The sequence below is a fragment of the Rhinatrema bivittatum genome, chromosome 2 (genome assembly GCF_901001135.1).
Source record: "Rhinatrema bivittatum chromosome 2, aRhiBiv1.1, whole genome shotgun sequence".
NCBI lineage: Eukaryota > Metazoa > Chordata > Amphibia > Gymnophiona > Rhinatrematidae > Rhinatrema > Rhinatrema bivittatum.
In genome coordinates this window covers 283,089,350-283,161,438 of record NC_042616.1, presented here as the reverse complement: position 1 = coordinate 283,161,438, position 72,089 = coordinate 283,089,350, and positions in this window count along the sequence as shown.

Here is a 72,089-nt window from a genome sequence, read left to right as displayed (position 1 = left end):
GCACATATCTCATCTTTGGCTGAGTTTCCTCACTCCAAAGGTCCTAAAATCTTCACAAGAGAGCACTGTGCTGTTTGTACGTCTCACTTTGACTGTCAAAGTGACCCCTAACCCCTACACTAATACCTAAACCCCACCTTGAGTTACTAGGTGGGCTTCCCATAGAGATATAAATACCTATCTAGTGTAAGGGTACTATGGCTAGGTTCTCTCTCTCTTTCTCTCCTGATAGCTAGGCTGACTAAAGCTATCATGGGCAAAAACATCACAATAAAACACTAATGAAAAAAGTGTAGTTAAGGTGCTTAACACATGTGAAAACATGATTTGATAAACAACCCCCTTGGATGCTAAAGCATGAGCATTGATTGCTATTCATTGAATTGGCTCTGGTGCTCTAGAGTCCTCTAATTGGCTGTAAGGTCTTTAAATAGACTTTGTTTTTTGATGATACTCTTGACTGGCTGGAAGAGAAGTATGTGGAATGACCTGAAGCCGCAGTTTAGACCGCAAAATGTTTTTGGCTGCATAGAAGCTCTGCATAAACTAGCATTTTGTATTGGAAGCCTTCATGAGCCCTGAAATGATAAGTGCTATAAGAGGTTTGAACATTGCAAGTTGTGAAAATAAATACTCTGATTTTGGATGTAACAATGGTCAATGAACAAATGGATATATTGTATAGAGGGTTTTTTTTTTCCTGTGATGGCAGTTTTAAAAAGGCTATATGCACCATTAGAAGTTGTCCAATTGACAGTATGCGGGTGCACTGTTTGACGTATTTCCCCCCTATTTTTCTATTGATGTAGATATTGTAAAGTTATATGTATGTTTGGCTACATGTGGGATGTGTATAAATTAAGAAGAAAGAATAGAGGACTAAAAGGTAAATATAAAGTGATTAAAGTGACTTAGCAGAAGATAAAAAATTAATAAAATCTTCAAAAAAAGTGCATATAAAAATGGGGTGTATATTTGTACATTGATTATAAAATAGCAATGTACATGTGATTTTGGTCATGCATACCATTCCTGCATGAATACTGAAACTGTTTTGAAAATACCTATTAGGAAAACAGAAAAAAACAAGCTGCTATAGATCCCTAAACAGAAATAATTCTAAAACTATACTAATAAATGTTTCAAAACAGCTATGAACAGAATAACATCTAACAATTAAAACTCTTAAATTATTAAAAAATTTCAAAACACTAATAAAATATTTCAAAACAGTAGGCACATCACATATATCCAATAATTAAAATGGCAGTCAATCAAGAAAAATGAACTTAAAAAGCCACCTTTACTTACCCTCTCCAGCAATTATCCTACTCCTTTCTCTTGCAGGCCATACCAGAAGCAGCAGTAGCTGCTGAAGCTGTCCCCATGCTCCTCTTCCTTAGGGAACACAACCAGTCTCTGCCTCTGTCACTCACAAACACATACACACATACACACACACCAGTCACCTCCTTGATCAGTTTTTCTCACACATGCAAACATTACCTCTCTGACCAGTCTCAATCACACAATGCTCTCTCTCTCTCTTACACACAAGCTTTCAATCACACACGTATTCACTCTATCTCACTTACACACAGACTCTATATCACACACATGCCCCCTCTCCCTCTCACAGCTACAGACAGCCAGAAACATGCTCCACCTTTCTCTCTCTCCCTCACACACACACACACACACACACACACACACACACACATAGAAGCACCCTTCCTCTCTCAAATACACACCACACACACACACATACAGAAATACCCTCCCTCACTCACATATACACACAGAAGCACCCTCCCTTTCTTACATGCACACCACATACACAGAAGCTCCCTCCCCCTCTCACATATATACCACACACACACAAGCACCCTCCCCCTCCCACATACACACCACACACACAAACACCCTCCCCTCTCACATACACACCACACACACACACAAGTACCATCCCATCTCACATACACACCACACACATACACAAGCACCCTTCCCATCTCACATACACACCACACATACAAGCATCCTCCCTTCTCACACACCACATACAAACAAAAGCACCCTCCTTCTCTCACATACATACATACACACCCACACAAAATTACCCTACCGGCCCCCAGCTGATCAGCTCCAGTCTCCTGCAGGCCTGGTCTCTGGTAGCGGCCTGCGGCTTCAGTTTTTGGCCCCACCGGCTGCAGGTAGCATGCGACATATTGCCGATGCTTGGTGACACACTGGTGTGTTGCGACACACCAGCTGAGAATAGCTGCTCTAAAATATTATTAAAAAAAACTGATTCTATTGTGCAAGAGCTACATTTGTTTCAATATGTGCTTTTATACCAGCAAACAAAACTATACATTTTCCCTAAATGGACAACTTAAATGCCTCTCATTCCATGCTATGACTATCTGTGGATTTTGAGATTATAATCAGTTATTCCATGGTTTCATTCTTTATAGATTCATGGCTTTTCTCACAAGCCAGAAGCAAATCTCCATTGACCCTTTGCTTCTAGTTTATCTGCTCTTTTTCAAGGCCACAGTTTAAAAAATAAAATAGATTACTAGTCCTTATCATTAGCAGTATCTACCCTGTTGCAAACTCTGAGATTAAATGTTTCATAGTCCTCTTGACTCATTAGCAGCCCAGCACTCCTAGCCCAAAGAATCAGGATGGGATTGAACCCTGCTGCTTGATTACTTCCTAAGTGGGCTCACCTGGGCTCAATAATTAATGTTGCCATCTCCGCAATTCTGGAAGTTTAAGCAAATGAAGAGCTTTAACTTGTTCTCTTTTATTTCATTTATGGGGGCTTTTCATACCAGGTAGCACATAAGCATGGTTTTCAATACTTTAGGTGTGTTTTGTTTTTGTTTTTTTTGAGGGGGGGAGGGTTGCTTGTTTTGGTTTTGTTTTTAGCTTCTAGATTTGTAGTACATTAACCCAGTGCTAGCTCTGTATTTTGTCAATGGTTTGTAAACAATCTTCTAGGGATATACAGAAAAAGATGTTTTTTTCACTTTGTTCATTTGTTTCATGGTGAGCTCAATTCTTTTCATTAGTTTCAAAATGAAAAAGGAATATATTTATTCATTACATTCAATTTCTTTTTGGTTTCCATTAAAGTCAAAGAGAGAAGCACTGTAGTCTCTTTTGGGCTCCAGCAATGGCGTTTTCTTATCAATTCTCATGAAACTTGTGGGAAGAAATCATCAAAAGAGCAAAGTGGAACTAAAAGTGGCAGGAATAGCCTAAGGCTTCATAAAGGGGCAAAGGAGTACCAGCAGTGGCAGGAGTTCTCCAAGGCATCATCAGAGAAGCAAAGAAGCGGTAAGAAGGGGATAAACAACCCAAGGCTTCAAAAGAGTGCACCAAAAACAGTGTCATGAACCCTTGAAAGCAGCATGTGTTACAAGATGCCCGAGTGAGAGATATACAGAGACCACACACACGGCACCCAACACACACTACACACACAGACACACACACACACACACACTATAATATAATATACAAGGTATACAGTAGTAAAACACAGCTTTATTTACAGCACACGTACTTCATTTCCTGTGACTATAATACAATACCAAATCAGCATCCTGCACTCATCACGTCGGGGAACCCCGGTGCGACCGAAAAACAGGAGCACACAGCTTCAACGGGAAAGATCCTGTGCCACTCGTCAGTGCACAGGTGAGGCTCCAGCCTCCCACTGGAGAACCCCGACCTTTTTATAGGGCTTTGCAAACAAGTAAATGTGCAAAGAAGCTACTGCCTGAGTCTGGGAACCTTCCTGTCCAGTGTAGGGCCGCTAGCCAGGCATCCCTCCTCCTGCTGAGTCAGATCCCAGGCACAGACAAGCTACTCTGCCCCACAACCACCTGCTCAAGCCCTGCTTATACTGTTCTTCGCTCGATCAACAAGTTTTTCAAAGTTCAACACAGTATTTGTCCTGAAGCATTTTTTTTTTATCCCATCGTATTACAGCATGAGATGCAAAGTGGCACCCAAAGTGTCATCAGCATCTGAAGAGTGGCAGATAAAACTTAAAGGTATAAAGTCTGGGTACAGCAGCAAGCCTGAGTGGCATAGAGACACTCAATGTATAGCATGAAGTGTATAGCAGCAAGGCAAAGTGCCATGGGAGATGTCTGTCTTCCTGTTGAAGTTCTTGCTATTTGCCAGATTTAGTACAAGACAAAGATTTGACATCAGTATAAAGTTTTTGACATATGGTAGGCCTGATTGACAAACTGAAGAGTAATAAATTACCTGGACCAGATGGTATACACCCCAGGCTTCTGAAAGAAGTAAAAAAATAAATTTCAGATCTATTAGTGTTGCATGCCCAGTCCTTGCTCGGCCCACGCATGGGCCTGCTTCACCTCTCCATCTCCTCTGCAGGTCCCAGGTTGGCCTCCCCAGCAGCAGCCGAAAGCTCCTCCAGGCCTTGGCGTCCCACAGCACCGGTCATCGGGCCTTCCTCAGTGCACCAGGACTCACGGCGGGGCTCGGCATCCTCCGTGGCATTGGGCCCGCCCCTAGACACGCACGCGCGGATCGCTCAATCCCTTAAAGGGCCAGAGGCAGGCACTAGCTCCACGGTACTCCCTGATTGAACGCAGTACAAAGGGAAGTGCCTGCCTGTACTTCTTTGCCTTGGCAATCGGGTCGACACCGTGTGTGTGCTAATTTGCCTCCATGTCTCATCGCTTGTTCCAGTCTTGTTCCAGTCCTGTTCCAGCGTCCTTCTGTTCCAGCATCCGTCTGCTCCTACGTTCCCCCAGGTAGTACCTCTTGGACTGACTCTCTGGTACTGACCTCTGCCTGTTCTTGACTACATTGATCACTGCCCCCTACCGGGGGACTACCGGTGCCATTGGTCTGCCCCTGTCACATGGTAGGAGCACAAGATGGTGCCGGCAGTCCATTGCTCCTACCATGTGACAGGGGCCGACCAATGGCACCGGTAGCCCCTGTGACATAGTAAGGGCAAAGGCTATTGGTGCCATTCTGAATATTGGCAGCCGATGGCCCGAGTGCAGGAGATCACTCCAGGACCCCCGCTGGACCACCAGGGACCTTTGGCAAGTCTTGGGGGGTCAGGAGGGTGGGGGTTTATTCGTTAGTGATATGTTGTATTCGTGGGGGTTCGCCATACGTTTCGTGACCCCCACAAATATAACCAATATGGCATATACTAGAGGTGTGAATCGTGTGATCGATCGTCTTAACGATTGATTTTGGCTGGGGGGGAGGGAAATCTTATCGTCGGGTTTTTTTGTTTTAAAAAATCCTTAAAAATCGTAAATCGGGGGAGGGCGGGAAAACCGGCACACCAAAAAAACCCTAAAACCCACTCCGAACCTTTAAAAGAAATCCCCCACCCTCCCGAACCCCCCCAAAATGTTTTAAATTACCTGGGGTCCATTGGGGGTTCCCGATGTGATCTCTCTCTCTCTCTCTCTCTCTCTCTCTCTGGCCACAGCTGCGTTGAGAAATGGCGCCGGTGGCCCTTTGCCCTTATCATGTGACAGGGCAAAGGTAGCGCCGGTGCCATTTTGTTTCCTAGCTCCCGACGTCACGCCTGCTGGAGATCGCCCCCGAACCCCCGCTGGACCCCCAGGGACTTTTGGCCAGCTTGGGGGGGCCTCCTGACCCCCACAAGACTTGCCAAAAGTCCAGCGGGGGTCCGGGAGTGACCTCCTGCACGCGGGCCGTATTGCCAATCTTCAAAATGGTGCCGGCGCTACCTTTGCCCTCACTATGTCATACGGGTGCTGGACTTTTGGCAAGTCTTGTGGGGGTCAGGAGCCCCCCCCAAGCTGGCCAAAAGTCCCTGGGGGTCCAGCAGAGGTCCGGGGGCGATCTCCAGCAGGCGTGACGTCGGGAGCCAGGAAACAAAATGGCGCCGGCGTTACCTTTGCCCTGTCACATGATAAGGGCCACCGGCGCCATTTCTCAACGCAGCCGTGGCCAGAGAGAGAGAGAGAGAGAGAGGGAGATTGCGTCGGGATCCTCCCCCCCCCACTGGACCCCAGGTAATTTAAAACATTTTGGGGGGGTTCGGGAGGGTGGGGGATTTATTTTAAAGGTTCAGGGTGGGTTTTAGGGATTTTTTGGGGTGCCGGTTTTCTCGCGCCCTATTTAACGATACAATACAAATGCCCCTGACGATAAATCGGGGGCATTTGTATTGTATCTGCACTCTAACGATTTTGGATGATTTTAAAATTATCTGACGATAATTTTAATCGTTCAAAAATGATTCACATCCCTAGCATATACATTGCAGATTGCCAATACGTTGCAAACAAATGCACACCCCTATTGTCTACTATGTTGCCTAGATCTTTTTCCTGGGTGGCAACTTCTAATATGGAACCTAACATCATGTAACTACAATGTGGGTTACTTTTTCCTATGTGCATCACTTTACATGTGTCCACATTAAATTTCATCAGCCATTTGCATGCCTATCTTCCAGTCTTGCAAGGTCCTCCTGCAATTGATCACAATCCGCTTGAGAATTAACACCTCTAAACAATTTTGTGACATAAAATAACTTATATGATCAAGGACTTGAACACTTGATCATCAGATTAAAAGACTAATGTTCTATAGACTGAGCTATTCATGTTTTTATTAACTTGTTCAACAACAATATCAACAATCAAATGGTACCACAAGTATAATTTAAACACCTCATATCTGTGCAAAACCAAATGTATGTAGGCCCCTTACTTTAAGGGTCTGTATTGTGCAACAGACTCTATTATTGTATAGGGTCACCTTGCTTTAATTTAAATTATCCGTTTTTAGTAATTTTTTCTATTTTCTGTTATCATAAAATCCATTGTCACACAATCTCCGCATGTAAGGAGGGGGACACAAATACTAATCTACTCCATGGTAGTTCACCCGACACAGCTGTGTTTCGGACGATAGCGTCCTGCTTCAGGGGGTGTCCTTCAAAATTTATTTTTGAGAGCGTCGTAAGGCAGCCTTCTGCAAATTCCTTGGCATTGCTTCTTCTTTATGATCCACCGCAGTCCCGTTGGGCTGCGTCTGCTCTTCTGAATGGCAACCACCTCCAGTGATACTTATATACCCTGAACAACCGGAAGTCTTGCTTGCCCTCCTTACATGCGGAGATTGTGTGACAATGGATTTTATGATAACAGAAAATAGAAAAAATTACTAAAAACGGATAATTTAAATTAAAGCAAGGTGACACTATACAATAATAGAGTCTGTTGCACAATACAGACCCTTAAAGTAAGGGGCCTACATACATTTGGTTTTGCACAGATAAGAGGTGTTTAAATTATACTTGTGGTACCATTTGATTGTTGATATTGTTGTTGAACAGTTCGGTACACTGGAATACAGTGGTGTTGGGTGATTTAGTTTTGGTTTATTAACTTGTTTACATCTGTAACTATTAAATTCTGATGATGTTAAATTCTGACAAAAATTCTCTGGGAAATGTATGCAGATTTATGTCATGGCTGTCCTAATTAACAAATCAGGCCACAAGAAGAGATGGGTCAAATAATCTGGAACTCATAGTCCATAATTGTGATCCTTTTGAGTTGATCAAAATCACCCAGTCAAATTGAGATCATGAATTACACCCTGACCCTGATCTACTGGTAGTTTTCACTCCCACTCCAGTACACAATCTTGACTTGATCTGATGATTACAATCACCCAAATGAATCATGGATCATTCCCTGTGGGATAATAAATCACGATCCACAGATTGTTCTCCCATCTTTGGTCACAGTTATTTAAATCAGATCTGAATACTGGTGAATCAGAGCCTTTATTGTTCCCATCCCACAGAGCAGGACCTCCAAACAAGGAAGAAACTTAACAAAAAAATGCTAACATCTGGTCCATTATAGAGACCTTACCAGTTGCATTTTAGCCAGTCTTTTTTTGGCAGTGGTGGTGATGATATGTGTGTGTTTGTGTTTGTATTTGGGAAGGGGAAAGGGGGCTGTGTGTGAGCTTGGCAGAATATGTTTTATTTAAAAACAATGGCAAGTTGCTGATTATAAATTATGTGCTATCGAGTTTCCCAGTTTTAAAGAATAAGCAGAGTTAGGTTAGATTCCAATTCCAGGATCATGTATGTCCAATAGTTTTGCCAGTATTTGTAAAATTAGGAAGCAGCTGCAGCTTTCAGAATGCCTTGGAACATGTACCACATGTTTTTTGTTATGCAAATTACATTGAAGATGTGATAGCACACATGCGCCTGTTATAAAAAACCGACAGATGCTGTACTTGGAAACATGATGGTAAGAATCTTTCAACAATAAGAAGCAATATATTTAATATCTTGCTTGCTGAGCACTTGTCTACCTTGCTTAACAGTGCACCCATTTCTTGTTGCACTGATATAGATTTTAAGGTAATAGTGATATCTATTGAGATGTCTCAGTACCCGTTTGAATCCCCCTACCCCATTTAGCTGAAATCCATCAGAATTCCCTGGAGGGCCATAATCAGTCTCCTTCTTGCCAGACCAACCCCAGCAAACCCTTCCATCCTCCTCAGCTTTACCCCAGTGCACTACTTCTGTCCTATCTTCTCAGTTTATTTTTATTTATTGTATTTATTTAGAGTTTTTCTATACCGGCATTCATGATAAAATCACATCATGCTGGTTTACAAGTAACAGGGGGAGTGATAACCTTGAACATTTAACAAGTGGAAAGAAGCAAGAAAGTTACAATAAAACAGGGGAAGCAGGAACTGGGGGAAGAAGGAGAGAAGCCGGAAAAGTTTAACAATAAGAAGAGGAACAACTATTTACATAGTACTGGAATGTATCTTGGTGGTTGTTGCAGTCAGTCTGTTAGGCCAGATGGGTGCGTCAGTTAGTTTCAGGAAAGGCTTGTCTAAATAACCATGTCTTAAGCCTTTTTCTAAATGTTAATAAGCATGGTTCCTGTCTGAGGTCCGGGGGAATGGCGTTCCATATAGATGGTCCCGCTGTAGAGAAGGCCCGTTCTCTGAAGGAGAGGTGGTGTGTCACTTTGGTTTGGGGGACATGTAGGGATCCTCTGTAGGCTTCTCTGATGGATCTGGATGAGGAGTGTAGTCTGAGCAGAATTTGAAGGCTAAGAGGGGCTTGGGAATGGATGGTCTTATGGATGATGGTAATGGACTTATGGAGGATTCTGAAATGTATTGGTAGCCAGTGTAGATTTTTGAGGATGGGGGAGATGTGGTCTCTTCTTCTGGTGTTTGTCAGAATTCTGGCTGCTGTGTTTTGGAGCATCTGAAGAGGTTTAATGGAGGAGGAAGGGAGACCTAGCAAGATAGAGTTGCAGTAGTCTATCTTGGAGAAAATTACGGCTTGGAGAACCGTTCTGAAGTCTTGGAAGTGAAGAAGTGGTTTAATTCTTTTTAGTACCTGCAGTTCATAGAAGCCGTCCTTGGTGGTGCGGTTGATGAAAGATTTTAAATTCAAACGGTTGTTGATTAATACTCCAAGGTCTCTTGCTTGAGTAACAAAGATGTTAGATGTTGCACTTTTTGTGGTATTACTGTTTTCCAGGGAGATGAGGAGGAGTTCAGTCTTCGCTGAATTTAGTATCAGGTTTAAACTAGAGAGGAGAAGATTAATCTCTCATCGGCATGTTTCCCAGTGCTCGAGTGTTTTTGTAATGGATTCTTTGATGGGGATCAATATTTGCACGTCGTCGGCATAAAGGAAGTGTTTTAGTTTAAGGATGGTTAGCAGCTGGCAAAGTGGAAGTAAGTATATGTTGAAGAGAGTGGGGGAAAGGGAGGAACCTTGAGAAACTCCTAGTGATGAGTCGCAGTGGGGGGATACTTTATTGTTGATTCTGACCTTGTAACCTCTGTTGCTAAGGAAAGATTTGAACCATGTAAATACCATTCCTGCTATTCCGTTGTCTGCCAGTTGGTTAAGGAGGATGGAATGGTTGACGGTGTCAAAGGCCGCAGACAGGTCGAGGAGCAATAGTAAAAAGGATTGTCCTTTGTCCAGGCCCATGATGAGGAAGTCAGTCAGAGAAATGAGAAAGGTTTTGGTATTTAATGCCTTGCGGAACCCGTATTGGGTAAGGTGCAGTATTTTATTATCTTCTAGGTAATCGGAAAGTTGTGAGTTGACTAATTTTTCCATTATCTTGGCCACAAAAGGAAGATTGGAAATTAGGGATGTGAATCGTGTGCCCGATCGTTTTAACGATCGGGTTCGGCTGGGGGGGGGGGGGGGAAATCTGATCATTACGAGATGTGAATTGGAATCGTTCCGATTCCAATTCACATCACTAATTTTTTTTTAGTGAGGCTCACGCCGATAAAAAAACCCCACCCCAATCCTTTAAAATTACCCCCTTAGCCTCCCCCACTCTCCCGACCCCCCCCCTCAAAAACTTTTTACACATACCTGGTGGTCCAGGGGGGCCGCGGGGAGCGATCTCTTGTTCCCATGCTATCAGCTGCACTAAAAAAAAATGGCGCTGATGGCCCTTTGCCCTTACCATGTGACAGGGCAAAGGTAGCGCTGGCGCCATTTTGAATATTGGCAATACGGCCCGCATGCAGGAGATCGCTCCGGGGCCCCCGCTGGACCCCCAGGGACTTTTGGCCAGCTTGGGGGGTCTCCTGACCCCCACAAGACTTGCCAAAAGTCCAGCGGGGGTCCGGGAGCGACCTCCTGCACGCCGGCCGTATTGCCAGTATTCAAAATGGCGCCGGCGCTACCTTTGCCCTCACTATGTCATAAGGGCCGATGGTCGGAACGCAGACAACTCACACTTTCAGAAGAGCAGGACCCGTTGCTGAGGCAAATTGGGAGCAGAGCGACAGGGTTTAAATACCCGCCTAGCCTGACTTCATCAGCCCGTGGGTAATTTTCCCGCCGTTGGCCCTTTAAATTCTGTGACTCAGCGTGCGCCTAGAGAGGGGACCAAGAGGAGCTGGAGTCGGCAGCATTCAGGGCGCCACAAGAGCAGGCCGCAGGCAAAGTCGGCAACCAGGAGCAGTGGCAGCAGAGCCGGGCCTCTGGTTGGCGCAGGTGAGGAGACCGGGTCATGGGCCATTGCTACTCAATGTCCTCTTAATTGTGTTTTTCACCATTTTCACAACTACCATTTTCTGCTGCCTGGCAGGGCTGATGCAGCAATCTGGGCTTTAAGAAACTTGTGCGCTGGTTTTCAGCACACATTTTTAACACAAAGATTAATCTTTTGTACATACCTGCTGCTAATTAGCCGGGTAAATATTTGTAAGTAAGTTTGTATTTATCTGGATAATGCTCTGGACTTTTTCACTTTTTTCAACTTTTTTCTCCCCTTTTTTTTGTGCCTGAGCAGTAGCACTGGAAACTTAACGTCAGCTCTGACCCAAGGGTGAAGTTTCCAGTGCTAAGAAAAGGTGCACTGCCAATTGCAGTCTCCCTGCCTTGGGAGGGTGGCGGAAGGGGAGTTTACTGCCTTACGCCCTCATTTGCATGAGATTTCCATGTAAGGGTGCTAAGCAGTTCTCCCACTTAGAGACACACATTTTCTGTGCGCAAAATCCCTTGCCACACTGGCAGCAAGTTTTGCGCACCGAAAATGCACGTTCAAGTGCAGGTAAAAAAGGGGCTTTCAACTGAGTGCACCTATCTGCTTCGGCCTGTGAGTGTTTGTGTTGGGAAAAATAAAGAAATAGGCACGACATCTGCTGTCCATATGAAAAGGAAATATCACCTTTTATGGTGAAATACAATCAGGTTGATAACAAAATTGCTTCCACTTTCTAATTCTTATTTTCTTTTTCCTGAGTATTTTTGCTTTTTGATCGCTTATTAATGTTTCTATAAAATCAGTGCTTCAGTGTTTCTTGCCTCTGCTTTTCACTGTCTACCCTTCTCATTCTTTACTCTTCCCTCTTTCTATTTGGTCACTCCATCTGGTATCAGTTATGCACCTTGCTGGGATGCTTTTCTGTATAGTTAGAGAAGAGAGATCAAATGAATTCGATAAAGCAGAGCCTCTGATGGCAGTGTTGATCAGAGGAGCTGATACTGTGTGTGGAATGCCCTAGAATGTTTCAGATAGCATAACAGCATGAGCAATAAAGAGAATAGTTGTTTCAACAGAGCAGGCCAAAAGCATTAGGTTCTTCAATACCCCTGGGAGCACCAAACCAGAAGGCCTTTAAGGCCCAATACACAACAGGGCTGCTCCCATTTTATATCTATGGAGAAAACGCTTAGTACATCTGCTCCTAAAGTGGAAATAGTTTTCCTGTCATGTTAAATCTATTTCTTTTTGGGGGGATACAAATGATAGAGTATCCGTCTCCTAGCTAGACTAACCTGCTTTAAGGCCCTCAAGGTAAAATGAGACTTAAGCCTTACTGAATAGCTCTCCCATTAAAAGTCAAACAGGTTATTAACCCTATCACACCTCCCCACATGTTATCTACACAGCTGAACAATCTGGCAAAACCATTGGGTTCTCTAGATGAGAAGAAATGCTCTGGGACGTAACTAGATAAACTGCATCATCTGAAATCTGTCTTTTCTGCCCGGCCAAAAGCGCATGCAGTTTTCAATAGCCTGCACAGTTTTAACCATGTTTCAAAAGCATTCAGAAACTTGTAGCACACTTATTTTATGCTGGCTAATTTTCAAAGAAAGCACAAGTTCTCAAAGTATTATTTCATTTATTTATTACAATTTTTTTAGATTGTGCCTATCTTGGATCTGCCAGACTAGGCGAATAACAGTAAAACATGCATACAGTGATACACAAAAAAACAAAAAAAAAACCAACCTCATAGGTCGCAGACACGGATGGACAATCCAAAAAAAATGAACATGTACAGTACAATGTGCAAATCTCTTAACCCACAATAGAACAGTCTTCTTATACTCTGTTTATGTATTGTTTATATTTGTTTGCCATCTATCCATCTATGTGCTGCACATATTTAAAATAAACAATTAAAAAAACAGTTTAATCATTAATATATGTCATTGCATTGCAAATATTTATAGGTACATTAACATTTATGTGCACGTTCAGAGCAGATTAGAGCTATGTGAGTTCCTGTTGCACAGTTTATAAAATACTGCGATAAATTTCTACATGCCCATCTATGCATGCAAATCCAGTACTGTGAAGAGATTTGAAAGTTAGTGTTTTAGTAAGATACCTGGTTCTGCCCTGGAATACACCACCTCTGCCCCTGAGCTAGGCAAATAACATTTTAGCTAGATGAACAGTTGTTTAGCTAACTTGTAATTGGTCAGCATGGTGGGATATTTAAGTCCTGCCATTTGTCTGGCTAAGTCCAAGCAAATGGTGCTGAATATTGGCATCTTAGGGGGCCTATTTACTAAAGTGCGTTAATGCATATTCAATAGCTACATTAATGCACTAACATACATTAAATGGATTTAATGTGCATTAGTGGTAATATGTGCATAGCAAAACCCCCTCATAATGCAAAAAATAATATTTTATATGTTTTGCATCACATGGAAATGTAGGCAATGCAGTTCATTCATAGCAAAATGATTTTCATCAAATTACATTAAATTACATGATTTGTAGTAACCCTAAAAGGTTAAATACAATTCAAGACATGTAGTTAACTTTTGAGCTGAGAATGACTTACAACCCCAATGCCTCCCAAGGTCTCCCCAAGAAAAATATTTGCTTGCTTTTAGTGGAACTAAACTGAAACAAATGAATTGCCACTCAATCTTTGCCAATTTTTACAAATGCCCACTCCTGGGAACGCCTCCCTCTCTCCACCCCTCTAACTTCCATTCTCCCCCCAACAGCTCCCTCAGGCACTGCCACTTCATTTGTGTCGGACTCAGGTCGACAAGTGACATGTTGAAGTGGAAGTGACTGGGGATCACTCCTTCCCCTTTTCGTTTAGGCAATTATAGGGAATGTGAGAGGGTGTGGATGGGGTCCAAGATGGTGGAAAGATGGGAGATAATCTCAGGTAAGGGCTTTTGTAAAACGTTCAGGTGTGAGGAGACAATTTCTTCATTTCATTTTAGTGTTCACTTTTTGACAATAGCGTACACAAAATGAAGCAAATGAACAAAAAAAGAAAATATTATAATGGCATAAAAGAAATGAAAACTTTTAAAATATGAAACAGCTCTTAAACAAGATTAACATTTTTCTGCCTGCATACTCCTAATGTAAATCTGTGAAGAAATATGCTCTTAATTAACTTTGTAAATTATTATCTAGCAGTACGGAAATGCATACAAAAACATTTTAGTTCAGTTTGGCCATTTGTTTTGGCTTTTTTTTTATTTGTATGCTTTTTTGTTTTGTTCCATTCATTTCAATAGTTTGTGCATGCAAATTCCATTTTACAAGCACAAAAATTGGATTTTATGTGCATAAAAATGTATGCACATTTACTGAACTGAATGAAAACAAATGTACACCACTATCTAGCAGTCAAAATCAGGGCAGATATATTGTGGAGAGAATCATGCACACAATGACACTGGGTTGGCACTGAGAATTAACATATGAAACTTTTTGTGCTACATACTGCAATATTTACAGAATACATTCTCACGCTTTACTTTAATTACACTTAAAATAACCCTGATCTGCTAGGAAACGTCTTACACCAATTCTCCACAGAGCTCATTTCACCTCTCCGTAATATCCCTAACTTTATGTCAGCTTTCAGAGATTATAACAGTTTTCATTACAGGTCTACATATAGCATTTTTACAGTAAAAAGATATAAATATAAAGGGACTTTGGTTTGCATAATTGAAAATTATAGAGTGTTCTTTCTCTCACTCTGTTACTCTCTCCCTTTAACAGTATCTTAAATCAGATGTTTTATTCTGACTTAGAAGGAAAACTACTTCTAGGCCTTTAACATCTTAATGTGGAGCTTCCTAATGTATCCTGATGACCCCAGAGCCAATTGGGTTTTTTAGGATATCTACAATGAATATGCATTTTATTAACTAGGGATCTTCATTTTTGGAGGTTTGTCCCCATAAATTGTACTCACATAAAATTCAGTTTTATGTACAGAGGTACAGAGTTGCAGGCATTGACCCTTAGGCCAAGGTGGAATTGGTGCAACCTGCAGGGAGGAGCCCTGCATGTCCCCACCATTGGTAGAACTGGCTGAAGCCCAACTGGAGCTTCACCAGTACCAGCTCTCATTTCCCTTAGATTGAGCCCTCAGGTACCTGTGCCAGCTGGACTTAGGCACGGGCCTCTGTGGGGGTGAAGGTACATTGTGTAGAAGATGTTGCAGGCCAACACAAGAAGAGAATTGAGTCAGGGAAAGTAGCTGTCAGGGCAGGTGGCAGGTGATCAGGGTCCAGTTCAAGCATTGTGGTTTGTGGCAGGCTGAGTTCAGTTATGAATGGTAAGTAGGTGGTAGTCAGAAGGAGGTGGAGATCAAGCAGCATCAAAGCCAGAAGTTTATCCGAGGAGACACAGAATGAAGAGGAGGGAGAAAGATGAGGATCCACACAAGCAGGGAGAAGACACTGAAGACAAATGAGGAGGAAGACTGATCACGAAGAGGATGGGAACTCAAACATAGACCAGATTGTCACACAGGAACCAGGAGCAAGACATGGGATTCAGGAATACAATCAGGAACGAAGAACAGCAAGTAAGCAGAAACCAGGATCAGGAACACACGGAAGCAACTCACTACTCCAGCAGAGTCGACCTATTACTGAGGCACTGGAGGGGTCTTGTCTTCAGAACTTTATAGGTCTAGAATGATGATATCATCAGGGAGCGCCTATGGGTGGCTTCCCGCCACTGGCCCTTTAAAGTTGTTGCAGTCTGTGCACACACCATAGATGAGGCAGGGCCCCAAGGTCTCTGCAGCATCTTGCCACATAGGAAGAGAGTGGTTGTGGCGTGCTCTCATGCCACATTCAGAGGAGGCCCGACACCGGAGAGCATAGCAGGAGTCCAGAGGCAGATGTGGCGGATGGCCACATATTGCCAAGGAGGTACAGCATTGGGCGGTAGGAGGACAAGCCCAGGATGGAGGTAAGAGTGGCAGACTACAGGATGGACCCACGGTCCACCAAATGCAGCAGTACCCCCTCCCTTAAACCCCCTCCCTGAGGGTTTAGTTTTAATGGGGTACATGGCATGAAACTGTCTCAGAAGATTCTTTTCCAGGATATTTGAGATAGGCTTCCACGTATTTTCTTCCGGACTGTGTCCCTCCCAAGATATAAGATCCTCCCATCTCTTGGCTTGTCGTCTGACATCCAGGACCTCTTTTACTTAATAGATAATATAATTTTCTGAGGAAAGCTCTTGAGGCTCAGGGAGTTTCCTGGAGTGCCATGAGAGGATTAGAGGTTTTAAAAGTGAAACATGGATTCCGAAGGTAGCAAGTAAGTGTAGTTGGTAGGCTACTTTATCAATCTGTTGTTGGATCAGGAATGGCCCAATGTATCAAGGAGCAAGTCAAATGGAGGGTAGCTGGAGCCTGATGAGATGGCTGCTGAGCCAGACTTTGTCCCCTGATATGAACTGTGGTGCTGTTCTGTGATGCCAATCCATAGCCCTTTTTGCCCTTTCAGCTGTTATTAATGCCTACTCAGAATTCTTGAAGCTCCTAGGCAGTTAGTTGAGCTGCCAGTGAGGGAATGGAGAATGGAATGGGCAACAGGGGATTAAAGTTGCTTTCCGTATACAATTTGGAAGGGTGATGATCCTGTGGCAATGCAAATGTGGGAATAGTGGGAAAAATCCACCAATGGTAGAAGGGCTGCCCAGTTGTCTTGACAGTCATTCGCATAAATTCTAATTAAACTCTTCAGTATGCGATTGGTTTGCTCAGGTTGTCCATTTGCTTGAGGGTGTTATACCTTTGTATAATCTAGGGGAATGTTGAATTTTTTACAGAGGGAACACCAATGTGTCTGGGCAGGCCATGCAGGTGGAAGATGTGGTGTGTGAAAAGGTGAGCCAGCTCTCGGGCCAAGGGGAGTCCAGGAAGTGGAATGAAATGAATTATTTTTGAGAAGTGGTAACTACGACTCAGATGATTATGCAGCCATTAGAGAGAGGGAAATAAAAAATAAAGTCAGACAAGTGGGTCCAGAATTCCCTGGGGGCTGTCAATGGCTGTAACAGCCCCAGGGTCATCCTGACAAGGGTTTTGCTGTGCGCAGGTGGGACAGGAGAGCACATAGGCTCCGACATCTCTTTGCATCTGGGGCCACCTGTAGTACTACTGGATCACAGTGAGAGTTTGGTCCCATCCAGGGTGACCTGCAATACGGGAGTCATGGGACCATCTTAACACCTTTTCTCTGAGTTCGCATGGAACAACCGTATTTCCTGGAGAGACAGTCACAGTGGTGGCCAGGAGGATCTGGGCCAGGTCTGGGAGGTTCCGGAGTGCCCTCTGACAGGAAGGACCAGGAAAGGGCATCTGTTCTAATATTTTTGTTGGCTGATTGATATCTTAACTCAAAGTTGAAGCATATAAAATCAAGGCCCAGCAGGCCTGATGAGCATTCAACTGTTGAGCATGATGAAGCTGTTCCAAATTTTTATGATCAGTGTAAGGTTTAAACTGATAAATACCAATAAAATACCTCCTATGCAAAAAAAAAAAACATTATTAATTGGAGAAACACTGGAAAACAGCACTTTCTCTAGTAATCTCTCACGTCTCCCCTTAGCTGCTTCGGTTCTCCTCTCTGTTTTTGCACCTTTTCTGTGCTAATTACTATTCAGCTTCTCAAATGTATGTATTTAATTCAACTTGAAAGGCATCCAGTAATAGTATCAGCACTATTAAACCAATAAACACTGATTTTTTGGTACTCTCAAAAGAACCCCTAACTACTGGAAAATAATAGGGATGTGCAGAGGAAAAATGTTTGTACAGTTCATTCATTAATTTCAAATGAAAAAGAAAAATATTTCATTAGTTTCATTTGATTTTTATTTCCCATTAAAGTCAATGAGGAAGCAACACAGGCTATTTTGAGTTCCCAAATTGGGATTTCCTAATCATTTCTAATGAAACTGGTGGGTAGACCTCATCAGAAGGGTGAAGGCATGCCAACAAATCAAGGCTATGTCACTGTGAATCCAAAAGTGGCATGAAGAGTCCAAGGACCTGCAAAGGGACAAACTGGTACCAGACATGGAAGGAATTCTCCAAGGCATTGCCAGAGGAGCAAATAAGCAGCAAGAGAGGGAAGAGCACCCCAAACCTCCAAAAGAGGACATCAACAATAGTGGCATGAACCTTTGAAGGCACAAAAGAGAGGGAAAGTGACACCAGAAGTAGCATCAAAATCCTAAGGCACCATGGAGATCAAAGCAGTAGCGGTAACAGTAAAAAAAAACACACACACAGTAGCAAAGATACCCAAAGATGTGGAGTCTGGAATAAAAGAGCAAGGCAGAATAACCTTGCTGTCATACTTCCGACCTTCAATGTGCAAAGTATGGGTATGGCAGCAATGCTGAAAGTGAAAAAGAAACCTAAAGCATAGCGTAAAGGGTAAAGCAGCAAGGCAGAGTAGAATGGGAGATGTCTGTCTTCCTGCTGAAGCACTTGCCACTTGTCAGATGTAATACAAGAGAATGAATTTGTCATCAGTATTATTTTTGTGACATAAGTTTGTATTATATTCCGTACTTGAACTTTATCTTGCTGCTGGGTGGAATTTTGGGTTTCTTGTGAAATTTGCTTCCTGATTGAAACTTTTATCACAATCAGAACATGGAAAAGGTCTCTCATCAGTGTGACTTTTCTGGTAATTTATGAGGTTTGCTTTATTAAGAAAGATTTCCCCTATTCCATAGCTGAATACAGTCTCTTCGCTTTGTAGATTTTCTGGTGTTGCATTAGTTCTTTCTTCCTACTGAAACATTTATGACATCTAGAACATGTAAAAGGTCTCTCCTTTGCATCTTTTCTGTTGAGCACTGCATTTCTTCCTTCTGACTGAGGATTTTGGGGACAATACATACCAGTATAACCAAGAAAGAAGAAGGGTGGGAGAACTAGGCTGGGATCCTAGAGACAAAACATCCCAGTATAATCAACAAACAGGGTGGGAGAGCTAAGATGGGATTCTAGAGGGGTAGAACCAAATGAAAATCCAGAAAAGAGTTGGGATGGAATGAGGAAATTGTATTTTTTTCTTTTTTCAAATATTTTTTTTTCTGGGGAAAAAAAATCCTAGTATAACGAACAACCAAACAAACAAAGTGAGAGAACTAGGCTGAGTTCAGCAAACAACTCAAAACTCCCATGCTGGCATGACATATAAGTATAATAGCAGCATATCAGGGAAAGGATAGGTAGGCAGAGTGGTAAAAGCAATACCCCTATGATGGTATATATGTGGCAGAAAATCCCCTAAAATGCAACATCTGGGGCATGGCAGGTAGGCAGAGTGATTGCAGCAAGACTCCTAAGTTGGTATATCAGATACATGGCAGGTAGACAGAACAGTGGCAATAAGACCCTGGTACATAAGGGGCATAGCAGGTAGGCATATGGCAACAAGAACTCTGAAGTGGGATCATGGCAAGTAGGCAATAGGCAGAATGGCAGCAAGGTCTTTCTATCATCTTGCCACTCATATGGACATTCTGAAAATCCAAGCAAAGGCACATTCATTTTCAAAAAGACCAACTTTTGCACCAACTCTGGGACATCATAAGCCCAGAGCAATGAAGGTTCATGATGACCCTAGTCATTGAGAAAACATGTTCAGTGGGCATGCAGGTTGGTGGGCAGGAAAGTTAGTGCTGAGCTACACTGTTAGGTCTAGCTAGACTGCAGAATTGTGTGCCTAATATTCCAGTGCCTCTGTGTCCATGTCCTCAATTGGCTCTGAAAGATAGTGTGTCACAGAAATTTAGAGCTGTAGTCTTCATTGCTTGGGTGGACTGAGGGTCTCTCATGACAGCTGCTTTAGCTATGGTATGTGTAATGAGAGATTAATCTTTGTGGGCAATGTGGCTTTGGTGTATATAGGTGGGGGAAGTAGTGCTAGCTTATAGGGTGCTGTTTATGCTTAAACTACTTTCTGAGATGGCCACTCTTTCCTGTGCTACATGTCCACGGTGCCTCTGCCTTTGCCATGCTTCATGACATACCCTAGTTACCAGCATTTCCTTCATGTTTGTGAGACACTGGGACTGGAGGGTAAAACTCCCTTTCACCTGTGGATCACAAAATGTAACAAGCATGTATGTATGTAATGTTTTCTGTAAAAGGTTTCAGTTTCACTTGCAGCTTCTGCTGGAAGGAGTTCACAGACTCAACACCCCTGCTAATATTCTTTCTTGCTCACAGAAGCTCTCTAATCTTTCCTCCAGAATATTTACTGTAAGGATACCTGTACAGGTTTGTGCTTCTGGAACTCAGCTCTTCCATGGCATCCTTGAAGGCTTTTAGGATTTGTACCAGTAGTTTCATTACTACCCAAACATGATGTCCCAAGGGGGTAAGGCACATCTATCTCTGCTTCCAGAGACAGATCTTGAAGAGGCACTACTCCACTAACCTCTACAGCACTATATAGATGGAATTACTACAGATGCCAACATCTTGAATCAGATGCATGAGAGGCATTACAAATTATTCCTTCTTCTCACAAAGAAGCTGTCCCACCTTCACCCATTAATGGAAATGCATTGCTATTTTTCTGCACCTCTCTATCAGGTTCTTCAGGAATGCATTCCTGTCAACATTGGGACCCAGCCCAAGGTCATCCCACACTGCCAGGTGTAGCACATATGCAAATCAAAGGATATCCTGAAAGCCCCCTCCCCCCCATCATCTCTTGCATTTATCATAATTATCTCACAATCTGTCACAAGGAAACTTGCCTGAAGACTCCTTCCTCTCCAGCCATCCCTCCAGCATTTTTCTTATGGCTGATAGAATATTGCCTTAGATATTGGGACTATGCATCAACTGTGTGTGCAGCAAAGTCCACCTGTGCCCTGATGATCCTTCACCACTAGAGCTGCTTCCAGCCCCTGCCTGTGCCAGGTCCTACCAGTGTGCCATCAGGCAGAGTTAGAAGTGTATAGTGTTTATGCTAGTCCAGATATTGCTGGTGAAATGCATCTTATTCCCCTCTGTGTTAGCCAGCTGTACCTGCATACAACTACAGCACTGGTTGCACAGAGTGGAGATGACCTTCCTATTATATGTAGTCCTGGAGGGCACTTGGTATTTGGAGGATAACACATGGAACAGAATCTTAAAGTCCACAATCTCCACTACCTGCAGGGGCTTATCCAGAAGGGCAATCATTTATCCCATGCTCCTCATTACTATTTTAGATGCTGCCTACCTCCTGTCCCGGGAAAGTGCTAAAGAACATCTTGACTTTTCTTCTGTGATGGATTGCCGCTACAGACACATAACTGGGGACTGCTGTTCTGCCATCTGACTGCTAGAAGAGGCCACAGGATCAGTTTGGGGAAAAGTGTTCCCCTTTTCAATCTCTTTTCTTTGGCTTTTAGTTTGAGTGGCAAAAGGGGTCCCAAGGCTAGCACTGCCACCATCCCCTCATGCTAGTGCTAATGGGTGCTGCTTCAGCAGGCGATGCTCCATACCAGTGTTTGTCAGATGCTCCGCATGCTTCCCTTATCTGATCTCCTTCATGAAGTGAATACACTGAGGAAAATGCAGGTCCTTCCTCACTTTAAAGTGTCTCCAAAAAAGGGATTCTTCTCATGAAATTCCTTCACTACATCCCTGGGGGAATGATGCTGGTTCTAGAGTTCAGGTAGAGGGTGGACCGTAAAGAAAAATGTCAGGGGCATCACTTACACTCTCTACCTGCACTTTCTGCTCTTGCTGGAGGTTGCTCTCATCACCATCAGTATCATCATCTCTCTTCACCATCTCTGAATTGGAGGCTAAGATGCTATTGACTAATAGGGATGTGAATCGTTTTTCAACGATTAAAATTATCGTCCGATAATGTTTATATCGTCTTAAATCGTTATAGATCACGATACAATAGAAATTCTAACGATTTATCGTTAAAAATCGTTAAATCGTGTTAGTGCGCACTAACTCGGGTTAGTGCGCACTAACTCCCCGTTAGTGCGCACTAACTCGATTTAGTGCGCACTAACTGAAAATGATACAAATAAACACTTTCCAGGTCACTGAAGGTCAGTTAGGAATGAATATGTGTTCCTATTGGCTGGCTGCCCTCTTATCTATTGATATTACCAAGGTTACCACTGAGGTGATGGTTGGGGGGATGGGAAATGGAACTGGAAACTAACGAACACCAACAGAAAATGAAACAAAGTGTTCACACTTCCCAGGTCAGTAAAGGTCACTTAGGAATGAATATGTATGTATGTATTCCTATTGGCTGGCTGTGCTCTTATCTATTGATGTTACCAATATGGTTGGGGGGATGTGAAATGGAAACAGTTGGAAGCTTGACAAAAAAAGTAATGTAATGATCAGCACTCACGTGACTAGAACTTGTTTGTTTATTATTTTTGTTAGCAGGCACCTGAAATGCTAGTGCATGTTGAATTTGCCAATCACTGTGCATTTTAGAAAGGTGGTCCTGGCTGGAACTGTACACAGTTCAAATATATGTAATTGATTGTTGGTAAGTGTATTTTTTAAGTAGCCACACTGGCACCAGTATGTTTACTTTTCCTCCTACTTAACTCACTAGCTCAGCTTTGTAAGAAGGGCTTCTCTGCTTGTGTGTTGTTTTTGTTTGGTGTGAGGAGAGCAGAAACATCAGATCTTTATTCAATCTACTACAGTCATCTCTTACAGTGCCCTATCCCTATTAATACCAGGAGTGTTGTGATCTTCCTGCACACAGTGCCCTAACCCTGATACCAGTCTGAGACAGCTCCCTCCCTGCATTACTAGTGAGAGGCTGGCTTCACAAACAGGGGGGAGCTGCCTGACCCTCACTCCTGACTTCCCCCATGTCCCAGCTAGTGAATGGTGTGTGGGTGAGGGGGGGGGGAGGATGGTGAAGTCTGAGACAGCTCCCTCCCTGCATTACTAGTGAGAGCCTGGCTTCACAGACAGGGGGGAGCTGCCTGACCCTCACTCCTCCGGGGTATTGTGATCTTCCTGCACACAGTGCCCTATCCCTGATACCAGGGGTGTTGTGATCTTCCTGCATGCAGTGCCCTATCCCTATTAATACCAGGAGTGTTGTGATCTTCCTGCATGCAGTGCCCTATCCCTATTAATACCAGGAGTGTTGTGATCTTCCTGCATGCAGTGCCCTATCCCTGATATCGGGATGTGTGCAAGAAGATCACAACACCCCCGGTATCAGGAATAGGGCACTGTGTGCAGGAAGATCACAACACCCCCAGTATCAGGAATAGGGCACTGTGTGCAGGAAGATCACAACACCCCTGGTATTAGGGATAGGGAACTGTGTGCAGGAAGATCACAACACTCCTGGTATTAATAGGGATAGGGCACTGTGTGCAGGAAGATCACAATACCCCTGGTATCAGGGTTAGGGCACAAGTTCTAGTCACATTGACTGATCACATTACTTGTTTTGTCAAGCTACCAACTGTTTCCATTTCCCATCCCCCATATACTGTCAGTAGGAAACTTGGTAACATGAATAAATAAGAGGGCAGCCAATAGGAATACATATTCATTCCTAAACTGACCTTAACTGACCTGAAAAGTGTCAAATTGTATCATTTTCAGTTAGTGCGCACTAACTCCCAGTTAGTGCGCACTAACTCCCGTTAGTGCGCACTAACTCGAGTTAGTGCGCACTAATCGGAAAAAACGATTTTTAACGATTTTTTAACTAAAAAATCGTGCCTAAGACGATTTTCTTGCCCTGCCACACGATTTCTATCGTTAAGACGATATGGAAAACGATTCACATCCCTATTGACTAATCTTCCCACAGTTTCTTCAGCTATTAGCTCTTTAATTTCTAATTCATGGAATTCCAGACAAGATTATTCTTCAGAATCAGTTGTTGAAAATACTGCTTCCATTGTCTCATAAGTAGTAACCAGCCGTAAAAGAGCATGCAGCTGGTTTTGGCATTTGCACTTTTCCTGTTTCTACCTATGCCCCTACCCTGCTATAGTCTACCATGGATGACACTCTGCTCCAAAACAGGAAGGAGAGGAATAGATAAGGTGATACATGCTCTCAAATTTCAATTTCTTCTGAGTTGAGCTGCCTTCTTCTCCTTCTATTCTGGACCTAGAAATGTCCCTCTCAAATTTATGTACAGGACTGCATTTTTTAAATCCTGCCTCTTCCAAAGCTGCCCACATGCACTCCTCTCCCTTTTTCTGACATTATGGAATTTGTCAACGTGCATAGCCTGTTAAGGATGTGAATTTGTTTCATATAAATTAAAAAATGTGATGAATAAGGGCAATTTGTTTCATTTAGGGGCTCCAAAATGAATCGGGGTGCCCCAAAAGAAACTAACCTTATTTGCTGCATTCATTTGAAATCAATGCACGGGCCTACAACTTGCCTAGGTCACAAGCCAAGGCCAAAAGCAGGGGCTGTGGACTATACTCAAATGTGATGCTGATGCCTTGGCCTAGGCCACGGGCTAAGTCTGAGCACAACACCGTCTCAGCTGAGATCACCCCTTCTGGGAACAATCACTTGATCTGTTGGGTATCTGATGGCCAGGCCAGTTCCCGATGCCAGGGCCTTGACCTGGACACAGGCTCAAGGCTGTAGTCTGATCCAGAGGCCGGGACCTGACACCGGTGCCTTGGCTTGGTCCCAGGCCCAATGCTGGGCCTGGCCTGGAGATAAGATCCTGACACCTAGGTCTTGGCCTAGGGTCAGGCCCAGAGTCCAAGCCTCAGAGTTCCAAAGAAGTGGACCTCTTCTAACCTCTTTTTTCGTAAACTGATGCTATGCACTGGGGTTACATCAGAGTTAACTCTGGTGCATTCACTCCAGCACACGGTGATCTACCTTGGCATCAGTCTGGGCCTTGGCCTCAACAGCAGCGGATCCCATTGGACCGGGTAAGTGGGGGCTGGAGGAGGTCCTGGCACTGGTCTTTTTCCTTGTGGGAGGGGATGGGTGGTGGGGACAGGATGGGAAGTCATTGTCAGGAGGAAATCTTGCCAAAATCATGAGTTAACAATGCTCTGATAGATGAAAAATAGAATTTTAATAGTTTGTTAGTAGCAGGCCAGGAGGACTGCTTGGGCACAAAAAAACTGAATGTCATCAGCCTATAGCTTATAGTTAACACCCAAGCCAGCTAAAGGTTTTCACAAAGGGATCCTATATGTTGAACGAAAAAGCAGAGAGTGCAGAACCCTGCAGGACCACGGTGTCTTAAAGAAATGTCCTTCATGAAAACAGCAATGTGTTTTGCTATATAAGTGGTATTTTTACATTTCTATTATTGTAGTTAAAAGTACCCCAAATAACTGGGCTGAAGTTCTTCAGAGATGCTAATTCTAGCCACTAAAAGGAAGAAATAATCATTGAGGACAGGAAGGAGCAGTACTTAATCAAGTCCTATTAAAATGATGGTGAAAAGTCAGGATATATAATGTCTTTTTTGTTATAGGAATGTCAATGTGGAATGCACTCTCTGAATTTATTAGGAGTATGATATGTGCATCCACATTCAGAAAAGCAGTGAAGGCTTTCTTTTTTAAAGAAACATTTGGAGAGGTTGTGACTGGTTATGACTAGTCTCTTTGGCAGAAGGTCTAGTCTTATTTGTTGAGAGCAGAGCTTGCTTACTATTATTTTTTTCTGCTTAGCTTATGAGTGCAGTTCCTTTAGAAGGTCACATGTGGGACCTGTCTGGGGCCTCTAATCAAAAGGCAATATTTTACAAATTTTGATGCATTATTTTATCCATTTTTATTGTTTGAATTGTTTCTATTTATTATGTATGTATTCATGTATTCCTCCATGAACACTGGATACTAGTGAAATATATATTTTTAACATAAAGTTTCAGTGGGTTTCAGTTAGAATACAGCAGAGCTCAAGAGCAACAATCTGTTAATTTCATCACTTGCATATCCAATTCAGCAAAAGTTTTGTTCAGTAAAACTCTTTAGTTCCATAGCATATATTCTGCTGCAAAGTCAAAGTTCTTCTGAGTGACTTGTGCCAAATCCAAGGGCAATCTATAATAGTGCATTTGAACTAGTGCTTTGTCTCTGGATTACAGCTGAATTTTATGTTCTTGAAATAATCATGAAATGCTTTTATATCTAATATGTCCCTGATAGATCACAATTTTAACTTCTCACGTTGAAGTTAAATTTAGTTTTGGAAAGATTCCTGTCTTACATTTTATTTGTTCATTATCACTGAAGTAAACATATTCTGATAGCTTTTTTTATTTGAATCCAGATGCTTAGTCTGTGGATACCTGTGGTTTTGAAAGTACTTATCAGCAGCATGCACAAACATAGTAGTAAATGTCACAATTCCCTGCTTCTGACAATGGGTCGCCTTCTATTCACACTTATCATTCCGGTGACTCAGTCACAAAAAAAACATAGAATGAAGTATCACATAGAAATAAAGGTCTTGGTTTAGGAAACCATTTAAATGTGTTTGTTAGTAGACACATTATCAAAACTAGATATTAAACATCTTACAAAAAAAATCATATTTTTTGCTAGATGTTGTGATATCAAACTAAAATTTACTTTAAGTTTAGGAGCAAGGGACACAAAAAATTGGATTCTTTGAAAAATAATCCAGAATGTTCCATATCATAAACAACAAGAATTAAGTACCAACCAGTTTGCCTTACTAAACTTAGTTGCATATGTAGCATTTCTATAAAGTGTTATTGTAAATTGTATATGCTCCCCTGTTTAAAAGGCTTGAGTCTCCCTAAATCATGCATCAGAAATCTTTAAATCCAAAACCCATTAATTCAGTTTGACAAATAGAAATAATCATATCCAGTGAATAAAAAAAACCCAAAAAACTCAAGGCCTGAGGAGGAAGATGTCTGTTTAAACAGCAAAAGTGATCATCTAGGGCTACTTTGAGCTAATTATGCTTATTTACTATAAAGGACAGAAGAAAGCACTCTGGCAAGTCTCTTATCCATCCCCATACGTATCAATATATTTATGGTATGATTTACATATTGCAAGGGAGAAGACTTGATATAATATATCATTGATGTCTCCTGCCTGTTCACCCTTATATTCATAGCCTATGGTAAGAGGTTATTTTTCTATTATATGTAGTCAAGTTTTAGATTTACCTATTTATTTATGGATATATTTTACCTTCCTCTTGTTATTCAGAATAACCAGGAGCAGGCATAGATCTTGTTCCTGATGAAGTGGTAAGGCTTGAGCCCTAAGACCCTGGATATATATTTTCAATACTATGGATGACTGGGTGCCTCTGTTCCTGCAAAAAGGTCCAATAATGTACCTTACTGAAGAGGCAACTCTTATCCATACTCTACATATGTTGGATAAACAAGTATATTCCATTTTTTTTAAATATTTGCATGTGTGTGTATGTCTTAGACAACATGGCTGTTATGTCCATTTAAAAAAATTGAGCCTAGAAGTCTTTCATATCATCCCATTGATTGTCAGCCAATTTGTCATTTGTGTTGCATGCATGTTATGTAATCTTTCCGTCAATTATTAATATACTGTATGCTTGCTGTCTCCTTTAAAAAGAGATAGAGCAGAATTTAAACTAGATGATGAGGGAAAGCCAACAGTTGCTCAGAAGCACATGGTTCAGAACAATATATTTGGAGGATACTAAGAGAGCAAAGACATTAGGGTATGCCAGTAGAGAGGTTGCAGTAATGCTAAAATGGACAAGGTGCCTTTAAGTAAAGAGCAGACAGAACAGAAGATTCCAAATTACCCCTACCAACTGATAAGCAGGTTGTTAATACACATAAAAAACAAACCCCCTAGATTAATCAAAATGTGTTACGCCGGTCAGCCATGGACAGCGCAGCCGACCGTGCTCACCTTTTTGTTGGAGTGGCTGCCAGGTACGCTACGAGCTGTTGGAGAGGCTCGCAGCGCACCGTCCCTCTTCGTGGTCTGCCCCGTGAGCAGGAATCCTTGATTTGTGGAAGGAACGCCGTCGCCGAGCTATGCTCCGACCATGGGCCTCCCTAGGCGTGTGCGCATGCCACCTAGATATTATTTAAAGGGCCCTGGGCGGGTCTGGCCCCATTGATGACATCACCACTGGGGATCTATTTAATTCTCTTCCTGTTCCTCAATCTTGGACTTGGCAACGAGTTCCCTCTTTGCAGAATCTGTCTCGCTCACAGAGGACCCTTCGTTCCAGCTCTGCCTCCTTGGCGTGAGACGTCCCGGGTATCCGTCCTCAGGGACCCTCTCCTCGTCTCTGGCTATCCACTCCTCGGAGGGCCTGACGCTCAGGACTTCTGCCTGCCCCGTTCCCCGGGGCTTCCCTGGAACCATCGCTACTCCTGTCAGTGTACTCTGCTCTACGGACCACTACCATCTCTACTGAGGACCCTCTTCTGTGTACCCCACTCCGCGAGTCACTACTATCTCAACTGAAGACCTCATCGGTATACCCCACTCTGTGGACCATTATCATCTCTACTGAGGACCCTCTTCGGTGTACCCCACTCTGCTGACCATTACCAACTATACTGAGGTATCCTCCTTGGGTATCCCCCATTCTACAGACCCCGTGATACCTCTATGTCTGTGTGATTTTACTCTTGTACCCCCACTCCGTGGGTAGTGCAGCTCTACCTCTTTAATAAAGACTCTAGACTTGAATTGTGTCTGACATCAGCTGAGACCTCGCCTACCGATGGTGAGGTTCATGGGGCTCCTCCCTGTGGGCGGTACCATCTCTCACCTCAGTCCAGGGCCCACATATTCACGAATCCTAACAAAATGCTATAAATATAGCAGAAATAGTTTCACACATTGCAGGAGGGAGAGAGAGAGAGCGAGAGAGAGAGAGAGAACCTCTATATAGTGATCAATATGCCACTCTCTATTTATACCCTTGGAAGAGGAGGTACTTTTAACTTGGTGTGGGGTTTGGAGGTAGGGTAGTTTTGGGGGGTGGTATTACATACACAGTCAGAGGTTCAATCAACAAGGTTGACATCACTTAATATTTTCTGTTCTTTGAATCGGTAAAAGGTACAAAAGGAGTTGATTTGTACAATGCACTTTCTACCTAGCTTGCTACATTCTCTACCTAGTTTGTTTGAAGGTAGGTAGAGAATGCATTGTACAAATCAACTCCTCTTGTTCCTTTCAAATGACAGAAAATCTTCAGTCGGTTCAGCTTTTGTACTTGTGCATAATTACATAAGAACATAAGAAATTGCCATATTGGGACAGACCAAGTGTCCATCAAACCCAGCATCCTGTTTCCAACAGTGGCCAAACCAGGCTACAAGAACCTGGCAAGTACCCAAACATTAAGAGGATCCCATGCTACTGATGCCAGTAGTAGCAGAAGCCATTCCCTGATTCAACTTGATTAATAGCAGTTAATGGACTTCTCCAAGAACTTATCCAAACCTTTTTAAACACAGCTACACTAACTGCACTAACCACATCCTCTGGCAACAAATTCCAGAACTTAATTGTGTGTTGAGTGAAAAATAATTTTCTCCGATTAGTTTTAAATGTTCTACATGCTAATTTCATGGAGTGCCCCCTAGTCCTTCTATTACCTGAAAGTGTAAATAACTTATTTACATCTACCTGTTTTAGACCTCTCATGATTTTAAATACCTCTATCATATCCCCCCTCAGCTGTCTCTTCTCCAAGCTGAACAACCCTAACCTCTTTAGCTTTTCCTCATAAGGGAGCTGTTCCACCCCCTTTATCATTTTGGTCACCCTTATCTGTACCTTCTCCAGTGCAACTATATATGTTTTGAGATGCGGTAACCTGAACTGTACATAGTACTCTCAAAGTGTGGTCTCACCATGGAGCGATACAGAGGCAATATGACATTTTCCGTTTTATTCCCTTACTAATAATTCCTAACATTCTGTTTGCTCTTTTGACTACTGCAGCACACTGAGTTGACGATTTCAATGTGTTATCCACTATGATGCCTAGATCTTTTTCCTGGTTGGTAGCTCCTAATAATGGAATCTAATATTGTGTAACTTCTGCATGGGTTATTTTTCCCTATATGCAACACCTTGCACTTGTCCACATTAAATTTCATCTGCCATTTGGTTGACCAATCTTCCAGGCTCACAAGGTCCTCCTGCAATTTATTACAATCTGTTTTTGATTTAACTACTCTGAATAATTTTGTATCATCTGTAAATCTGATAACCTTACTCATTGTATTCTTTCCAGATCATGTATAAATATATTGAAAAGCACCGGACCAAGTGTAGATCCCTAAGGCACTCCACTGTTTATTCTTTTCCACTGAGAAAATTGACCATTTAATCCTACTCTCTGTTTCCTTTCTTTTAACCAGTTTATAATCCACAATCATACTAATAGATCCCTAAGATTCTTACCCCATTGGAAGCAAAACAAGGAAATTCTGAAAAAAATAGGATGTGAGGATAGAACAAGTCAATAGCTTATAACAATGAAGCAAACTTCTCGCACCCTACTAGAAAAGATAACACATAAGTAATCCTGCTCGTAGTGTCAGAAAGCTGAAGGGAAAATAACAAATCATGGCTAACATAAAGCACCTGTTTAAAAGTTTTTTCGATTATCTCGGATGGGTAACCTCTAGAACGAAACAGGACATCATCAAATGAGCTTGTGATATAAAGTATTTTACTACATCCATTTTCTGTAAGCCAACAGATTGGAATACTTTATTATGATATGAAAGCCATCATCCCCTGTCCCTCCTGGACAATATCCCAGTGGGGCAGTTTTTAAGACTTGGCCACCTATGTTCTTCTTGAACCCCTAACATGATACAAAATATACAAACATCTGCAGGTGCTTTAATTTTGACATACCTTACTATTCATAAGCTATCTATGTAGTAAGGCCCCCCTGATCAGCACCAAACTTTAACATACTCTTAGGGAGGATAACGGTCATAGAAGTGCATACTGCCCCATATATAAGATCACATAGAGGTTTGCATACATCTGCATAGGTTATAAAATACATGTAAATATTTGAGAAAACAAGAGCAATAATGTTTGCCATTTGCACAAATGTTTGAAAGTGAACTCATATACTCTTTTATTTTTGCAAAATCGCACATGTTCACATATATGTTTTCCACACTTGCGTGTAAACTTTCAGTTCTTCTGGGGCAGGCTCCATAACCAATACCACCAGCAATACAACCAGTAGTGATGGACTCAGTGGTGGTCAGAAGCCACTCCCCCTGCCTTCACAGGAAGCCTCATGACTATTGTCCCACCTATCCCACTTCCTTCCCTGTAGGGCTTCCTTCTCTTTCTGCCTCCTCTTTCTGCTGGACAGCCTCAGGACCTTGGGATGCTGTCCAGTCAAGCAGGGCAAGGGAGGCAATGAGCCACCTCTACACTTCCCACTAGAATCAGCACAGCACTCCTTAACTGCAGAGTGTTTGGAGAAGACAGCCCAGGCCAGAAGGCAGGGTCTCTAGTATCTACTGGCCTGCCTATGCAGAAGATGGGAGAGGAGTTGGTTGGGGTTATATCCAACCACAGGAGGCTAACTGAGATAGTGGAGTGAGTGGCCCAGGCTCAAAAGTATTATATAGCTGTTCTTGAGATGATGGCCATGAGGCCACCACTACCATCACCACCAGCCCCCAGGCTTTCCAGGACTTGGCCTCCCAAGGTTCCTGAGTCCTTTTTTTTATAAATAGTTTAGTCCCTAGTTTTTCCAACTGTTTAAAATTGCAAAATGTTTTTAAAGTTTTCAATATTTTTAAATTTAATATAAAAATGTAATATTATTTTAATTTTGGTATGCATCTTTTACTTGATGCATGTTTTGGTGTATTTCCACTCACAGTAAAATCCCTTTCAAACAGCCTATTGCAATAACTCTCTTACCCACATATTGCCATGCATGTAGCTTGCCATGCAGGCCTGTCTCGTAATCTCTATTCTCTTCTCATCTGCTCTTACTGCTGCCTATGTGTAACTATACTTACTTAGCACCCCTGAATGACCAATCAGTAAGGGACACAACACTTCAAAGGTGGAAGTGTACATTTACCACTTACCTTCTAAAGGAGCAGATATGTTAGTGTATTCTTCCCCATTACTAAAAACACAATTTAGGGAGACAAGGAGCATACATAAAGTGGCCCTTTCCACAACAGCACAACTTCCCCATAGAGAAGAGGTATTGTATTGATGTCTTGTAGGAGCACCATTCACCTGGAGCTAGCTACTGCAGCAAGTTCAACTAATTCACCTTTATGTCCAAAATGCTGCAGATGTCAATAAAATGAAAAAACTACCTTTCTTACCCCACAGAGATAAAGGCTTATTTGGATTAATACATGTATCTGATGTATCTCTATAGAACCAAGTTTAACCTTTTCCTTGTTCACACTGGCTATCCTCCCTGGTAGGGCTGAGGTTACCTCCAGAAGGCCCACTGCTTCCATCTCCAAATCCCTTCATCAACTTCCTAGCACTTATATCTCAGAAATAACCACTTTTCAATGATTTGCCTGCAAGAAGGCTTTTTTTTTGCCCTATGTCCTACAAGACATGTAGGAAAATGTCCTATTTGAGGGCTCTCACATAAAAGCTCCCAGCTGTGAGCTATCAGAGACTCCTTGCTGTTTCCATGATCTCACACCCTCTTCTACCTCCACCACTTGCGATCCATAAGGACTCTCACACTATACTATTTGCAGCCAGTTTTCAGGGCTTGGTAATCATATGAAACTGGATTAGAACTGTAATATGTATCAGCTGCTTCCCATCCAGACATTAATTACAGGATAATTAGTTTATAGGTAGATAATGCTACAGACACCTATTAGAAACTATTTGCCTAATATATATAAAATTGTTTTTCTTTTGTACAAAGTTTCTCTTTTCTTTCTACTTCCACCCTACCTATTCAGTTTTTATGTTATTATATATAATCTTATAATGTTTTTATGTTGATCTTATTTTACACCGTTTGCCTTTAACTATGATATGTTATTGTTCATTGTATTTCCTCCTTTTTCAGTTCAATGTAAGCCAGTATGATGTGCTTCACGAATGTCGGCAAAGAAAAGCCTATAAATAAATAAATAAATAAATAAATAAATAAATAAATAAAATATTGCAATACATAAGGCACATACAACTTTTAAGAGATAGTTTATTGCTGAAATAAGGTTCTGTTCCTTACAGAGAAGGAAACAGGTATAATGAACAAAAGCCAAGGCTAAAATATAAAACATCTAGACTTCTGATGTTGAGTTCATCATTCACACATGCCTTGCTTTCTTATCACCCAAGATATACTTTCTGAATATGATACAGCTATAAGCTCCATGTCATCAGGGACAGGAAGATCTAGTTCAGGTGTTACCCACAGTGAAAGCTGTAGGAATAAACATTCAACCAGCTCTGAAAATCCCTGATGAGATAGAACTGCTGCTTTCCCATTTATAGACCAAATCTGAATACACTTAAATGGTAAAAGTATCTGCCTGATTTTAAAAGGGCTACGTGCATAAAATTGGGGGGGGGTTATGGGAGGCATTTTAGAACGGGCCTGGCCATGCACATAACCCCCGTTATGTGCAGAAGTGCCGGGCCCCGCAAAAGGGGTGGGTTGGAGGGTGTGATCTGGGCAGGGAGGGGTGGGGCAGGGGGGGTGGGCCAAGACAGCACCATTAGTCGCTGTCCGGGGAAGCGTGCACTGATAGCCAGCCAGTGTGCTGAATTTACTACTGCTTAAAGGAGCAGGTAAGTTCAAAAATTAAAAAAAATAGGTTTGTTAGGGTAAGTTTAGGGGTCAGGGAGGAGAAGGGAAGAGATAGGAAGGGTAGAGTGAGAGACAGGAACATTCCCTCCCCGTCCGCTCCTTATTTGGAGCGGACTGGAAGGGAACTGGGGAAGGCCTGATTGGGTTGCCATGTGTATTTTTCTAAAATTCCCCCAGTGCAAGGAGCAGGCCACACGCCCGCAAATGCGCGCGTGGACATGAAAATCTGGCGCGCATGTGCACGCGGGACCAATATTTTATAACAAATGTGTGCCAATGCGTTCGCATGTTATAAAATAGCTGTGTTACGGCTGGGCTCCGGTCAGGAGTCGTGAACACCACCCAGAAGGGTGGCTCCAGGTTGAGAGAGACAGGAATGGCAAAAACAGAGTCTGGGTCCAGGCTGGGTCAGGGCAGGCGGCAGATAGCAGTGTCTAGGTTCAGGCTGGGTCAGGGCAGGCGGCAGAAAGCAGTGTCTAGGTTCAGGCTGGGTCAGGGCAGGCGGCAGAAAGCAGTGTCTAGGTTCAGGCTGGGTCAGGGCACAGTAAGCAGAGCAAGGCAGGTCAGAAGGCCTGTAGGCCACACACACACAGAAGGCCCGTAGGCCACACACCGTAAGCAGAGCAAGACATGTCAGAAGGCCCGGAGGCCACACATACACAGAAGGCCCGTAGACCACACACCGTAGTCGGGGCAAGGCAGGTCAGAAGGCCCGTAGGCCACACACACACAGAAGGCCCGTAGGCCACACACACCGTAAGCAGAGCAAGACATGTCAGAAGGCCCGGAGGCCACACATACACAGAAAGCCCGTAGACCACACACCGTAAGCGGGGCAAGGCAGGTCAGAAGGCCCGTAGGCCACACACACAGAAGGCCCGTAGGCCGCGCAAGGCAAGGCAAGGAAAGGCCCGAAGGCTGCGCAGGGCAAGGCAAGGAAAGGCCCGAAGGCCGCGCAAGGCTAGAGCAGGGAGCCCAGGTGAGCTCGATGCCGAAGCACCGAGGGAACTGTCAGGCAGGGTTATAAGGGCCAACCCAGAACATAGAGTGGACAGGGGAGATGGCCTGGGCCTGTCAAGAGAGCCAGCACTAGAGGGACCCCTGGTGGTGAGGCGGTTGCACTGCAGCCAAAACTGTAACAGTACCCCCTCCTCAAGGCCTCCCTCTCCTCCTGGGTCCCATCTTAGCAGGGGGTACTCAAAAATGAAATCAGACCCCTCCGAGGGCAGCAACAGCTGGAGCAATTCAACAGGCTCAGATGGCTGAGTCAGAAAGTCTGTTAGTGGTACCGGTTTGAGCCGCTCTGGGGGCGGCAGCAGGACCGGTTTAGCAGGCTCTTCTCGGGGTAGTGCAGCAGGCTCGGGCCCCTCTCGGGGTGAAACAGCAGGCTGGAACACCTCTCCGGGCGTTGTAGTAGGCTCGGACCCCTCTCGGGGAGTTGTAACAGGCTCGGACCCCTCTCCGGGCGTTGAAGCAGGCTCGGACCCCTCTCCGGGTGTTGTAGCAGGCTCGGACCCCTCTCGGGGTGATGAAGCAGGCTAGGACCCCTTTCGGGGCGATGAAGCAGGCTCGGACCCCTCTCCGGGCGTTGTAGCAGGTTCGGACCCCTCTCGGGGCGATGAAGCAGGCTCGGACCCCTCTCGGGGCGATGAAGTAGGCTCGAACACCTCTCCGGGCGTTGTAGCAGGCTCGGACCCCTCTTGGGGCGATGAAGCAGGTTCGGACCCCTTTCGGGGCGATGAAGCAGGCTCGGACCCCTTTCGGGGCGATGAAGCAGGCTCGGACCCCATTCGGGGCGATGAAGCAGGCTCGGACCCCTCTCCGGGCGTTGTAGCAGGCTCCAACACCTCTCCGGGCGATGAGCAGGTTCGGACCCCTCTCGGGGCGTTGAAGCAGGTTTGGACCCCTCTCGGGGCGAAGAAGCAGGCTCGGACCCCGCTCGGGGCGATGAAGCAGGCTCGGACCCCTCTCCGGGCGTTGTAGCAGGCTCGGACCCCTCTCGGGGTGATGAAGCAAACTCAGATGGCAGAGCAGCAAGGTTAGAAGTAGTGTACATGGAAGACACAGATTGTACTGCCAAGGGCTTGATACCTCGAGCCAAAGTCTGAAGCTCCTGATTTTGTTTCTGGAGGAGCAGGTTAGAGAAGGCACAGGCAGTTCTAGGACGTCTAGGGAAGGTGCTCGTTACAGGCTTTTCAGCAGCTGTGGGAAGCAGAGCCCTGCTCGGGTTAATGAGTTCCATCTGTTTTTGTGCTTGCTCTCCTAGAACGGAAGTCCTAGAAGTTCTCTTGGCCAGGTAAGTTTTTGGTTTTCCTGAAGTATAAGCTGCTTTTTGGTGAAAAGTTTTGTGACAAGTTATGCTACAATCTTCTGTTAGTAAACTGTCCAGGGTGAAAACATTCCTAGCTGAGCCAGAAGCAGGGCAGAGTGTGATAGCTCTGGCTGAATCTTTATGAGGAGATGGTGGCCCGTTAGCTGTGCAGCGGGGGCAGGGTTTGCCTGGAGGCAAAAGACAAGGAAGACAGAGACACTTCCACCAGCCTGGTTTGGGAGAATTGCAATTAAGGCATTCTTGGTATACAGACACATTTCTTTTGTGACAGTTGCTGCAAATCCAGTGCTCCTGGTCCGAGAGCTGACAAGCTAAACAGTTCAGGTACGTAGGATAATTCAGAGTTTGACAAATGGTACAGATAATAAACCATGAGGACTCACCGTCTGAATACTGAGTCCTCTCTGTCTCTCCCAATGTGAATGGCTTCGGCATACTGTTACGGCTGGGCTCCGGTCAGGAGTCGTGAACACCACCCAGAAGGGTGGCTCCAGGTTGAGAGAGACAGGAATGGCAAAAACAGAGTCTGGGTCCAGGCTGGGTCAGGGCAGGCGGCAGATAGCAGTGTCTAGGTTCAGGCTGGGTCAGGGCAGGCGGCAGAAAGCAGTGTCTAGGTTCAGGCTGGGTCAGGGCAGGCGGCAGAAAGCAGTGTCTACGTTCAGGCTGGGTCAGGGCACAGTATGCAGGGCAAGGCAGGTCAGAAGGCCCGTAGGCCACACACACACAGAAGGCCCGTAGGCCACACACCGTAAGCAGAGCAAGACATGTCAGAAGGCCCGGAGGCCACACATACACAGAAGGCCCGTAGACCACACACCGTAAGCGGGGCAAGGCAGGTCAAAAGGCCCGTAGGCCACACACACAGAAGGCCCGTAGGCCGCGCAAGGAAAGGCCCGAAGGCCGCGCAAGGCTAGAGTAGGGAGCCCAGGTGAGCTCGATGCCGAAGCACCGAGGGAACTGTCAGGCAGGGTTATAAGGGCCAACCCAGAACATAGAGTGGACAGGGGAGATGGCCTGGGCCTGTCAGGAGAGCCAGCACTAGAGGGACCCCTGGTGGTGAGGCGGTTGCACTGCAGCCAAAACTGTAACAAGCTGTGCATGAGTATTTGTTAAAATCTACCTTTATGCATATACCACTACATGACAGTGGCTATATGCGCGTGTATTGAACAAATATATGCAAATATTACTTACAGGTGTACATTTTCTATCTATTTGAATAATGTATGAGTGTAATTTTACTTGCATAAATCCTACCCCTTTATATATACATAAACAGTACATGCATTTTATGTGTGCAAGTAAGAATAAAAGGTTTGCACCAGTGGTTGTCTTCCCTTTTGCACCATGTCTGGAAATAGGGGAGCCCTGCTTAGGAAGCCCAACTTCCTGCCAAGGTAGGTGGATCTTTTGGTTCACAAGGTTATTAAGGTCCAGAATATCCTGCACAGGCAGGAGTCATGAAGAGTGTGCTCATTTCAGGAAAGAGTAAGCCTGGAAGAAGATCAATCAAAGGCTCAATGCAGTTTTTTACAATCGGATGTGAAAGGCCTGTGCCAAAAGTGGCAAGACCTCTGTTGCCTGGTGATGCAGAACCAGGGCAAGATGAGGGCAGAGAGGCCTGAAGGCCAGATCACCTTCTCCACAGCAGAATGGATGGTCCTCAGCACCATTTCAGAAGCAGCTGAGAGGTATAGGAGAGCTGGACACCTCCTGTCCTGAAGGCCATTAGGGTGAACAGTTTATACAGGAAAATCATAGAAAGTGCTTGCATTTAATGACTATAATGATGTCAGTTACCATACATTTATATAAGTAGTTTCTGTTCAGTTAAGGTGCTGGGCATGTGTTGAGGTCCTTGGACCATGCAAGACCTCATAATCTCCTCCTGCATGGGGGGGGAGAAGCATAATATTTTCGTGGCCATAATAATTTATTACTCACAGAGACTTTTTCTGCTCACTTGTCAATCTCTCCAAAAAGACACTCTGCATGCCTGTGCTATTGTAGGAAATAAAATGTATTATGGACTGATGGCTAGGAAATGAACAGCCAAACAGGAAACATTTTTCTATAGTGTTCCAACAGTATCTCTATCTAAAAATACACAATAAAATTGTTTCTTTTCACCTCCTGACCCCAAAACAGGTCAGGTCTTTGGGACAGGTACTGGCTTTCATCTTGGCCCATTTCAGCAGCTGTTAGCTGAAATCATTTCCTCCTTGGTCATGTTTCTCTGTTCTTACAGTTTAGATTTGCTTGTAGCAGAATCAGATTCAGGCTCTGGTGAGTATTCCCTGGTAGGATGCCCTACTCATTGTGTCTTCCTGTACACTAGTCCCCAGCTCATTGGACCCTCTTTCTCTCTTCACTATTCGGCACTTCCTGGAACTCCTTTCCTAGAACCTCTCGCCTTAATTCTCCTTTGAGCCCTATGCTGCCACTCAGTGACTCTCAGTGCCTCTCAATGCCACTCAATGCCCTATGCATTCCAAATGGGGAATGCAAACCTGGAGAAATGGAAAGAGAAACATAGTTCCGGGATCTGGAATAATGCACACTAACTAATCCGCACAATGTTACACCTGTATTATGGAACACACTGAAACAGTAACAAACCTACCTATGAAAAGGCAACACTACAAGTATTAAACCAGGCCCTAAACACTAATACACCTCCTATTAGGAAAACAGAATAAGCCAAGCTGCTATAGATCTCCACACAGAAATAATTGTAAAGCTATACTAAAAATGTTACAAAACAGCTGATGAACAGAATAACATCCAACAATTAAAAACTCATAAAAATTATTAAAAATTGTCCAAATATCAATAAAATATTTCAAAACAGCAGATACATCACGTAATACTCAATAATTAAAATGGCAGTCAATCAAGAAAAATAAACTTCAAAAGCCACCTTTACTTGCCCTCCCCAACAACTCTCAGTGTAGAGTTAAGAGTGCAGTCTGAGTCCATCATATCCTGAGCTATTTCCTTTTCTAAAGCCCTGGGATATGCTTTTAGTAATGGCTCCCTCTCTGGTTACCTATCACCTCAGCAACCAAGTTCACTCTCCCAAAGCTTAAAGAGGTGAAGCTTAAAACACTATGGGCCAGATTCATTAAGACATTTTTCCCATTTTGAGTCTATGGGAAAAACCCTTAGTGAATCAGGTCCTATAATTGTAAACACTTTACTAATCTCTGTTTTTTTCCCCCAGTCGTCATACAGCTGCTCAAATATATTAGAACACAACTTTATTTTCATTCTCCTTTAGTTACACAACATCACAGAGTTTAGGAAATTCCAATTATCTTCAATGCAGGACTTTCCACTTGTTAGAGCATGAGAATAGGTTTAGGTTAACAGTGGTCTGGTTTGGCCTCTGTTGGAAACAGGATGCTGGGCTTGATGGACCCTTGGTCTGACCCAGCATGGCAATTTCTTATGTTCTTAAGAGCTGAAAGAAGCATTTAAGCCTGTAACAGACAGCTTCCATTATTTTTCAGTAAATGCCTTCATGGTTTAAGATTTCAGAAACACATTCCCTTATAGGCTCATTCTAGTGTACTACTTTAACCAAACCTGCAGTTTCTTCTAATGGACATTTAGTAAATAATCCTATGTAAACTGTAAACCTTCTAGCCCAGGATTCTTGGAACTAAGCACTACACACAGACTTCCTTATAACCATGTTAGCTAGAATTTTCTTCAACAATAGCTTTAGAACATAAGAACAATAGCTTTAGAACATAACATAATTTTACCGACGTCGGTTGTCGAACCCGCTGACAGCCACAGGTTTGGAAAACGGACGCCGGCAAAATTTAGCATCCGTTTTCCAACCCGCGGGCTGCGGGCAGATTTTTTTTTTTTAGAAGATTTTTTTATTTTTTATTTTTGGGGCCTTTGACTTAATATTATTATGATATTAAGTCAGAGGGTGTACAGAAAAGCAGTTTTTCCGCTTTTCTGTACAGGCGTTAATTTCTGAAAGTAAAATGTGCAGCTTGTCCACACATTTTGCTTTCTCTATTGCGGGTGAATAGCTAATAGGCTCATCAACATTCATTTGCATGTGATGATCGCTATTAGTTTTTTCGGGGGGGGGGGGGGGGGTGGTGGCCATGTGTTTTCCTAATGCTATTACCCCTTACTGAATAAGGGTTAAAAATAGCACGTGGAAAACATGTGGCCAAACGGGGGCTAATGGTGCGCTTGGCCGAGCGCACCTACTGTATTGGCCTGAAAGTGTGGGAGAGCCGGCACTCCATGTTGAGCGCCTGCTCTCCCACGCGCGCCCAGGCACCTCTCCTGGGAGCTTGATTCTCTATTTAAATGAGGCCAGGCGCTAATAAGGAGGCACTAGGGACAATAGTGCATCCCTAGTGCTTCCTTAGTGGAAGTGGCGGCTGTCAGCAGGTTTGACAACCAATGCTTAATTTTACTGGTGTCTGTTTTCGAACCTGCTGACAGCCATGGGTTTGGAAAACTGACACCGGCAAAATTGAGCATCCATTTTTGAACCCACCGACCGGCAGACAGATTTTTTTTTGTTTTGTTTTTGGGGTTTTCTTTTATTTTTGGGACATCCAACAATATCGCTATGATATTAAGTTGGAGGGTGTACAGAAAAGCAGTTTTTTCTGCTTTTCTGTACACTTTCCCAGTGCTGTCTATGATTAACGCCTGCCTTTGGGCAGATGTTAATTTCTGAGAATAAAATGTGCGGCTTGGCCGCACATTTTACTTTCAGTATCCCAGGCGACTAACTAATAGGCTTATCAACATGCATTTACATGTGATGAGCGTTATTAGTTTTCGCAAGTTTGGCAATGTGTTTTTAAGGCGCTATTACTCCTTACAGTATAAGGGGTAATAGACGTGTGTCAAAAACACGTGGCCAAATGGGTGCTAAACGGTGCGCTCAGCTGAGCGCACCATACTGAATCGGCCTGTAGGAAAGCTCTGCTAACTGCAACCTTGTAAAGCAGTGCTCTTGGACTAAACAAACAAAGGCCAATGTAGTAAAGTCCCTAGCACACAGGCCATGGTTGGGTGTGTGTTTTGGACATGCTAGACCCAATGCAATAAGACTATAGATGTGGCTATTAGCTATTTACCACTGATGCAAAATCTCCCCGTGCACCCAACACGCACTTTTTAACACTGGCAATTTAACACCAGCCTCGGAGCTGGCGTAAAGTCTTGCCATGCATCAAGGGCTCAACCTAAAAACAAAGAAATACTGCTTTTCTGGATTACATCCTACTTAGTATTGTTGCAAAACTATGATCTATTCCTTGTGATGACTTAAACGTATTATAAAATAGAAGGCTTGATGGAAAAAAAAATGTGAGGGCGCCCAATATACATGCTCCAGGCCATGTATATTGTGTGCATATTTTGCCAGTAAATTATCTGTGATGAGATAAAACAGATGCTCGTATTGAGCATCTGTTTTCCTAACCCGTGCACAGCCATGTCTCCTGGGCGCCTGATGCTCTTGAACACTAGGGACACACAATTTATCCCTAGTGCATCCTTTTTAGTGTGGCAGCTCATTAGAAAACTTCATTGTGCACCCAGGAGGGGTAGAATTGCGCGCATTGAAAAAATGGGCACCCAGTTTGGATGCACTTTTTACGCGGATCATTTTGCATTGGCCCCTCAGTTTCTCTTAGAAAACCAATCATCAGCAAGTCCTTGTTAGTTTCAAACACTCTAAAACAGTACTTTATTCATTGAGAGTTTATATTACAGGGTCATAGTATTACTGGTTTTTAAAGGAACCTACATCTCCTTCATTCATAAGCTTCCCAATGTTGCACAGCAAAGCTTAGGCTCCCTATACTTTTCCCTTCAACACAATAGTCCAACAGGCTTGTATATAGATCACTTTGGCTTTTCCCTAAAGTCAGTCTTCAGTAATTAAAGTAAGATAGTCTCTTCCTAAATAATAATAGCATTTAACTTAACTTTTAGTAGGGGTTATTCCAGTCAGTATCAAAGTCCTTCTCTGTTGCCACCTCTTCCTCCATAGCTGGGCTGGAGAGGAGCTGTTGGAGATTGTTTACTCTCCTTGTCTCCCACCCCAGTTGTGCTACTGCACACACTTCTTATACACAGAGGGGTCTAGGCAATAAAGGGCGCCCAGCCTAGTGCATAAGCTAACAAGTGGTTTGACGCGTGCTCTGAATGCTCTAGACTAAAACTCAATGCAATAAGGAGTTTAGCGTGTCCAAAATGTGTGCCCAAACAACTGCGCTCATCACATGTAAATTCTATGTAGTTGAGCTATTAACTATTATCCCCCAATGAAGTAATTCTTCGGGTACCCAATGCATACTTTTTAACATGGTAAATTTAATCCCAGCCCTGGACCTGGTGTTAAGTCATTCTACAGGTCACGGGCTTATGAAAAAATCCAAAATACTGTTCTCTGTGGTTCCTCCGCAGAGGAGGAATCACAAAGAACAGTAGATCTACAGCTTTTGGTGATTAACAAAGAATTAATGAAATGTATTGATTACTAGGGATGTGAATCATTTTTTGACGATTTAAAACAATCGTCAGATATATTTTAAATCATCAAAAATCGTTAGAGCCGTGATACAATAGCAATTCCCCCAATTTATCGTCAAAAAATTGCAAATCGGGGGAGGGGGGAGGGCGGGAAAACCGGCACACCAAAACAACCCTAAAACCCACCCCGACCCTTTAAAACAAATCCCCCACCCTCCCGAACCCCCCCAAAATGTTTTAAATTACCTGGGGTCCAGTGGGGGGGTCTCGGCACGATCTCCCGCTCTGGGGCCACGCTGCATTAATAGAAATGGCGCCGGTGGCCCTTTGCCCTTATCATATGACAGGGCAAAGGTAGTGCCAGTGCCATTTTGGTTCCTGGCACCCAACATCACGCGTGCAGGAGATCGCTCCCGGACCGCCGCTGGACCCCAAGGGACTTTTGGCCAGCTTGGGGGGGCCTCCTGACCCCCACAAGACTTGCCAAAAGTCCAGCGGGGGTCCGGGAGCGACCTCCTGCACGCGGGCCGTTTTGCCAATATTCAAAATGGCGCCGGCGCTACCTTTGCCCTCACTATGTCATACGGGCGACGTACATACATTAGAAAAACAGGCGCTTATTTTACTGCACATTTTATTGCATTCGCCTTTGAAGCAGCTACCAAAGAGGTGGGACTAACCACCACACCCACTGCTCATTCTCCTTGCTGCCTCTCAGCCAAAATCAGTCAGCACAGAATTCAGGGAGATGTAGTCTTAAAGTCAAGTGGTTTCAGATTCTTAGCCCTGTTATTCTCAGAGAAGGAAAAGAAATGCCTCTTTTTTAAAGGCACAGTCCCTTTTCTATGCAGGAACCATCACACCTACCTAGAAGGTAGCCCCCAGTGATGTGCTCTTCCTGAAAGAGGTCATGAATTCTTAACTGAAAGAGGATATAGGCATCATGACTGAATCCCAGAAACCTGGCCACAATGTCCATGATGATCTCCTTGGCATCACAGACAGACCACCTGCATATTGAGAGAGTGGAAGCCCTTGCACTTGTGGTAGGTGACCTTATTGGCCCCTGATGCCCTTATAAGAATGTGAGTGCAATCGATAGCCCTAAGACACAGGGGAAGTGTGCAATGTGATAGAAATCAGTCATTATTTATTGCTTTTCTTGTCTGCTTTGCAGGAAAGATATATAATTCTGTGTTTTTCTGAAAAACACAACCAGGAACTGCTTGATACATATGTAGGTGGCAGACTGGCTTATTCCAGCCGTGGCCCCTAGGAGTATCTGGAAGGTGCGGATGGCTAAAATTGCCAGGAAGGTAGTGACCTTGATGTATACTGGCAAGTCATGGCTCGGCTCCCTATGGGTGGACAAATGCAGGTTCTATTCTAACTGCTAGTATAGGTACAATATGGTTTCTTGTTCAGCCTGAAACTGTGTACAACACCCTCCTTTGACAGATCATAAAACTGTGCCCTAGTCCTGTATATTCTCTAGAAAGGGTACCTCCTCCTCCTCTTCTCTCTCCTTCCTTAACTGTTGTTCCACGAATATCCATAAGACTATTAGAGTCTAGTCTGTCCTAGTCATGCTCACTCCCAACCCCTAGCCTGCTGCTGTGTCCACTCACCTGAAGAAGCCAGCCTGCCAAACACCAAGTAGAAAAACGTCATGAAAGTTTGTCCTTGGCTCATAGAAAAGCTGGAATAAATCTACTCGAGCAGTGTTGATGACCTATGTGTGTACCTGCAAGCCATTCCCGGCAAACCTCTAGTATGCCCACTTTTCTCGCACATACTTTTACTCGCAAATGCAGATATACACATGTATGTGACCTGTTTAGAAAATAGGGACTACACATGGATGCTTCACTTACACAAGTATATGTTCATTTTTACTAACGTGACGTTTTGAAAAATCACTCCTTAGTAAATAGCTCCTATCAGGAGACTATAATAAACGACTAGTATGCTTATTTGGCACACTAACAGCTTATAATGGTGAGTGGGTGGAGAGTGGTGAGCTCATATTCTTAATCTTCTCCCTTATGGTACCTCAAGTTTTAAAGTATACACTTGTGATTCAAAGAAAATCATCAATGGATGCCAGATTGATAAGTGGTAGGGAATCAGCTCCAGCCAGCTCAACATGGGGAGTCTTTACCAAAGGTTCTGAGGTTCAGTAGTTTGTGAGGGGTAAGTGGAATCCAGGAGGATCAAGGGTTTGATTTTTTTTTCGATGGTCTAGGGCAGCGGTTCTCAACCAGTGTGTCGTGGCATACCATAGAAACATATAGAAACATAGAAATGACGGCAGAAGAAGACCAACCGGTCCATCCAGTCTGCCCAGCAAGCTTCACACATTTGTTCTCATACTTAACTGTTTCTCTTGGCTCTTAGTAACCTTATGTTCTAATTCCCTTTTCACCCCCACCATTAATGTAGAGAGCAGTGCTGGAGCTGCTTCCAAGTGAAATATTAAGTTTGATTAGTTGGGTAAGCGGCAGCATAGCTCTCTGCCATGAAGCAGAGGGCAATGCTGGAAATGTGTGAAGTATCAGTTTTTCTTTTCCCCTGTCATTGAAGCAAGGAGTCATGCCGGACATGCACCGAAAGTGAAGAATGCCTTGAAAGTCACATTAACTATCATCAAATATTGAAAAGCCTAATAATTGGTAATACCTATAAGCCCATGAACCCATCCCTGTTTTTTTTTCTTTTTTTCTTTTCTTTTTTTAATTGGGAGATGGATGCCCTTCATCCTTCTACTCTGTGAAGGTGGACACCTACCACCGGCCACTGGCATCCCGCTCCGTTAATGCCTCTGTGGCTACTGCCGCTCCATGCAGTGTTTTACTACCTGCTCTTTATATGCGTCCTCTAGAACTGATGGATCCCATCCCTGGGTTTTTTTATTATTGATTTAATTGGGAGATGACAGCCCTCCATCCTTCCGCTCCGTGAAGGTGGACACCTACCACTGGCCACTGGCATCCCGCTCCGTGAATGCCTCTGTGGCTACTGCCGCTCTGTGCAGTATTTTACTACCTGCTCTTTATATGGACACCTACCACTGGCCACTGGCATCCCGCTCCGTGAATGCCTCTGTGGCTACTGCCGCTCCGTGCAGTATTTTACTACCTGCTCTTTATATGTGTCCTCTAGACCTGATGGATCCCATCCCTGTTTTGTTTTTTGTTTTTGTTTTTTATTTAATTGGGAGATGACAGCCCTACATCCTTCCGCTCCATGAAGGTGGACACCTACCACTGGCCACTGGCATCCCGCTCCGTGAATGCCTCTGTGGCTACTGCCGCTCCGTGCAGTATTTTACTACCTGCTCTTTATATGCGTCCTCTGGACCTGATGGATCCACAATATTTATCCCATGCCCCTTTGAAGTGCTTCACAGTTTTGGACTTCACCACTTCCTCCGGAAGGGCATTCCAGGCATCCACCACTCTCTCCGTGAAGAAATTCTTCCTGACATTGGTTCTTAGTCTTCCTCCTTGGAGCCTCAGCTCGTGACCTCTGGTTCTGCTGATTTTTTTCTGTTGGAAAAGGTTTGTCATTGTCTTTGGATCGTTAAAGTTTTTCAAGTATCTGAAAGTTTGAATCATATCACCCCTGCTCCTCCTTTCCTCCAGGGTGTACATATTTAGATTCTTCAATCTCTCCTCGTATGTCAACCGATGAAGACCCTCCACCTTCCTGGTCGCCCTTCTCTGTACCGCCTCCAACTTGTCCTTGTCTCTTTGTAGATACGGTCTCCAGAACTGAACACAGTACTCCAGGTGAGGCCTCACCAAGGACCTGTACAAGGGGATTATCACTTCCCTTTTCTTACTCGATATTCCTCTCTCTATGCATCCCAGCATTCTTCTGGCTTTTGCAATCACCTTGTCGCATTGTTTCGCCGACTTCATATCATTAGACACTATCACCCCAAGGTCTCTCTCCTGCTCCGTGCACATCAGCCTTTCCCCCCCCATCGAATACAGTTCATTCGGATTTCCACTCCCCAAATGCATGACTTTGCACTTCTTGGCATTGAATTTCAGCTGCCATATCTTCGACCACTCTTCCAGCTTCCTTAAATCCCGTCTCATTCTCTCCACTCCTTCCGGCGTGTCCACTCTGTTGGTCCCCTATTGGCCCAGCTGCTCTCCCTGTCCCAGCAAGATGAGAACTCTTTCTCTGCCCAGCTTGAAATGCTGATAGTCCGAGCAGAACATGGCAAGAGATATGGTGTCAGTGTCACTCACAGCATGGTCTCTTCTTCCTGCCCCCCCTCAGCCCGGAAGAGGAAGTGGTGAGCAGCAGCTGCACCTAAGGTAGAAGTGCGTGCAGCGTCAACTCAAAGTGGAAGAGCAGTGCGGCCTGGAGCAATGTCAGCCTCTGAGACTGATGGAACTCCTTTCATGAGGCTGCAAAGACTGTAAGAGAAGGAGGCTGTTGCTGCCGCTAGTTGTTCAGTGGGAGGAAAGAGAGTGAGTGAGTGAGCGTATGTGCTTGAGATCCTCTGTGCGTATGTGTGTGTGTGTGAGACAGCATGTATGTAAGTGAGTGATTGAGAACCTATATATGTGTATTGTGTAAGTGTGTGATTGAAAACCTGTGTATGTAACAGAGAGCATGTATGTGTGTGTGTGTGTGATTGAGATCCTTTGTGTGTGTGAGAGAGATAGCATGTATTAAGTGAGTTATTGAGAACCTGTGGGGTAGATTTTCAAAGCAGCGGGCGTACATGTGCGCGCACACCCGGCGTGCACACATGTACGCCCGATTTTATAACTTGCACGTGCAGACGCACACAAGCTATAAAATCAGGGGTCGGCACGCGCAAGGGGGTGTACAATTGTGCACCTTGCGCGCGTCGAGCCGCGCTGCCTTCCCCTGTTCCCTTCCCCCTAACATAACCTTCCTACCCCTTCCCCTAACCTTTCTCCCCCCCTAGCCCTCTTCTAACCCCCCTGACCTTTGTCAAACCTTTGCTCCTGCCTGGAGGCAGGTGCAGGTTGTGCATGCCGGCAGCCTGCCGGCACACGATCCTCCCACATAGCAGCAATGGCTGCTGTGTCAGAGGCCTCTGGCCCTGCCCCAAACTGCCCCGTCGCACCCATGCCCTTCCCCTCCCCACTCCTTTAGTAAAGCCCCGGGACTTATACGTGTCTCGGGGCTTTACCAGTGTCACCGGGCCTTTATAAAATAGGCCCCGTATGTTTAAGTGAGAAAGAGCATGTGTATATATGACTGAGTCTGTGTGTATAAGAGCAAGAGAGAGAACATGTATGTAACTGTATGACTGAGAGCCTATGTAAGTGAAAGAGAGCTTGTGTATTTGCATGTGATTGAGAGACTGTGTGAGAGAGAGAGAGCTTGTGTATGACTGAGAGAGAGAGAGAGAGACATCCCCCTCCCCCTTCTAATTCACAACAATTTCAGGGCATCTGGAAATCAAATGTTTCCAGCTATGGAGAGCAGAGCAATTTTTTTTATCCTTATTTTTCATTACTGGGTCTTTGTGTCTGCTGTTTTTAAATATTTTATTGATGTCTGGAAATTTTTGATATGAGTTTTCAATTGTTGGATATTCCATTCATCTGCTGTTTTGAAGTAATCTGTTCATGTTATTAGTATGATTTTACTGCTATTGATTTTATATTTCTTGATTTGTTTTATGAGGACTGATGATGTTTCTCTTTTTCCTTTGTTACACTGCTTGTTGCGGTTTCCTGTTCAATTTTTGTCTGCATGTTTCTGTTTATGCTTTATGGTCTCTTTATTCTTCGTTAGGTGAGGGTCAGCACATATGATTCAGGTGAGGTTTTCTGCTGGCGTGTAGTTTCTGTGTAGGGCTCTATAGCAGCCTGGCTTGTTCTGTTTTACTAGTAGGAGGAATATTGGATTTTTAAGACCTGGTGTCATATTTTCAGTGTTGCCTTTTCTTTGCTAAGGTGGTTACTGTTTGAATGCTGGAAGCTGGTGCTGTTCTGGTTTACTATTTATGTAATTTCTGTTCAAAAAGAGTACTTATCTTTCCCTTGTGTCATTCTTAACAGTAAAAAAAAATGGCCATGGATTATAATGAGCAGTGTGTCACACATGTGAGCATTATCCATCAGGTGTGTCATGATGGAAAAAGGGTGACAACCACTGGTCTAGGGGGATGGCTTTATTTTGTAGTTGTAGGTCATGGGGGGGGCTTGCCTTTTAGAGGCCCAGGGAAATGGCTATTTTGGAGGAGTGGGTTTACAGTTTTTCAGGGGAATATGAGGGGGATGTGGGGATGAGGGAATTTGGATCCATGAATGGGTTTTCTCCTAGGCAAAATGGCCCTTTGGACCAGTTAATATGTGTAAACTTCAGGGCTCTGTACACTAGCGGTGTTCTTTGTACAATGTATATACACATTACACAATGTTTAGTGTGCTTTTCATAGTGTATGATTTACTTCATAGTGCATCTATGCTATGCATCTTATTAATTTATTGCATTGATAGCAAAGTAGCACTTTAATGCATACCCTACAAAATAGACGCTAATATTTAGAGGATCTTTTTACATGCTCTAGGGAGGTAATTTCCAACTCTCTGCTTTGGGACAAAGTCTATGGGTACATTTAACCCACAGATTACACCAATTTTCAAAGCAGAAGTATGTTCATAATTTTGTTTTGAAAGTTGGTGTTCACTGCCCATAGAGAAAGGTGCCCACCTGCATTTTATGTATTTTTCCCCAAGGAAAATAAGACATATAGGTGGGAAATTTCAAAGAGTTATGCAACAGTTATATGTGTAAAAATAACACATATGTTGCGATCCCCCCTGCTGCTGCGCTGCAGGAGGTCTCTTACCTTCCTCCAGAGGCCGCTCTGAAGCCAGGGCCTCGCCTGCGCATCATCCAGGACTTGCTCCAGGGCCTGAGAGGCCTAGCTGTGCCGGTGGCTTGCAGCCTCAGTGTTTGGACTTCCTGTTGGGCGACGCCCTTCCCTAGGGGCTGGCCCGCAGCTCTCTACCCTAGTTATAGGACCAGCGGTGGGCGGTCCTGGCAAGCTCCTCCCAGGGAGTTGCCCTCTACCTCCAGTATTTAAGGACTTTCTGTTCACTGTGTCTCGGCCTTCGGATCAGGTCCTACAGTCGTCTGTATACTTGCTGATCCAGGTCCTCTGTGGCTCTGACTCCTGCTTGTCTTCAGCCTGCCCTGACTCTGGTCCGTGACTCTGACTCCTGCTTGTCGTCAGCCTGCCCAGACTCCGGTCCGTGACTCTGACTCCTGCTTGTCTTCAGCCTTCGGATTGGGTTACACAGTTGCCTGTGGCCTCTCCCGATCCAGGTCCTCCGTGACTATGACTCCTGCTTGTCATCAGCATGCCTTGACTCCGGTCCGTGACTCCGTCTCCTGCTTGTCTTCAGCCTGCCTTGACTCCGGTCTGTGACTCCGACTCCTGCTTGTCTTCAGCCTGCCTTGACTCCGGTCCGTGACTCCGACTCCTGCTTGTCTTCAGCCTGCCTTGACTCCGGTCCGTGACTCCGACTCCTGCTTGTCTTCGGCCTTCGGATTGGGTTACACAGTTGCCTGTGGCCCCTCCCGATCCAGGTCCTCCATGACTCTGACTCCTGCTTGCCTTCAGCCTGCCTTGACTCCGGTCCGTGACTCCGACTCCTGCTTGTCTTCAGCCTGCCTTGACTCCGGTCCGTGACTCCGACTCCTGCTTGCCTTCAGCCTGCCTTGACTCCGGTCTGTGACTCTGACTCCTGCTTGTCTTCAGCCTGCCTTGACTCCGGTCCGTGTCTCCGACTCCTGCTTGTCTTCAGCCTGCCTTGACTCCGGTCCGTGACTCTGACTCCTGCTTGTCTTCAGCCTGCCTTGACTCCGGTCTGTGTCTCCGACTCCTGCTTGTCTTCAGCCTGCCTTGACTCCGGTCCGTGACTCCGACTTCTGCTTGTCTTCGGCCTGCGGATCAGGTCCTACAGTCGTCTGTATCCTTGCTGATCCAGGTCTTCCGTGATCACTTATGCTTTGATGGATCCCTGCCCAGTGTCTCTGCCTGATGTTTGTTCCTGTGCCTGCCAGCCGTAAGGGCTTCGGATGTGAGTTTCCCAGCATCGGAGTCCTGTTCGCCTGGGTCTTCCCCGCGCCCTCCTTCTCAGCGTGGTCCGCGACCAGCCTCTCAGGCTGTGTAGGGCGCGTCTGGGACAGGGTGGTCCGCAACTCAGTCCCACGGGTGGGCTGAGTAGGGCGCCCTGATGGACAGTGCAATGTTCCCGTCCAGCCTTGTCTTCAGTGTCTGCTTCAGCCCTTGTCCGGATGTCTACCTGTCTCTGCCTTGACCTGGTTCCTGAGCCTTCTGTCCTGTTGGGCCCTGGAGTGGCCAACAGGAGGGATTCGTCCCACGGGCTCTTGAGCTTCTGCCAGCCGAGGGGGCTTCGGATGTGAGTATCCCAGCATCGGAGTTCCTGCTCGCCTGGGCCTTTCCTGTGTCTCGCTTCAGCCCTTGACCTGATGTCTCCGTCTTGCTTCTGCCCCGTCTGATGTCTTCTGCTAAGGACTCTGTCTGCCCTCGCCTCTGTCCGGCCTGCTGCCCATTGCCGTTCCCTGCGGCAGGTCCGAAAGGGCCGGGAACAGTCGGAGGACCGTTCACTAGTCAACTTCCCCGTGTTGGCTACCATGGGCATGCAGGTCCGGCTGAGGGCCGGACTCCCTGTTTCTGTTCCTGCCTGCCTGGCTCACCATGCCTGCTCAGCTCACCTCCCACGGTGTGGCCTTGGGCTCCTCCTGGGGTCCTGCCGTGGCCCAAGGGCTCACCACCCGCCCGAGACGACCGCGCCCGCGCGCGCTCGTAACAACATACGCATGTAAGTAGAATGTATGTGCACCGCATATATGATGTTTTTTATTGATATGAGAGTATGTGTTATCTATAGTATCACACATAAATTTTAATGGGAGAAAAAGGAATGGTCTGGGTTATTTCAGTGTGGGATTCTGAAGTACGAACACACGTTGATATTTTGTAGGAAGTTTACGTACATACATTACTGAATTTATTAAATAGTTTAAAACCTGCTAATTGATTCATGCATTTGTAATTGAAATGTATTTGCTCTGCAATTTTAGGGCTGAAGATCTGGGTGAACTGGTGGGGGTTCAGGGTGAAGCAGAGCCATATTCAGGTAATTTGGCACTTATAGCCCAATGACAAAGAGCATTCTCATTCTTTACACAACGCAAGACACCATGAGCCTTTACTGAATTTTATCATCTACCCAACTGATTAGTAATTACTTCTTTGTTGGAGTTGAAAGAGGTGTGTTTTTTGTTGAATTAACCTAGCTAGGTCCTAGAATTCATTAACAGAAAAGCAAATTCCCACTGCAAATATACGGGCGGTTTTTAAATGCCCTGCTCGCGTAAATCCGCCCGGATTTACGCGAGAAGGGCCCTCGCGCGCCTATTTTGCATAGGCCGCTGGCGCGCGCAGAGCCCCGGGACATGCGTAAGTCCCGGGGTTTTTTGAAGGGGGCGTGTCGAGGGCATGTCGGGGGCGGGGCCGAATGACGCGGTGTTTTGGGGGCGGACGCGGAATTTTGGGGGCGGGATGGGGGCGTGGCGCCAGCCCGGGGGCGTGGTTGAGGCCTCCGGACCATCCCCCGGGTCGGATGACGGTGCGCCAGCAGTCCATTGGCACGCGTAGATTTACGTCTGCTTCTAGCAGGCGCAAATCGAGGGACAAAGGTAAGGGGGGGGTTTAGATAGGGCCGAGGGGTGGGTTAGGTAGGGGAAGGTGAGGGGAGGGCGAAAGAAAGTTCCCTCAGAGGCCGCTCCGATTTCGGAGCGGCCTCGGAGGTAAAGGAGGCAGGCTGTGCGGCTCAGCGCACGCAGGCTGCCCAAAATCGGCAGCCTTGCGCGCGCCGATCCAGGATTTTATAAGATACGCGCGGCTATGCGCTTATCTTATAAAATCCAGCGTACTTTTGTTTGCGCCTGCTGCGCGAACAAAAGTACGCAATCGTGCTCTTTTTAAAAATCTACCCCATACTGTATTTATGCACTTTCTATATATGGTAATTTGGAATCCTGTTTGGGTTTGTTGTGTCCCAGAAAATCAATATAATTTCTACTGGGAAAACAGGAAAAGCTGGACTGCTACGGATCCCTACACAGATATTAAACACTAGCAAAATCCTTCACTTCAGTCACACATGCAGACCACAGATAAGTCCTTGCCAAATACAGAATAAGGGACCACAAATTAGGAACAGGAACATGTAAACAAAACCCAAAATGGAAACCTCAAGAAGCCAGATTCTCCATACAGTGCAACACCAGAGAAAAAAAAATGCTTTAACTCCCAAATGCACATTCTCAAAGCTGATAAATTCTATTCACTACAATTAAAATAAAATGTTTTTTCTACCTTTGTTGTATGGAAACTTTTCTAGTCACTTTGGCCCTCATTGTTTTTTTCTGATTTCCTCTTGTCAGTCTCCTAACTCTTTTTCAAAATCTCCTGTCCATTTTACATTTGTTTTCCCTCCTCCTGTTTTCTTCAATTCCTCCCTTAAATCTCTCTGACATTTTTGATTATTTTGTGTTTTGTTGGAAGAATAACATTTTGTAAAGAGGTTTTTGTATTACTAATTGATTATTTATTTCAAAGTTTTTGGGCCTTCCCTTTCTTTGTTATTGATGATATTGATCTTTCCATGTCATCTCATTTTTATTCATTTCTCTATTTTTGCCTCAGTATACACTTCTAGCTAGATGCCATCCATTCTTTTCACCTCTAGTTCTTCTTTTCCAATCCTACACCTTTCTAGCTCCTCCCTCTTTTGTCCCCTCTCAACCCTCCATCTTCCCCTCTCAAGATTGCTTCTTTTAATCTCTTTAACTACCTAGCTACCTTGTTTCCCTCAAAAGCTGCCTCTTTATGCTCTCTTAAACACACCCACCCAAAATCATTCTCTTCTCTCTCACACCTTTCACCCTCCTCCTCACTTTTAATTCTTCCCCCCCCCCCCCCTTAAATCTACATATGTCCACTTGCACACACAAATGTTGAAACTCAGACAGTTTTGAAAGATGGGCTCATAGAATGGAAAATGCAATCTATACCTGTAATTTCCCTCCCCTAACCTGAACAAGCCCCTGGAAATGCCTTTTCACATACATCTGAAAGTATACAATACATATTGTGAAATAGCTCTCAGACTTTTAACCAAATTGACAGGTCAATACAGTAAAGTGCGGCCGCGGTTACCCTGCTCCTAACCCGCTTTCTACCCACTTTTCGGCCGTGTTAGTTCAACCCGCGATACACTATCCCCTTTAACCTACTCTTACCGCGTCCTTAAATCACCGGGTAACCCCTTCCGCCCGCGGCATGTATATTACATGTAAATGATCGAATTAGCTATTCCCTCCCATACAGTAACGCGTGCCCCGACTATCCCTTTTTTACCCTGCTGTTTTGCCACGCGTTTAACCTGCTAACTTACCGCCTACCCTTACCCCTGTGCTGCCTTTGCTTTATTCTTTAATAATAAGATACAAGTTTTATTTCATCAGTTGGAGCTTTCTGGAAATGGAAATGTTCAGGGGCCTGAGAGGAGACAGGGTGTGACTTCTGAAGAACAGCAGTTGTGTGAGTTTCACTCAGTTAACATTGTAGGTGTGCATAAATAAGTAAATTTTAAAAGAAGCAGGTGTGCGCCCATAAACGTGCATATTGGGTATGCAAGCAAACATATATTCAATTTTATTTTGTGTGGCATGTACACATGTACCATTTAAAATATCCCTACTTGACATATGTACTGGAGCCTCAGGATCCAGGAGGACCAGCAGTAAAGTGCACATTGCCATGTTCAGCCTTGCAACATGCAGGTATTATGCACATAAGTCTTAGCCCCATCCAGGAGCACACATGTCCCCCATTTTCTGCCTCCTTATTCTTGATGCGCACACACAGGTACGTACACGCAGACTTGCAGGCTTCTTAAAAATCATGTTGCTCGTGCACGGCCCACATATAAGCAACACTTGTACAATCTACCTGAAAGTGTTTGTTGGAAATGAAGCCCTAGGGTTCCCATGCCCACCTTATTTACTTAATAAATTGCCAGAGGGAGATCTGAATTGACTGGCGAAGATTGTGGCAGCTTCACTGAAAGAGGACATTCTTCCTGAGATTTTGAAAAAGTCGGTGCTTAAGCCAATTTTGAAGAAATTTCATTTGAATCTGACAAAATGTAACCATCATAGGCCAATCTCTAACCAGCCTTTTTTTTTTTTTTTTTTTGGAAAGTTTATGGAACAGTAGTGCTTGGTCAGGTCTCTGAAGTCTTAGAATATAATGGTGGTTTCTTAGACAAACAGCTGGGCGTCAAGCCTGGGCATGGCACAAAAATGGTGATGCTATCCCTAGCGGACGATATCTATCGCTATCCTGATGTAGGTCTGTAGCCATTTCTGGTGTTATTGGATCTCTCCGATGCTTTTGGCTTGCTAGACTATCAATTGCTGCTGGAGAGATGTGAGCAGTTGGGTCTGGGAGGGAAAGCATTAGCATGGATTGCCTCGTTAATGAAAAGGAAGGACACAGGTAGTATCGTTGTAGGGGTCTTTCTGCAAGCAGTGATGTTGCAGACTGGGGTCCCTCAGGGCTCATGTCTTTCTCCTCTGATCTTTAACAACTTTAGGCACCCAATAGTTGACCTTTTCCAGGAGCTGGGTGTCACTGACATTCAGTTCCTGGTATCTGTAGTTTCAAATGTGGCTGAAACCATTGATTTGGTCAGTGGATTTTTGACAAAAATATCATGCTGGATGAATGCCAGTAGGTTAATCTTGAATAAAGCCCAAGCTGAAATTCTGGGCACAGGAAAGATGTTTGCAGATTTAGAGAATTGGGTGCTGGATGGTTGTGTAATGGATATTTCTGACATTGTGAAAAGTGGTGGGTTATTTTAGATTATTGTTTTGCTCTGGATACAAGTCTCACAAGTCGTCTAGTGTGCCCATTTTTAGTGAAGAGAAGTCAGACAATTGAAACCCTGCTTAGGACAATTCTGCCCTAAGGATTGTGGTATTTTCTTTAATCCTTGGGGGCTTTAAATTATTGTAATGATGTGCTGTTAGGGCTGCCAGTTGTTCTAGCTAGGAAGCTGCAGTTTATCCAGAAGAGTGCGGTTAAATTAGTCTCTGTAAGGGCCAGATTTTCAAAGGGATACACGCGTACCTCCCCGAAAACCTGGCCCAAACTCCCCCTGCGTGTGCCAAGTCTATGTTGAGTAGGCTCGGCAGCTAGCACAAGAGCCGGGACGCGCGTAAGTCCCGGGGCTTTCCTGGGGGGGGGGGGGGGGTGTGTTGCGGCCAGTGCATCATCAGGGGCATTACGGGAGCATGGCCGTGGCTTCCGAACCAGCCCCCAGACTGGACCTTGATGCGCCAGTGGCCGGCCCAACACACGCAAGTTACGCCTGCTTCGAGCAGGCATAACTTGTACAACAAAGGTGGGGGGGGGGGGGGAGGTTAGGTAGGGGAAGGGAGGGGAAGGTGGGGGGAGGCCAAAGGAAAGTTCCCTCTGAGGCCGCTCTGATTTCGGAGCAGCCTCGGAGGGAACGGAGACAAGCTGCGCGGCTCGGCGCGCGCAAGCTGCCGATTTTGGGCAAACTTGCGCGCGCCGATCCCGGATTTTAATGGATATGCACAGCTACGCGCGTATCTATTGAAATCCTGCGTACTCTTGTTCGCCCCTGGTGCACAAACAAAAGTATGTGTATGCGCAAATTTCTAAAATCTACCCCAAGAGTAGATTTAGGGGTACATTTTAAAAAACAGCGTGCACGCTTGCTTTTGTTCGCACACCAGGCGCAAACAAAAATACGCTGTATTTTATAAGATACGCGCGTAGCCGCGCGTATCTTATAAAACCCGGGGTCGGCACGCACAAGGGGGTGCACATTTGTGCACCTTGTGCGCGCCGAGCCCTGCGCGCGCTGCCGTTCCCTCCAAGGCCGCTCCGAAATTGGAATGGCCTCAGAGGGAACTTTCCTCCCACCCCCCAGTCCTAACCCCCCCCCTTACCGTTATTGTAAAAGTTACACCTGCCTCTGGCAGGCATAGCTGGCGCGCCATCTCCCGACCCGGGGGCTGTTCCGGAGGCCTCGGCCACACCCCTGGAACACCCCCGGGCCAGCACCAAGCCCCCCCCGACATGCCCCCCAGAACGCCCCCGAACATCGCGCCGCCCACCCGACACGCCCCCCTAGCGAAGCCCTGGGACTTACGCGCGTCCCGGGGTTTGCACGCGCCGCCGAGCCTATGCAAAATAGGCTTGGCGCACGCAGGGGCATTTTAAAAGGGTTTGTGCGTACCTTATGCGCATAACCCTTTTAAAATCTACCCCTTAAGAATGCTGCACCACTGTTACTCCAACTCGACTGGTTATTATTACCAGTGGTCAAGAGAATACAGTTTAAAGTTACAGCAATGATTTTTCAGTGCATGTGAAGTAATGGCCCAAAGTACTTATTTGATAAATTGGAGTAGTATGCTCCAGGCCAGACTTGCAATTTTCATAGGGCCATTAATTATCAACCTCTCCGAGCCATCAGTTTAGATTCTGGTGATTTGATAAGAGAGTGTTTACAAGTGCAGCACCTTGGAATATGCTCCCTGTACAGTACAATCAGATCTGAATTATCAGAAGTTCTGGAAATCCGTGAAGGTCTTATTGTTCCCAGTATTTGAAAAATAGGAGGCCTGTATCTTATTTATTGGTTAGGGAATATATTTTTATAGAGTACAGCAGTGAGAAGAGTAATCATGTTTTCTGTTCTTGCTTGCTTCATGCATTTTATGGATGTTGTTTTATTGTAAGCCACCTTGATAGTTTTGCTAATTGTGTGATATATACATTTTTAAATAAAACATTATGTTTTCTGTAGATATATTTAATTAATAAAAACTTTTTGAATTGTAGGTATACGGATTTCTTTGTATATATTTGTTTATATCACTCCTTTGTAGTTTGGTTTAATTTCAAATAAAAGAATTGCTGTTTATTTATAATGTCATAAACTGACCAGAGAATTAAATAATCTTTTCATGTTGGCTTATGTTATACTTTGCTTTGTTTTTAACTCACATCTTGTATTATTCAGAGATTTGCAGTCTGTTATTTTTTTAATGGGGCCCAACTTATTGTAATGGAGGTGGAAATCCATGATTTAGGATAAGGACTTCTAATGCCCATGAGGCTTTCTCGAGACCCAGCTGTGATATTCTTGCTTCTACCTTATAAATTCTCCCTTCCTTTACTGTGGAGCATTTTGAAATCACCCACTCATCAATTGCAAATTTAAGAAGCTGGGCTCTATAAATTACATCAGATTTATGCCATTCTTCACAATAGCAAGATTAAGTTCAAATTTGTCCTGGCTGTACCAGACTATTTATCTTTCATCTCAGCACATTTCACAACAAGCTTTCAGGCAACTGACAAATCATTTACTTCACCACCAGGGCATAGTGGTTTTCTTGAATAATTACAAATCTGCTGCAGTACTTTTAGGTATTTGTTCTTTAAACAGTAGTATTTGTTTGAAGAGTAACCTAATATCGAAAACATTGGCACTTGAAATTCAGTAACCATTATTCTGGCCTTGATTTAAACAAAGGTTTGTGTATGTGTTTCTGCAAAGGTGGGGATTAATAGACTTTCAGCTTTACATATTTAAAGCTTTATGAATCTCTATCATTAGGCAATCTGAGAAATTAATGAGTGGCATCACAGGAGCACCTGTGGATCTAACAAAATAGCAAAAATTATAGGAACAGGTTGCTACAAATGTCAGTATTTCATCAGATCAGGTTTTATTTATAGTATACTAAGAAAATATACCTGCTAATGCTACACATATTCCAAGTTCACAATGTTTTAATTGATGCTAGGGGGTAACTTTCAACACTGCTCGCATGTGCCCATCTGCGTATGTATATGGACGCATGGTTATTTACTACTGTATTTCATAGCCTGTATGCATATGACGTGTGCAGCATATAAAATTCGAGGACATATGTGCGCACAAATGCTCACGTATGTAAAAACCACAAGCCGCGTAGGTTCGAATTTATCCAGATAAATATTGATTTATCTAGCTAAGTTGTGGCATGTAGCCTGATAAATCATAAAAACGCTACTTAAATGGACAAGCAGCACTTTTCAGACTTATCTGGCTAAGTAGGCCTGCTGCTATATAGCCGGATAAGTCAGAAAAGAACTGAATAAGTGCCACTACTTATCCAGATTATTTCAAATTTGTCAATCTAAGAGGTGGCAAATGTGCTACTTAGCCAGAAAAGTTGAAATTTAACCACATAAGTGTGCACAAGTGATATACCCACATATCTGAGCTTCGAATTTGAAATGGATATGCAAATAGATTGCAAGTGCATTATTTAGGAGCATCTACCCCTGTAAATCGGCTTTTACACACATAACTCATGGGATTTTATAACGTGTGCAGCAAAGCAATGAAGTTATCAGTTTTACCAGTTAGTTAACCGGTTGGCCCAGTCCATTACAGATCATAAAGATCCTCCTGGATCTTTAGCCTGAAGTCCCCCCATTTCACCTAGTTCCACCCCCCCCAGTCATTTTTTAACTTTTGGGATGTTTATGACCACTTACACCAGAATTTGAGCAGGAATAAATACACACAAATAAGAGATTTGCGTACATCACTTTGACAAGCTGTAAAATAGCAAGATATGCATGGCCCCTCCCCAGAATGCCCCAGCCCACCCCTTTTTTATATGCACAAAGTTGCTCACGGACCTCAATTTATGCACTTATTTTGCAGATTTGAAAATACCATAAGACCTTCTTATGAGTGTGCGTGCTACTTTTTACTGTGCATCTTTTGAAAATCCGCCTGTTAGTCACTGTGCAGGGAGAGAAGAGGACAGCATTTTTTAGTTTCTATCCTGCTTTTTTCCCATTGACTTTCCTTTCATTTTTGTCTAGTAACAGTAGGCAAAACTGTCAAGAATCAGTAGTCAAAGATCTAGACTTACAAGACATATTGAAAACTGAAATCGCTGTAGTATATATAGGGGCGGATTTTCAGACTCCTCGAATAGGCCTACTTTTGTTTGCGCTCCAGGCGCAAACAAAAGTACGCTGGATTTTAGTAGATACGCGCGGATTTTCAGAGCCCTGCTCGCCTAAATCCGCCCAAAACCGGGCGGATTTAGGCAAGCAGGGCCCTGCGCGCCGGTGAGCCTATTTTACATAGGCCTACCGGCGCGCGCAGAGCCCCGGGACTCGCGTAAGTCCCGGGGTTCTCCGAGGGGGGCGTGTCGGGGGCGGGCACGGTCGTCGCGGCGATTTCGAAGCGGCCTTGGAGGGAACGGGGGTAGGTTGCACGGCTCGGAGCGCGCCGGCTATACAAAATCGATAGCCTTGCGCGCGCCGATCCAGGTTTTTAGCAGATACGCGCGGCTCCGCACGTATCTACTAAAATCCAGCATACTTTTGTTTGCGCCTGGAGCGCAAACAAAAGTAGGCCTATTCGCGGAGTCTGAAAATCCGCCCCTAAAAACCTGGATCGTCGCGCGCAAGGCTATCTATTTTGTATAGCCGGCGCGCGCCGAGCCGCGCAGCCTACCCCCATTCCCTCCAAGGCCGCTCCGAAATCGGAGCGGCCTTGGAGGGAATCCTCTAACACCCTCCCCTCACCTTCCCCTCCCTTCCTCTACCTAACCCACCCGCCCGGCCCTGTCTACACCCCCCCCTTACCTTTCTCCGGGGATTTACGCCTCCCGGAGGGAGAAGTAAATCCCCGCGCGCCGGGCCGTGACCTGGGGGCGGGTACGGAGGGCGCGGCCACGCCCCCGGACTGCCCCGGGCCGTAGCCACGCCCCCGTACCCACCCCCAAAACGCTGCCGACACGCCCCCGAAACGCCGCGACGACCGGGCCCGTCCCCGACACGCTCCCGACATGCCCCCCTCGGAGAACCCCGGGACTTACGCGAGTCCCGGGGCTCTGCGCGCGCCGGTAGGCCTATGTAAAATAGGCCTACCGGTGCGCAGGGCCTTGCTCGCCTAAATCCGCCCAGTTTTGGGCGGATTTAGGCGAGCAGGGCTCTGAAAATCCGCCCCATAGTGAGCCAAATCATCTTTAAAAGAGGATTTTAGCAAAGAAAGTTAAAAGGAACAATTTCTATTTGACTCTTCTTTTCTCTCTTCATTTATGATTATATATCATAACTGATAGTTGTGTGATAGGGTGAGATGTACTATAAGCAGAGAATAACTGTTGAATATTGTAGAATTATGATCCCTTTTGCAACTTTCATTAGTTTTGAGATATATATATATATATATGCTAAATCCCCTAGTCCAAAGTACTGTTTTATTTGATCAGTGTTGACTAAAATATTTGGTTATTAGGCAGTTAGTTTTATTCTCCCCAGAAGCAAATCTAACAATGTTTTATTTTACCATACATAGTTTACATAGAAATAAATTTGATATGGGAATACTTTTCTTAGAATAAAAGGAATCACAAAATATGCATCATTAGAGTCTGATATGCATTTTTCAAGATGAATTCTCTATCAAGGACATGTTAAAAAACGTCTATGCAAAATCCCAGTCAACAAAGTTTACATGTAGGATCAGTTCATCATTGATTTGCTCATTTCTGTTTGCATTTAGCTCTCAGATTAATTAGCTGTCAAAGTGTAACAAGGATTATCAGCAGGAAATTAATACATGGGGGCTGGTGTGAATGAGTGTGGAGAACAGAACCTATGCTAGTGCAGCTTCTACTGTTTTTGCAATTTGTTTTGGCTTGCTTGTAGTTATGGAGAGCTGAGAAAAAAAAAGGGAGGGGGAGGGACTAAATGCTTACTATGTCTTCTCTTTTTCAGGACTATGCAGTTTATGCAGTTGGCTAGCTAAAGATCATTGGTTTCAGCCGTTAGTTGGCTTACCACCAGTTATTCTCAGTTGGTGACCCATCCAGATACTGACTAGCTCTAACTTTGCTTAGTTAGGTACTCACTGGAGTGCAACAGGAACACTCGTCCGAATGCTTCCCCTGTACTCTAATTTAGGACAAAGAAATATTTTCATCAGAAAGCTATTCACCTACTTCAATGAAAAAAAAAAATCATATTTTATATTAAAAAATGCAAGTCAACTTCCTGCATAACACATTATCAGATTCATTATGTTATGCATAAACGTATGGTAAATGTTGCTTTTCTGGTGGTATATGGAGTCATTCTTGAGGTAACACCAACATCTGGAACAAAGCAGTGGAATGACAATGTATATGATCTGATTAAAATGTCAACTTAAGGGCAAGAGGAAAAACTGCTTTCCCAAACTTCACTTACCATACTGCCTCATGAAAATATGTCCAAAAGCATTTATATGGCTCACAGGAATCAGAGGATATAATTAATCAAAAGAAAACTAGAAATATCTGTTTTTGTTGAGAAAAATTAGAAATATTTGCTTAAAAAAATTAGCATCACATGAACCCATGTATGAGCACAGCAGGTAATAGGATGTGCCAGCGGATAGCACCCACCCCTTCCACAGTGCTTTGATTCACTAGTGCTGCAGGGGAGAAGGACAGTAGATTGCAATCAGCTCCCTCACATCTGTATGACTCCTGCAGTGGAGGGCACCTGTGGCCAGTCTGAATGTTCCCTAAAATTGACCTGCTGCAGGTAATGACAAGGAATCAAAGGCAGGATGGGCTGGGGATTTAAAAAGGGAGGGCAGCATCCAACTCTTCCCTTTTGTCTCCTTCTACCAATCCCATAAACTGCTTCCTCTTACTGAGCCTCTCTCTGCTAAGCACTGAGTGGCTTCAGCTACAAAGAAAACAAACAACCCTTGCTGGTTCTGTTAAAGAGATAGGCAAACTCCAATTAAAGAAATACAATTTAATGTGGTTTTGACTGGACTCTTGTTGTCTGGGAGAGGAGTCTTATTCCTTTCTCCATCCTTTCTCATTTAGGGGTTCCTCCTTAAAGGGCAGACCTCAAATAGTTTTAAATTATAACCCGCTATTTATTATTTACTTGAATATCTTGGATGTTAAGTCTTATGAGACCTTTCTCTACTTACCTGTCATCAGATGGCTCCAGCATGGAGGCTTCATATTATGAGTGTGATCCATTACTCAGTACCCTTCATTAATGCTAGCATGGTAATTTGGGCATAGGACTCAGAATCTCTCTTAGCAAGTCCTATTGCAGCAGTCTGTCCCATCAGTTGGTGTCCTAGACCAAAAGCTATTATGCCTCCATGGAAGGCTCAGTCACACCACTAATGATCATAGACCCATTGGAACTAGTAGAGTTAGAGCTGGAATGCCTTGACTGAACAGACCAGGAGCAACTGGGTGCTACTGAACAACAGGGGATCAGTTGTCAAAAACATTGAGGTAGGAGAGGTGCACAGATCCTACCACCATTTATGATAGTGGCATGGTGAGTTCAGGAAAGGAGGAGAATGCCCATAGTAAGTGAACATTGACAGGTGGAGCAAAATGAAAGTGAAGAGGCAAGAAAAGAGTTACAGTGAGCTCTACTAATTAACAAGGTTCAAGTCAAGAGCTATAGTAAGCAAAGGATGGGGATGGGTTTGTGATAGCTCTGGGGTGCAAAGGGGTTATAGTTATGGGCAGGGCACAACCACCAGTGTTGATTCCCCCCAGCACCTTCTGGTTGACTGATGGCCTTGGGATTGGACAACAAGGCCTCTGAGTAAATGGAGTGAGGGGACCAGGCCTTATCCTGATCCAATGAATTCCCTTTCCTACCTTATTGGGCTAGCGGTGAATTTCTGACAAAGAGATAGTCTGTGGTAGAGCCACCTGGTGGTCACAAGCCTGATCACAGATTTTATATCCCCTTATGTTCCATTTCCTAGCTGGTATGGGCCTGACACTTGGAAATTTAATTCCTGAAATGGTGAGAATGGTCTACCAGTTCTAGTGGGTTCCTCTAACTTGGAAGTGTCTTCTCTTTCCCTTAGAGTCTCATCATAAACTGGATTGACCATGTCATTGTCCACTCTATCAGGTACTGTGAAGGTAGAGGCCAGCACAGCACTGCAAAGAGCTACAATGGCCAGAATATCTGGAACAAAAAAAGGTGAAGTATCAGTAGCCCAGGAAATGATCAAACCATAGCTGAGGTTTCATAGGTCAGGGAGTTATTCTTGGATGCTCAGCAAGCAGCTATAGCTAAGGCTTTATAAGGCAGAGTGTTGTTTCTGGATGCCCTGTGTAAAGCTATATTTGTGGTTATGTTTCCAAATCACCCTGGGAACACAATTTAATTAGATAAGTGTTGCTCTCACCATCCATTTTACAGACACGTGAATGTATGAATTGGGAAGTGACCCTATGGAGGGTTGCAGAAGCTCAAGCATTAGGAAATGAGGAAACCTGAAGTGATCATGTGATCAGGCTATAGTCGGTGTCTTGGCCTGTATTTGATCCATTTGGAGACCAGGTCCTGTGGTCTGGTCCCCCCACTTACAGCCAGAGCCTATTTTTCGTGAAACCATAGCCTTAAGGTAATGTGGGGGACAGTGACCCCTGTAGTTGTTTCAGCTGTGGGCTTACTGTTTGTAGCATGCCCTGGCAGATTCCCCCAGAATTCTCCCCTCCCCTCCCCATCACATCTTTTAAAGAAAGTATCAGAGGATCAGGAAAGCGAGGGGTAGGTGTGGGAGAATAGGAAGCCTCAAGCACTCAGATTCCCTTATAAAATTATCACAGCCAAATTATCCAGTTTCCAATTATGGTGTCTTGTGTCTCTGGCCAGGATCAGCCTTTCCTCATGTTATGCTATAAAGGATTTAGGGAAACCTCATAGCTTTATAAAAAAAATGTAGTGGTGTGATGTGGCTTATTGTTCTCCCTTGTGAAAGTAGAGGATGGGGTTGGCCAGTATCAGGGATTAAATTTTACTGTGTTAATTTATACTGGATAATTTATATGATCAATAATGTAAACTGCTTTGTTTTCCCTTCATAGGAAAAATGCAGTATAGAAACAAACAGAAAACAGAATGCAAAGGAAAATAAAGTGTCTCATCTCCTTTGCACATTTTGCATTTCCCTCAATGCATTATCAGCAGCACTGAAGATCAGGGAGGAATATTCCCTTCACCAGCCATACATGGCTGTTTTCAGATAATTCTGAAATATCATTTTCCTCTCTACTCTTCCTAGGATTAGATGCCTGCTCTGATATCTCAGAACTGTATTAACCTAATACAGGGAAAAGAATACAGGAAAATGGGTTTTCATCTGATTCACAGTATCTTTAGCATTTAAAATAACAAAACCTTACATGCACAGCAATAGAAAAGTACTTTGCAAAGTGCACAGTTGCAACACTGACATCCAGATCAGCAGTATAAGCATAACACTTCTACTTTGCATAAGTTTAAGTTTTCCAATTCACCATCTTTATATTAAGTAATTTTATTTTTATTTCATCATATTGTAGACTGCCCTTACAGCAAGGGTTCTGGGTAAGTAATAGAACATTCAACAGAAAAAAATAAAATAAGATATACAAATAATAAAATAATTCTAAAAGTACAATAATTAACATTTGAAAAAAATAGCAATGATTAAAATCAGCAAAAAAGAAATTAAAAGCAAATATAAATATAAACATCAGTAAACAATAAGTGGTGAATTTTCAAAGCATCAAATCCATAACAATTATCATATATGTTTGTGTAAGTATCCTGAACTCACATAATTGGCATTTTTATAAACCTCAAAAGTAGACTCATACTTTACGTTTCATGAAAAAAGGAGCAGTCTAGGGGCATTAGTAGGCAGTGCCAACCTTTATGCATATAAGTTGCTATTTCAAAAGAGACATGCGCCCAGACAGATGGATTTTCAAAGGAGTTACACATGTAAATGTAACATAATATTGTGGCAATATTAAAAAGCCATTTACTCTCATTAAGTGCATTTAACGTAAATAAAACCTATTCACAAATCAAAGGCATACATTGTAGCAATTTTCAAAAGCCCATTTAAACAGGTAAAGTACATTTACAAATGTAAAACCCAGTTTAAAGCAAGGGGCAGGGATGAAAGATTTGCTCCCTGTGGGCCTTTGCTCGCCTGTGGAAGTAAAAATACTGAATAGTGTTTACTACCTGGCTAATGATTCTTTTCAGAGGGTGACAGAAGATGTATTTATTTATTATATAAATGTTATTCCTCTCCTAACAAATAAGCTCAAGGCAACATACATCATATAAAAACGTTTACATTATACTACATAAATTCTAAAATAAAAATTGCAGAAATTGCACTAGTTTTAAAAAGAACATTCTCCCCTCCCCTCACCACTACATCTTTTAAATAAAGTATCAGAGGATCAGGAAAGTGAGGGGTAGGTGAGGGAGAATAGCAAGCCTCAAGCACTCAGGTTCCCTTATAAAATTATCATAGCCAACTTATCCAGCTTCGAATTATGGTGTCTTGTGTCCTTATTTATCTCTGGCCAGGATCAGCCTTTCCTCATGTTATGTTAAGAAAAGAGCCTTCTCGACCGCTAGTCCTACCCTATGGAATGCACTCCCCACTGAACTTCGTCTCGAAACCTGTAATCGAACGTTCAGAAAAAAGCTAAAAACTTGGCTTTTTACAAAAGCCTTCACTTAAAGGTCTCTCCCTAGGTCATACCCCATCACGTTAGAACCCTGACGCCGTAGCCCTTAATTCCCCTGTTTAGCTTACTTTACATCTATCTACACCCATGTTTAATAAGTCGGTTGTAATTTCTGACTGTTTATTGTTAATTTTATTTATTTGATATTTGACTCTGTTTATTGACTCTATTTATTGACACTGTTCTTTCTTAATTTTATTTATTTGATATTATAATAACAATTTGAATTTTAACCATAAGTTGTCCCCAGCTCCAACCATAAGTTCCCAGCATAATCTGTAAGTTCTCATGATGTTTGACCTGTTACTTGTTACCTCTTGTCTGACATAATGTTCGACTGTTCGATGTAATTTCCTACTTTGGTTTTATGTAAACCGACATGATATGTACCAGTACATGAACATCGGTATATAAAAGCTCTTAAATAAAATAAAATAAATAAATGCTATAAAGGAGTTAGTGAAAACTGATATCTTTATTAAAAAAAAATGTATTTGTGTGATGTGGCTTATTGCTGTCCCTTGTGAGAGTAGGCCAGTATCAGGGACTCAATTTTACTGTGTTAATTTATACTGGATAATTTATATGATCAATAATGTAAACTGCTTTGTTTTCCCTTGAAAAGAAAAATGCAGTACATTTAACATGGACAAGTGCAAAGTGGTGCCTACAGGGAAAAATAGCCCTTGCTGTAGTTACACAATGTTATGTTCTATCTTAGGAGATCGAACCTAACACCAAAGAAAGAGAACTAGGCGTCATAGTAGATAATACATTGAAATTGTTGGCTCAGTGTGCTGTGGCAGTCAAAAAAGCAAACAGAATGTTGGGAATTATTAGGAAGGGAATAGTGAATAAAACAGAGGATGTCATAATGCTTCTGTATTGCTCCATGGTGAGACCTTGAATACTGTGTGCAATTCTGGTCAACGCATCTCAAAAAGGATATAACTGCACTGGAGAAAGTGCAGAGAAGGGCGTCCAAAATGATAAGGGGAATAGAATGGCTGCCCTATGAGGAAAGGCTGTTCAGTTTGGAGAAGAAACAACTGACGGAGGGTGATAGAAGGTTTTCAAAATCATGAAAGGACTTGAACAAGTTAATGTAAATTGATTACTTACTCTCTGAGATAATAGAAGGACTAGGGGACAGGACACTCCATGAAGTTAGAAAGTAGATTATTTTAAAACAAATCAAAGAAAATTTCTTTTTCACTCAGAGCATAGTTAAGCTCTGGAATTCATTACCATAGGATGAGGTTACAGCAGTTAGTGTAGCTGGATTTTAAAAAAGGTTTTGATAAATTTCTAGAGGAAAAATCCATAAACTGATATTAATTATTAAGCAATAATAGCTTTAGATTTATTTAATGTTTGGGTACTTGCCAGGTTCTTATGGCCTGGATTGGCCACTGTTGGAAACAGGATATTGAGCATGATGGACCCTTGGTCTGACCCAGTATGGCATATCTTATGTTCTTATGTTTAATTCTTAACTTCCTGAGATTTTTTCTTTATCCTAACAGCAAATTACAGGGACTAAGATATAGCAGTAACAGCATCAGCATCCTTTTTCTGCTCCACTATAATCAGAGAGTTCATTTCCTGCTAATTTCTGCTTTGTTCTCATTGTGATGCGACCAGGGAGCCTGGGCTATGCAGACATGGAATTACACGAGTCAGGGAGAGGTGAGCTCAAGTAGTAAGAGAGAAAAAGAAACACTGTACAGAGAGGATCAGGGACTAGAGATGGATATTTCAGAGATTATTTGTTCCATTATTAGTAGTAAAAACCTCTCCAAGGATGGGGACATACTATGAAATGTAGGAAGAGTGAAATTGAGATGTGCAGTAGGGAAATCACCCCCACCCCCTTCTTTCCCTTATCCCCCTTCCAAAGCCCCTTTGCCTCTTTCTCTTCCTCCCCCCACCTGATCCCCTCACTCACATTAGCTCCCTCCCCCCTCCCTAAACCCCTCACTGACTCTGGTTTCACCCCCTATGGACCTCTCAGTCATCCTGGTTCACCCTCCCTCCTAAACACCTCACTCAGCCTGGTTCATCACCCCCCCACCATCCCAAGTTTAGTCACTCCTCCAACCTGCAGTCCCCAGTTCACTCTCTTCCAGACTCCCACACTCGCAGGCTTCTTTTGGCCAAACAGGAGGATGTTCAAAGTGCACTATTCAGGCCCCAGCAGGAGAGGAGGGAAGATACGCCCTCCTCTTTTTGGCTAATATAAGCTGGTGAGGTGGGGGTCTAGGGGGAAGAGCACAGAGCGTGGGAAGGGAAAATTGTACTGTCCATTGCCACCAATATGTCTCTTCTGGGCTGAGCAGCGGAGAGGTGGGAGAGGGTTAATGTGCTGTCCACTGCCGCTAGTGTTTCAATTCTGGGGCAGGTAGGTGAGGGTAAATGCTCTATTCTGCTGCCACCAATGTTTCTGGTATCAGAGGGTCTTCAGTCTCTCGTGGCAGTTTGCCCAGGACTGGCCAATTTCACAGCAAGGGGTGAATTTTCCAGTTCTTGCCACGGATGCACAATTGTGGGAGTTTGGGGATTCTGGTAGAGAGTGAATTAGACAATTCTGTGAAAAAGAGGCACAGAGGTGGAAAGCACAGTGAGAGAAAGGGAGAGAGCTCAAGTTCCATGCAGAGAGGGGGGGGGGGGGGGGCGCAGAGCTGGAGAGTACAAGGAGGGAGGGGTGGAGCTCAATTTGCATACTTGTGATACAGGAATCGGGCAAATTTCTTCTTTATTATAGTTAGACTATTTTTATTAATTTCAACTGAACTGAACTTTGTTGCTCCTCCTCTATCACTTTCCCCCTCCTCTCCCCTTCCCCATCAGCCTCATATGAATTCTTCCACCTTATTGTGATGTCAAGATGACAGGAGAGACATAAAAGGCAAAGCTGCCAGCGGTCACTATTATTTCAAGGGATGGCAGCAAGGAGGGAGCATCTCTTCTGACCGGGGCTCTGGATACCAGGAGACTGAAGGACCTGAAGCTTCTAGAACTGAACTGCAAGTGACAGAACAAAGGGGAGACAATTGCAGCCCAGAACTCAACTCAACATGGAGCTGAAGGTTTATCAACTCCCCTCATCTCTCTCCCTCGAATGTTAATTCTTTTCTCCCTCCTTTCTGCTACCTTATACCTTCCCCTTTTTATATCTATCTTCCTCCCTCTATCCCTCCAAGTCTTCTCCCTCATCCTCCTCTTCCACTTTTCCTTCTTTGCTCCTTTCCCACTTGTCCTCATGCCTTTGCTGTTTCTTGCTTTTCCTCCCCCTCTTTTCCCTTCCTTCTTCATGCTGTTTATGCCTTGTCTTTCTTCTTTTCCCCACTTCTCCTTATGGCGAAGCAGCAGCTTTAACAGTTAATATTTGGCTGCCATGTAAAATTCCCTTTGAGAACATTGAGGCCAATGTAATAAGACCCACGGTGAAATCAGCACTAGTTGTCTGCTTGTATTTTTTTTTAGTATGCACAGCAAAAGCAGGTGCCTCTGTGGATATGTAATAAGGGAATGGTCTGTATATGAGATACATGCAGAACATCTGCGTAAAACAAATATTTACACAGATATGAGTGTTAAAAGAAGTGCTGAAGGCCCTATGCAAAAAAAGTACATAAACCCACATTAATGTAGTGTCCCATATGTGAAGCAGTGCTCCTAGTGTCCACTTGTGAGCATGTGCAGGACCAGGCTAGGAGCCTGGTCCCTTTTAAATCCCCTAGAGGGAGAATGTCTAGGGGCTGTACAGGGCTTGGAGGGTCTGCCCAGTACAGGGGAGGATATGTTGTTGAGCCAGCTGAAAAAGGATGGATCTGGGAGTAGGAGTTCCAGGTCCAGTCTGAGAGTGGGAGCTCCAGACCTCTCTGAGAGAGGGTAGGCAATCTTCCAGAAAGTGCCTAAGAGATACTGTGAAGGGGGCAGACTTCTGGGAAGTGCCTAAGAGATACTGTGAAGGTGGGCAGACTTCTGAGAAGTGCCTAGTTACTTTGAGATGCTGAGTCTAGAGAAGAGTCTTAAGTGTTTGCATTTGTGTTTGCCATTCTGACCTTGTGTTTCTGTGGCATTGTAAATAAACACATTGAAATTACAGCAGAGTTTGAGTGTGATTCCTCTGGCTGTATCCAAGTCCTTGACCGCTCGAGTGCCACACCATAATTGATTCTCGGTTGAGAGCCTTTAAATTATCTGGAATGTTCCCTGACCTCAGAAACAAAATCAAACCAGTCGCTGCTAATTTCCTGCGATTCATGACTGCTGTTCAGTAATGTAGCCAGAACTGATTTTTTGGGTGTGCCCAGGACTAGCATGGATGGGCAGTAGGCATATAGGTCCGAACACTATTAGTGGCACTTATTGATAAATAATACCTTAGAGTGCACACAACAATGTTTTTTTTTCTTTTTCTCTTCCCCTAGTCCTTATTCCCCCCTCCTCTTCCCACCCCTTTCTTATCATTTCTCCTTTCCCCCCTTCTTTTCCCACCTCCCCTTTTTCCTTTCACCCTTTTCTCTCTCTTTATGATCTCTTACCTGTCATTCTCTGTACATACTTCCATTGGTGAGTTCCAGTCATGTGATTAGCTTTTGGCATGTTTTTTTCTAATTATCCTAGATGCAGACATCCTCCTTCTTCTGAATGCCATATTACCGTGTAGAACTCTTGTCATAGAGGACTCTTTAATGAGGTTTGACTGGTTATTTCTTTATGTTTTATATCAATTATGGATTTATTTCTCATCGTGTTAACTTTCATTTTGGCATATTCTCTTTATATTGAGCTCAGCATTTAAGATCGTGCCTTTAGCTCAAAATCAAATTTAAAATTAGAAACTTCCTGTTTTTGACTAAGCACCTGCTTAGTGTTGTTAAAGTAAGTATGAGTGCTTTCAGCATCTTGAGCCGGCACATTGTTACTCTTCTTAGTTACAGTTTAATTCCCATTCTCTTACGGTATAGGGTTTTTTTGGTAATTTTCTGCACTGCAAGGTTTGCGGTGTTATCTTACAGTACCTCTCAATTTTGCACCCCCTCTAACTTCCTTCGGTACAGTGGCATTTTTTAAATTTAAGTGAGTGTGATTTTGTTCAATAATTTTGGCTTAGAACTCCTTCCTCCTTTTGTCTTTGTGTTCTGTCCCCAGCAGTGGGTACATGTTTATATCTGTATATATTGTAGTTTAACTGTGTTTAGTGCAGTCCTCCCTTCTGAGGATTCTTAATACTAAAGCACTGTGACCTATGATAAAAATCTGTGAGCCTTTGCCTTTAAGAGAAGCTCCCTCCCCCTTCCACTTTCTCTCACCATTGGGAGAGCTTGAATCCTACTCAATCTAACTTAAGTTTTCCAAGGTGCCTTATAGGCTCAAGGGACTCTGCCCTTCATGCTCCCCATGTGTTACATGGTTCTTAGGCTCACTGCCATTGTTCCCTGCCCCCTGACTCCAGCTTGTGGAGGTGTTTCCTTTAGCAGCTCTAGACGAGAGTTCAGTTTTGCTCTATGCTTGCCTC